This window comes from Lontra canadensis, unplaced genomic scaffold (genome assembly GCF_010015895.1).
Source record: "Lontra canadensis isolate GAN:19392208 unplaced genomic scaffold, GSC_riverotter_1.0 scaffold86, whole genome shotgun sequence".
NCBI classification, from domain to species: Eukaryota; Metazoa; Chordata; class Mammalia; order Carnivora; family Mustelidae; genus Lontra; species Lontra canadensis.
In genome coordinates, this window is record NW_022631080.1 from 4,459,037 (window position 1) to 4,531,125 (window position 72,089).

Consider the following 72,089-nt stretch of genomic DNA (forward strand, 5'->3'; position numbering starts at 1 on the left):
GCCTGCTTCTCTGCCTACTTGTGATCTCTGTCTGTCAAATAAATAAATAAAATCTTTAAAAAAAAACACACACAACTTAAAAAAGCCAACTTCACAGTAACAGAAGATAGAATAATCATTACCAGAGACTGCAGGATAGAGGGAAAAGGCAGATACTGATCAAAATTGAGAAACCTTCAGTTATAAGATGAGTAAGTTCTGAAGACCTAATATATAGCATGGTGACCATAGTTAATAATAATTTAAAAAATAATTTTATATCCTCATTTGTTATTAAGCACAAAGTTACTCTGTCACAAAGAGAAAGAAGCTGGTATGTCTGAATTTTCTCTGATTTATGGTAATAATTCATGTATAATATAGAAGTATAACATTTGGGGATTAAAAGACAAGAACAAGAACAAGCTGATGATTTCCTTTTTTTCTTCATTCCTTTCTTTTCTTACTCCTCCCCTTCCCTCCTTTCCTTCTTTTCTATTAAACAGCAGGGACAAGCTACAAAATTCATAATCAATGCATGGTTTAAAAAGAACATTATTCTAAAATCTATATCCAAGATTGGTTCATCTGTCAGAACAAGATATTGATCTGTCTCCAATGTGTTACAAGTTTAATTATAATGCATTTGAATTTGTTATCATTTTTAGATAGTTTAGTATGGTAGTCAATTTTAAAATGGAATAAAACGTTTTTAGAATCCCTAATGCAAACTCCAGAATTTAAATGGAAAACTATTTCTATTACCCCTTCCCTATCTTCCTAATATGTTTTCAGAGACAATATAGTTTCTTCCTAAAAAATACCTAGCAGCCTAGAAGGTGGCATACTAGTCTGGAAAATAACAAATGTCATTTTTCCAAATATGATTTAACTTGATTTAAGTAACATTTATAAATCAGAGTTTACTGCTTGAACTTCGTCAGGGCAGCTGATTTTTTTTTTTCAGTATCAGATTTGACCAAGAATATATAATCAGTAGCTAGAGGAAAGAACTACTGAGGGGCACATGGCAGGCAAAGTCAGAAGAGTGGGTGTCTCTTGAGCTCGGGGTTCTGAATTCAAACCCTATGTTGAGTGTAAAGATTACTTTTAAAAAGTCTTTAAAAAAATAAGAAAATGTTGTTTTAAAAAAAAACTATTGAAAATATCCAGTCAGAGAAGCAAAAAGGAATGAAAAAAGCCTATGGGAATTATGAGACACCACTAAGGAAAACAATACCATGTATCACTGGAAACCCAGAAAGCCAAGAGAAGGAGAAAAGGATTGAAAGCTTCTAAACATTTAGAAATGGCTAAGAACTTCCCACCTCTGGGGAGATATATGGATATTCAACTTTATGAAGTTAATAGATCATCTAAAATTTTCATTACAAAATTTATCTTCTCTAAGACACATTATAATAAAACTATTTAAAATAAAAGAATTTAAGAAGCATTTTAGAGGCTCCTGGGTGGCTCAATCAGTTGAATATCCAACTCTTGGTTTTGGCTCAGGTCATGATCTCAGGGTCTTGGAATCCAGCCCTGCATGGGCTCTGTGCTCAGTGGGGAGTCTGCCTGAGGATTCTCTCTCTCCCTCTGCCTGTCTCCCTGCTCATGCTGTAAAATAAATAATTTTCTTCAAAATTAAAAAAATAAGAATTTTAAAAAGAGAAAAAAAAATTCTCTCATACAAGAAATCCTCCATAAGACTATAAGCAGATTTCTCAGCAGAGACCTTGCAGGCCAGAAGAGAATGGGAAGATATACTCAAAATGCTCAAAGAAAGAATGTACCAATCAAGAACACTTTACCCAACCAATTGTTCTTCAGAAATGGAGGTGAAGTAAAGACTTCCCCTAACAAACAAAAGCTTAGGGAGTTCATCACCACAAGACCTGCCTTACAAGAAATGCTCAAAGGACTTCTTCAAGTTGAAATAAAAGGATACTAATTAGTCATATGAAAACATATACAAATATACAACACACCAGTAAAGGTTAAACACAGAGTCAGATTTGGAGTACTCTAACACTGTAATATGGCACTGTGTTAACTACTTAACGCTAGTATGAAGGTTAAAGAACGAAAGTATTAAAAATAAATTAGAGCTACAATAATTTCTTAATGGATACACAATATAAAAAGATGCAAATTGGGGGAGGAGTCAAGATGGCAGAGAAGTAGCAGGTTGAGACTACTTCAGGTAGCAGGAGATCAGCTAGATAGCTTATCTAAAGATTGCAAACACCTACAAATCCAACGGGAGATCGAAGAGAAGAACAGCAATTCTAGAAACAGAAAATCAACCACTTTCTGAAAGGATAAATGAGGCAGAAGAAAGAATTAGCGACATAGAAGACCAAATGACAGAGAATAAAGAAGCTGAGCAAAAGAGGGACAAGCAGCTACTGGACCATGAGGGGAGAATTCGAGAGATAAGTGACACCATAAGATGAAACAACATTAGAATAATTGGGATTCCAGAAGAAGAAGAAAGAGAGAGGGGAGCAGAAGGCATATTGGAGAGAATTATTGGAGAGAATTTCCCCAATATGGCAAAGGGAACAAGCATCAAAATCCAGGAGGTTCAGAGAACCCCCCTCAAAATCAATAAGAATAGGTCCACACCCCATCACCTAATAGTAAAATTTACAAGTCTTAGTAACAAAGAAAAAACCCTGAAAGCAGCCCGGGAAAAGAAGTCTGTAACATACAATGGTAAAAATATTAGATTGGCAGCGGACTTATCCACAGAGACCTGGCAGGCCAGAAAGAGCTGGCATGATATATTCAGAGCACTAAACGAGAAAAACATGCAGCCAAGAATACTATATCCTGCTAGGCTATCATTGAAAATAGAAGGAGACATTAAAGGCTTCCAGGACAAACAAAAACTGAAAGAATTTGCAAACACCAAACCAACTCTACAGGAAATATTGAAAGGGGTCCTCTAAGCAAAGAGAGAGCCTAAAAGTAGTTGATCAGAAAGGAACAGAGACAATAGACAGTAACAGTCACCTTACAGGCAATACAATGGCACTAAATTAATATCTCTCAATAGTTACCCTGAATGTTAATAGGCTAAATGCCCCAATCAAAAGATACAGGGTATCAGAATGGATAAAAAAACAAAACCCATTTATATGTTGCCTACAAGAAACTCATTTTAGACCCAAAGACAACTCCAGATTTAAAGTGAGGGGGTGGAAAACAATTTACCATGCTAATGGACATCAGAAGAAAGCAGGGGTGGCAATCCTTATATCAGATCAATTAGATTCTAAGCCAAAGACTATAATAAGAGATGAGGAAGGACACTATATCATACTTAAAGGTTCTGTCCAACAAGAAGATCTAACAATTTTAAATATCTATGCCCCTAACATGGGAGCAGCCAACTATATAAACCAATTAATAACAAAATCAAAGAAACACATCAACAATAATACAATAATAGTAGGGGACTTGAACACTCCCCTCACTGAAATGGACAGATCATCCAAGCAAAAGATCAACAAGGAAATAAAGGCATTAAATGAGACACTGGACCAGATGGACATCACAGATATATTCAGAACATTTCATCCCAAAGCAACAGAATACACATTCTTCTCTAGTGCACATGGAACATTCTCCAGAATAGATCACATCCTCGGTCCTAAATCAGGTCTCTACCAGTATCAAAAGATTGGGATAATTCCCTGCATATTTTCAGACCACAATGCTCTGAAGCTAGAACTCAATCACAAGAGGAAATTTGGAAAGAACCCAAATACATGGAGACTAAACAGCATCCTTCTAAAGAATGAATGGGTCAACCAGGAAATTAAAGAAGATTGAAAAAATTCATGGAAACAAATGATAATGAAAACACAACGGTTCAAAATCTGTGGGACACAACAAAGGCAGTCCTGAGAGGAAAATATATAGTGGTACAAGCCTTTCTCAAGAAACAAGAAAGATCTCAGGTACACAACCTAACCCTACACCTAAAGGAGCTGGAGAAAGAAAAACAAAGAAAGCCTAAACCCAGCAGGAGAAGAGAAAGCATAAAGATCAGAGCAGAAATCAATGAAATAGAAACCAAAAAAACAATAGAACAAATCAATGAAACTAGGAGCTGGTTCTTTGAAAGAATTAATAAGATTGATAAACCCCTGGCCAGACTTATCAGAAAGAAAAGAGAAAGGACCCAAATAAATAAAATCATGAATGAAAGAGGAGAGATCACAACTAACACCAAAGAAATACAGACAATTATAAGAACATATGATGAGCAACTCTACGCCAATAAATTTCACAATCTGGAAGAAATGGATGCATTCCTAGAGACATATAAACTACCACAACTGAACCAGGAGGAAATAGAAAGCCTGAACAGACCCATAACCAGTAAGGAGATTGAAACAGTCATCAAAAATCTCCGAACAAACAAAAGCCCAGGGCCAGATGGCTTCCCGGGGGAATTCTACCAAACATTTAAAGAAGAACTAATTCCTATTCTCCTGAAACTGTTCCAAAAAATAGAAATGGAAGGAAAACTTCCAAACTCATTTTATGAGGCCAGCATCACCTTGATCCCCAAATCAGAGAAGGATCCCACCAAAAAAGAGTATTACAGACCAATATCCTGGATGAACACAGATGCAAAAATTCTCACCAAAATACTAGCCAATAGGATTCAATAGTAAATTAAAAGAATTATTCACCACGACCACGTGGGATTTATTTCAGGGCCGCAAGGTTGGTTCAACATCCGCAAATCAATCAATGTGATACAACACATTAATAAAAGAAAGAACAAGAACCATATGATACTCTCAATAGATGCTGAAAAAGCATTTGACAAAGTACAGGATCCCTTCCTGATCAAAACTCTTCAAAGTGTAGGGATAGAGGGCACATACCTCAATATTATCAAAGCCATCTATGAAAAACCCACCACAAATATCATTCTCAATGGAGAAAAACTGAAAGCTTTTCTGCTAAGGTCAGGAACACGGCAGGGATGTCCATTATCACCACTGCTATTCAACATAGTACTAGAAGTCCTAGCCTCAGCAATGAGACAACAAAAGGAAATTAAATGCATCCAAATCAGCAAAGAAGAGGTCAAACTATCACTCTTCACAGATGATATGATACTATATGTGGAAAACCCAAAAGACTCCACTCCAAAACTGCTAGAACTGGTACAGGAATTCAGTAAAGTGTCAGGATATAAAATCAATGCACAGAAATCAGTTGCATTTCTATACACCAACAACAAGACAGAAGAAAGAGAAATTAAGGAGTCCATCCCATTTACAATTGCACCCGAAACTATAAGATACCTAGGAATAAACCTAACCAAAGAGGCTAAGAATCTATACACAGAAAACTATAAAGTACTCATGAAAGAAATTGAGGAAGACACAAAGAAATGGAAAAATGTTCCATGTGCCTGGATTGGAAGAATAAATATTGTGAAAATGTCTATGCTACCTAAAGCAATCTACACCTTTAATGCAATTCTTATCAAAGTACCATCCATTTTTTTCAAAGAAATGGGACAAATAATCCTAAAATTTATATGGAACCGGAAAAGACCTCAAATAGTCAAAGGAATATTGAAAAAGAAAGCCAAGGTTGGTGGCATCACAATTCCGGACTTCAAGCTCTATTACAAAGCTGTCATCATCAAGACAGCATGGTACTGGCACAAAAACAGACACATAGATCAAAGGAACAGAATAGAGAGCCGTCTATTAGACCCTCAACTCTATGGTCAACTAATCTTTGACAAAGCAGGAAAGAATGTCCAATGGAAAAAAGACAGCCTCTTCAATAAATGGTGTTGGGAAAATTGCACAGCCACATGCAGAAAAATGAAATTGGATCATTTCCTTACACCACACACGAAAATAGACTCAAAATGGATGAAGGACCTCAATGTGAGAAAGGAATCCATCAAAATCCTTGAGGAGAACACAGGCAGCAACCTCTTCGACCTCAGCCGCAGCAACATCCTCCTAGGAACATCGCCAAAGGCAAGGGAAGCAAGGGCAAAAATGAACTATTGGGATTTCATCAAGATCAAAAGCTTTTGCACAGCAAAGGAAACAGTTAACAAAACCAAAAGACAACTGACAGAATGGGAGAAGATATTTGCAAACGACATATCAGATAAAGGGCTAGTGTCCAGAATCTATAAAGAACTTAGCAAACTCAACACCCAAAGAACAAATAATTCAATCAAGAAATGGGCAGAAGACATGAACAGACATTTCTGCAAAGAAGACATCCAGATGGCCAACAGACACATGAAAAAGTGCTCCATATCACTCGGCATCAGGGAAATACAAATCAAAACCACAATGAGATATCACCTCACACCAGTCAGAATGGCTAAAATTAACAAGTCAGGAAATGACAGATGCTGGCGAGGATGCGGAGAAAGGGGAACCCTCCTACACTGTTGGTGGGAATGCAAGCTGGTGCAACCACTCTGGAAAACAGCATGGAGGTTCCTCAAAATGTTGAAAATAGAACTACCCTATGACCCAGCAATTGTACTATTGGGTATTTACCCTAAAGATCCTAACGTAGTGATCCGAAGGGGCACGTGCACCCGAATGTTTATAGCAGCAATGTCTACAATAGCCAAACTATGGAAAGAACCTAGATGTCCATCAACAGATGAATGGATAAAGAAGGAGTGGTATATATACACAATGGAATACTATGCAGCCATCAAAAGAAATGAAGTCTTGCCATTTGCGACGACATGGATGGAAATAGAGGGTATCATGCTTAGCGAAATAAGTCAATCGGAGAAAGACAACTATCATATGATCTCCCTGATATGAGGGAGAGGAGATGCAACATTGGGGGTTAAGGGGGTAGGAGAAGAGTAAATGAAATAAGATGGGATTGGGAGGGAGACAAACCATAAGTGACTCTTAATCTCACAAAACAAACTGAAGGTTGATGGGGGGAGGGGGGTTGGGAGAGTAGAGGTGGGGTTATGGACATTGGGGAGGGTATGTGCTATGGTGAGTGCTATGAAGTGTGTAAACCTGGCGATTCACAGACTTGTACCCCTGGGGATAAAAATATATTATATGTTTATAAAAAATAAAAAGAAAAAAAAGATGCAAATTATGATAGCAAAAATATAAAAGGGGGAGGTAAACTGGCAGTTTTACACAGGATTTAAGTTAAATTTTTATCAGTGTAAAATAAAACAGTTTTAAGATGTTTCACGTATGCCTCATGGTAACCAAAAACCTACAGTGTATTTATACAAAAGAGGAGGAAATCAAAGCATACCTTACAGAATATTATCAATTCACAAAGGAAAGCAACAAGAGACGGGGGAAAAAAAAAAGTACAAGGAAACTAAAACAGAAAACCATAAGATGGCATTTTAAGTCCTTAGCTATTAAGAGTTATTCTACATATAAATGAATTGAATGTTCTAATCATAAGACATAGTGTGGCAGGATAGATTAAAAAGCAAAAAAGGAACCCAAGACCTAACTATATGCCCCCTACAAGAGATTCACTTGAGCTTTAAGGACACACATATGCTCAAAGTGAAGGGATGGGAAACAATATTCCATGCAAATGAAAACAAAAGAGTAGAGGTAGCTATACTTAAACCAGAAAAAAAAACACACTTTAAGACAAAAAAAAAAGTAATAAGAGAGAAGGTCACTATACAATGATAAAAATGGTCAATTCATTAAGAGGATGAAACAATTCGAATTACATATGTGCCCCATATCAGAGCACCTAAATATAATAAAAAAAACACTAACAGATTTGAAGTGGTAAAAAGACAATAATACTAGAGTAGTAGGTGACTTTAATATTGCACTTTCTGTAATGAACAAATCGGCCAGACAGAAAATCAACAAGGAAACATTGAACTTTAATCATCTTTAGACCAAATGGACCTAGAAGACATATACAGAACATTCCACCCAACAGCAATAGAATACTCATTCTTCTCACGTGCACATCTAACATTCTCCAGAATAGATTATACAATAGGTGACAAAACAAGACTTTGCAAATTTCAGAAAACTGAAACCATACCAAGTATGCAACCAGAGCAATTATGCAAGAAAATGAAATAAGACATCCAGATTGGAAGAAGTTAAACTGTCTCTATTCAGGGAAGATCTTATATATGGAAAATAGTAAGAATGCACAAAAAAACTAATTCAGCTTATATATTAATTCCAAAAAATGGACGATACAAGAACACATAAAAAACAGTTTTATTTTCACATACTTGTACCGAACAATCTGAAAATGAAATTAAGCAATTTAAAATAGTGTGAAAAGGATTAAGTTATTAGAAATAGATTTGAGAAAAAAAACTGTAAAACTGGTACACTGAAAACTACAGAATACATAGAGTTATAGATAAATTAAAAAATATCACCTCCATGTTTTGGAAAATTTAATATTCTTAAAATGCTCCCAACTGGCCTATAGACTCACGATAATCCCTATTAAAATCTCACTTGGCTGTTTCATAGAAATTTACAAGCTTACCCTAAAATTAATAAGGCAATAAAAAAGGTCCAATTTAAGATTTACTATAAGGGTATAGTAATCAAGACATTTTGGATTGGCATACTGACAGACATGTAGATCAATGGGAACAGAATCAACAGTCTAGAAATAAGCCCATATGTATACAGTCAATTGATTTTTACAAGAATGCTGAGCCAACACAAAGGGGGAAAAGAACAGCTGTCTAAGAAATGATTCTGGGAGAAGTGGATAACCACATGTAAAATAATGAAGTTGGACTCCTAGCTTATGCCATATGCAAAAACCAACTCAACTTAAAGACCTAAACTGTAAGAACTATAACTATTTAACTCTCAGAGGAAACCATAAAACTCTTTGTGACTTGAGTAAGGCAACAATTTTAGAGGACATCTGACTTTATCAAGATTACAAACTTTTGTGCTTTAAAGGACATAATCAAGAAAGTGGGGAAAAAAGCCATATAATGGGAAAAATTATTTGCAATTACTACAACTGTTCACAATCTAACATCCCAAATATTTGAAGAACTCTTAGTAAGAACTCAATGATTATAAGACAACCCAATTTAAAAAAATGAGCCAATTACCTGAATATATATTTTACCAAGTAAGATATACAAACGGCCATTAAGCATATAGGAAAGATGATCAGTATCATTAATCATTAGGGAAATACAAATCAAAGCTACAATAATACCTCACACATACTAAGATGGCTACAATAATCATTTAATGAAATAGAAAATAATAGGTTAGTGAACATGTGCAGAAATTAGATCTCTCAAACATTTCTGGTAGGAATGGAAAATGGTACATTCACTGTGGAAGATGGTTTGGTATTTCCTGAGAGTTAAATATAGAGTTACCATGGGATTCAGCCATGCCATTAACAGGTATGTACTCAAGAAACCTGAAAACAGGTGTTCACGGAAAAAATGTTTACACAAATATTCAGAACACCATTATTCATAATAGCCCAACAGGAGAAACAATCAAAGTGTTCAACTGATAAAAACAGACTACCATCCCAAAATGGAGTATTATCCAGCCATAAAAAGGAATTTAATTCTAGTACATGATACAGCAATGAGTGGACCTTGGAAATACAATGGTAAGCGAAAGCAGTCAGTCATAAAAGACTGCACACCACAGGATTCTGTTTATATGAAATGTCTACAATAGCAAATCTACAGAGACAAAATGTAGATAGGTTTGCATTAGGCAGAAGGAGGATTGGATAGGAAATGACTGCTAATTTGGGGTCATAAAGATGTTCCAGAATTTAACTTAATTACCATTAAAGATAATGGCAATGGTTGTACAACTTTAAGAACATACTGAAAACTACTGAACACTTTAAAATACCCAATTTTCTATTATGTGAATTAGATCTCAATTTAAAACATGAGTAATTGTGTTTCAGTAGAAATATTCCTGAATCCTAGGATGCAAACTTTGCTTCCCATACAGTTTAGATTTCTAATTCTCCCCAAGCACTTTCTCTAAGAACTTTGACTTGGAAATCGGTGTGCTTCACAGAGGTGACAGTGTTAAACAGTAAAAACAAAAGCAGTGAGATAACCTCAGAAGAGGAAATGAAATAAGGAACCTATTTCAGACAGTAAAAGATGGCAGGAATTGCCACAAATGAACATCTCCTACAGACATGCACAGGTTCTTTAAAGTTCTCCACAATAACGCATTCCTTCGATCTGGGGCCTTCAGTATGACAACATCTTAGAATTCATGCCTCTTAGTGAAATAAGTACACTGTCAGTCTATTTTGAAATTATATATTCTATAATATAAAAAGAACTTTTTCTAGGAGACCCATAAAGCCTTTCTTTGGGAGTCCTGTCTGGCTCTAAGTGAAATTTAACAGTGGACCTTCTTCTGAAGTGAAACACACTCCCCCAGCATAGATCTGTCTCAGGGATGTTTGGCTTCTGCTTCATCTGGTGTGGACGTCGAGGATGCAGTCACAGCTCTGTAAGAAGAGGGCAGGGTCTTCCCAGAGGGGCGGACATCTGGGATGGATATTTGGATGGGAAATGGGGACTTGGAAGATGTGTCTCAGACAGGTAATTTTTGTTTGTTTTCTCAATCTGTCTTACCCCCATATGTTTGGAATTGGGAAGTCTAAATAAACACATGGGAAGATACTTTTTAGAACAATTAAAATAATGACACCTACAGGGGCACCTGGGTGGCTCAGTAGGTTAAGTGTCTGACTCTTGATTTCAGCTCCTGTCATGATCTCCGGGCTGCAAGATGGAACCCTGCACTGGGCTGCCTGCTTAGGCAGGAGTCTTGCTTGAGATTCTCTCCCTCTCCCTCAGCCCCTCCCCACCCCACATTCACTCCTTCTCTGTCAAATAAATAAATCTTTTTTAAAAATGACACCTACTGCTTATTTTATGAGTAAATTGTTCTAGTGACTATGTTGAGTGATTTTTCTTTTTTTTTTTAAAGATTTTATTTATTTTTTTGACAAAGAGAAAGAGATCACAAGTTGGCAGAGAGGCAGGCAGAGGGAGAGGGGAAGCAGGTCCCTGCTGAGCAGCAAGCCCAATGCGGGACTCGATCCCAGGACCCTGAGATCATGACCTGAGCCAAGGGCAGAGGCTTAACCCACTGAGCCACCCAGGGGGTCCCTGAGTGATTTATCTTCTACTAGATTAGTTCATCTAGGAATTCTGTAAGATCCAGTTAGTTCATCCAGTAAGTATCTGCACTTTGCAAATAAACACATGGAAATATGTGCCAGAAACAGACATGGAGACTCTTACCTCTCCCACCCCGCATCCTTTTTAAACTATTTTTCTATTACCTCTGCCATTCATTCACACAGGATACTTTCTCAGCTCATCTTGCCTACTGGGAAAGAGTTACTCTGAAACTGTGATGCCCCAGGCAGCCACTCCCCAGCCTGTTAGATCTGGGATCATCTTCATTCTTCAGAAGTGCTTTTATGCGAAGAACTTAAAGTGCAAATGTCTTTGTGAAAGCTCCCGGTTTAATAAGGTGCTTAAATTACCAAGGAAAAGGACCTCTGTTTTCTTTTTAAAGCATAATTAAGATTGTGTGTATTTGCTGAATCCCAAGACTGCTACTTATTAATTATGCGGCCTTGTTTGGGTTACTTATTAAACACCCCTAATCTTCCTCTTTCTACCAAACAGACCATGACTTGTGAGTGCAGCAAACTGGGATCTCAAGGAGTTGTTTGAGGGATCAAATATATAAATGCAGGATACAATTTTGGAATGGTGCTTGGTTAAGAGGTAGTCTTCAAAAACCCATGCATTCTTAGAATTGGCACTGGAGCAAGAGGGCATTCTGAAGGCTATGGGGCTGGGGCAGCATGGGCGAGGGGCATGTGGGTATGGGGGGAATAGAAAAGGAGGCATGTGGATACTGAAAAACTGAGGAAGTGAGAAACTCAGAAAGGAAGATTAATGGAGAGCATCGAGCATGGAGCCTGGCTCCCGATTTTACCCAGCCCTGGCCATTTCTCTCCACCTTACTAGAAAATAATTTCCTGTCACTTGTGTTGTCTTTTCTTAACACCAAGCAGAGAGTCTTGGGTTTGGACCTAGATAGAAACCAACAGGTCATGAAAAATTCTTTTGAAAAACTCCTTTCGACTACATTGGCAGTACTCCTTATACCATAGTTCAGCTTCCCACCAATTGAGGTTTCTTTATTTGACCTTAGCAGCGGTCCTCTTTCTTTGAAGGGAGTTTGCTGTTTCAAACCAAATTTCTCTTATTTGAGGATAAGGACCAATAACGCAATAGAAGCTATAAAGACATGGGCTTTCACAGGCCTTTCACAGAAGAGAAAACATACAGGAGAAAAACAGATGAAAAGGTGTTCAGCCACATGTGTTCAGCCACAGTGACCAGGGCGGTGCAAATCAAGGAGGATGAGAGGTCATTTTCTATCCGTTCTATTGATAAAAGAAATCTGATACTGGTCCAAACAAGATGGCTTAAATTCCTGTCTCCTTGTTCGTCTGTGCTAAGTACAACTATAACCTCCGGTACTCATGCCAAAAACAAACAAACCCAAAACACAACTGTTAAAGGTAGAGAAGAATCCAGAAATAGAGGAAAAATAGGACTTTAAAGTATTTTAAAGTATTTTACTTTAAAATAGGACTTTAAAGTATTTTACAACTCTCTCAGGAAAAGGTTCCTCAGGCCTGGCATTTCCTGACCTCCCTAACCTACGCTAGCACAATGCCCATTTCCACACACCCCTCAATGAACAGAAATCACACCAAAACACCACGTGAAAATGGCAGCAGTGGCATGGGGGCTTATTAGGGTCCCCACTAACACCAAGGAGTTAGAAGAAGCATTCATTCTCCTTTATTCAACTACTCTTCCACCCAAAGATACTGCATATTCAAGATACACCAGCAAGGGGGACCCTGCTACAAGCAACATGGCTCAGGAAGTCTTCTCACCCTCTTGGGCCTTAAACTTTACTATATAGAAACATCAAAATGGTAGCTGGGTTGGGGGCTAAGTGGTAGGGGGAAACAAGAGCTTATTTAGGATAATCCACCCCTGGTCTTCCCACTGTCGAGGCCATAGGGTTAATCCTTTTAGAACATCCCAACTGTCAGTGCAAAGGGTTAATGGCCAGGAACCATGAGTGACCATCATCCAAACCACTCTGAGTTCAGACCAGTGGCTACCATGGTCCAGTCCTGTTTCTATCCAGATGGTGTCTATGTTAGGATAAAGAGTGACTGCAGTCCATGTAGACAAACTACCCTGACTAGATCCATCTGTATACCAAGCACTAGTGGGAATATCCCCATCTCCCTCTCGGTCTCAGGTCTTTCTCACAGCCTGCACCCATTTTGGGGATTTGCCAGTCTCCCCCAGATCAGCAATGGATTGCCCAACATCATAACTATCTTGTCCCACCAGTGGGTTCATAATGGATATCAGTGTCCAATACCGAGTCCTGGGGATGGACTGGAGTAGCCTGGCTTTCAGCGCCGCAGTGAATGTAGCCCAATCAGGGACTTCCAAGATAGGAGTATAAACTGCCCATCTAATTCCCCACTCCTTAAGAATTTACTGTACCCCCTCTATAGATTTCCTGGGTCCCACATGCCTAGAAGTTTCTCTTCATTGGGCAAAGCCTCCATGCAAGCTAGAATAATCCCATCTATAACAGAGTGAGTACCTTGAACCCCTGAGCACCTTGCAGGAGCTTCTGGAGGGCAGGATGTGTGGCGATGCTGCTCATTTTCCCTGCCATCCCCCCACATCTCATAGCCACACTAACCGTGCCTGGATACTTAACCCTGGCCTTCTCCTGGAACTTGGCAGCTCCATCGATGGGCTCAGTGGGAGCATATTCTCTCATGAACATTTCCCAGATTTGGGGCTACCCCAGTGGCTGGAGTTACTGTTGTTGAACTTTGCTTTCCTTTATGTTAGGGATCAAACCACCGGCGGGGGTGGAGGGATGGGTTGCACATTTCAGAGTCAGTCACCGTGACATCCTCCTCTCCGCTCTCATCACTTTCCTAGGGATTCCGCCTCTTTAGAGTCCCAATCAAGCTTTGTCACAAGCGCTCAGATCTTAATCCACAACCACCCGCACCCTTCCCGCCTTACAAAACAGCATGTGAATGTCTCCAATTTATTTCCTTGCTCTCCCTTCTTCTCCACCAGCCCCAAAGCTAGCAGAGTTGTGGACATCCACAGGTCCCTCTCTAACCTCCGCTCTTCTTCCAACTTGGGATCCAGCCTCTAGGTGGACATCAGTAACCAGTCCAACTGCCCACAGCTGAGATCCGCCCATAGCACAGCCATGCACTTCCCTTCTCTGTCGCTGTAGGTTCTGTGTAATTCCTCAAAGGAGTACATTAGACCAGCGGGCATGGGGCGGTGGTTGGTGTGGGGGGGTGTCCCTGCACTCACGTGGTCCACAAACACCTAACATACAGGCAACCCCTCCAGACAAATTGGTTCATAGCCAACTCGACATCTCCCGTGTGCACAAGGCAGGGAGAAGCCAAAGAAAAAGCTCCAGATTGGCAGGGAGCAGGTTTAATAAAGAAGAGAACTTACTTATAAGGCTTGTCTTGGGCAGCTGCAAGATGAATAGATCTCCACACCAGCTTGTCCAAATCTTATACGTTTATATAAAAACCTTAACGGGGTCTAGTCATGGACACAGAGCAGATATACTCGAGACAACATGCCTACCTCAAGGCAGCGTCCTTGAGGAAGTTTCCAGTGTGGGGAAGGTAAGCGGAAAGCACATTTGAAGGGAAGGGGAGGGGATAAAGAGCTTCTGATTGGCCTGGTTCAGTTCATGGGTCAGCCAGAGGTCAGCTCCTCTCAATGACCTCCTCCAACAGCTTCTCCTCTTTGAAGAAAACAACTGTTAACCATGAGTTCCAGAGCAGGTGAAATTCTTTTAGGAATGAAGGAGAAATAAAGAATTTCCCTGACTAAGGAAAATTAAAAGAATGTGTTGCTAGCAAAACTATCCTTAAAGAATGTTTAAAGGAAAAAATTTAAAGAGAAAGGAGGGGGCGCCTGGGTGGCTCAGTGGGTTTAAGGCTCTGCCTTCAGCTCGGGTCATGATTCCAGGGTCCTGGGATCAGAGCCTCGCATTGGGCTCTCCACTCAGCAGGGAGCCTGCTTCCCTTCCTCTCTCTCTGCCTTCCTCTCTACCTACTTGTGATCTCTCTCTGTCAAATAAATAAATAAATAATCTTAAAAAAAAAAGATTTAAAAAAGAGAGAGAAAGGAGATAATAAAATAAAGAATCTTGGAGCATCTGGCAGGTTGGGAAAAAAACAAAACAATGAAAAACAAGAAGAAATACAAGTCTTCCAATATATTATCCTTCTGGGATTTATAAATCATATTTGATAACTGAAACAAAATTATAACAACATTTGATATTCAAAACAATATTTAGGGACACCTGGGTGGCTCAGTGGGTTAAAGCCTCTGCCTTCAGCTCAGGTCGTGATCTCAGGATCCTGGGATCAAGCCCCGCATCAAGCCCCTCATCGGGCTCTCTGCTCAGCAGGGAGCCTGCCTTCCCCCTCTCTCTCTGTCTGCCTCTCTGCCTACTTGTGATTTCTGTCTGTCAAATAAATTTAAAAAAATTTAAAAAAAAAACAATATTTAAAAGGAAGGAAGGTAAAAAGATCCAAATAAAAGGTTTGCACACTTCACACAAAATGGTAAAATGTTGATAGCAATAGACTATAACGTCCCCTAGATATTGTAATAACCAAAATAACCAGAACAGCAACTAAGAAAACTATATGCCAAAAAACATACTCCAAAATACTATAATATATCAAGATGAAATAATATAAAAACATGCAAGAAACCCATCAGAAAATAAAACATAACAACCCTAACTATGTATGTGCCAGAAAGGCTCAAACAACATGAAGCAAAAATGACAGATTGAAAAGAAAAATAACAAATCCAGATTTATAGTTTAGAATTCAACACCTCCCTCTCAGCAACTGATCAAAGTAGAGAGAAAATTAGCAAATCCCATAACCACTGAAGTTTGTGAATTTGTAATATAAAGACTCTTGAAAAAGAAATTTCCAGGTCCAGAAGCCTTCACTGAAAACTTTTTCAAATATTTAAAGAACAATTCACTCAAAATTTATATAATCTCTTACAGATGATAGAAGTGTGGGGCACACTTCTCAAATAGAACAGTTATCACTCTGATACCAAAACCTGAAAAAGACAATACAAAAAAGAAAACTATAGACTAATATCTTTCATGATCTTAGATGCCAAAAGCCTCAACAAATTATTAAATTGAATCAAAATGTATAAAAAGAATTATATACCACGGACCAGTGGGGCTTATTTCAGGCTTGCAAGACTGGATCATCACTGGAACATCACCGGCCTAAAAAAATACAATTACATGATCTTATCAATTGATTCAGAAAAAGCATTTACAGTTTAAAAAATGAATGAATGAATAAATAAAGCATTTTATTTATGATTTTTAAAACTCTCAGCAAGATTATAAGAGAAATTATGTCAATATAAGAAAGAACATTTACAAGAAACTTACAGCTAACTTTATACTTAAGGGTGAAAGACTGAATGTTTTCCACTTCCAAAATTGGGAATAACACAAGTATGTCTACTCTCATCACTGTTATTAAACATAATATTGGCAGTTCTCGCTATTTCAATAAGGCAAGCAAAAGATATAAAAGGTATACATATTGAAAAGAATAAATAAAATTATCCTTATTTACAAATATCATGATTGTATATGAAGAACATCCCAGGGCACCTGGGTGGCTCACTCAGTTAAGCGTTCAACTCTTGATTTTGACTCATATCATGATCTCAGGGTCCTGAGATCAGGGCCCATGTGGGGCTCTATGCTGGGTGTGGAGCCTGCTTAAGATTCTCTCCCTCCCTCTTCTTTTGTCCCTCCATCCTTAAAAAAAAAAAAAACCCAAGGAATCCACAAAATGACTGCTAGAACTTATAAGCATGTTCAGCAAGTTCACAGGATACAATCACTACATAGAAATCAATTGCATTTCTGTATACTAACAATGAGTTTGTATAGACCAAAATTAAAAATATAGTACCATTTACAATTAACTCCAAAGGAAATGAAATGTTGGGTATGAAGTTAACAAAACATGTATAGGATCTGTATGCTGAAAACTGCAAAATGCTGATGAAAAAAATCAAAGAAAACATACAAAATGGAGAGATACCGTATCCATGGATTGGAAACTCATATAGTAAAGACATTAATTCTCCCCAAACTGATCTACAAGTTTAATGCAAGTCCTATCACAACCCTAGAAAGGTTTTTTGCAGACATAGCAACTTTATTCTGGAAAAGGGTTTAGCAGTTTCTTTTAAAATTAATTAATTGATTGATTAATTAATAAGCAACAACAAAAGATGAAGCATGCAGCTACCATAGGACCTAGCAATTGCACATTTGGACAATTATCCCAGAAAAATAAAAATGTAGTCACACAAAAATCAGTGAGTGGATGGCGAAACAACCTGTGGTAAATCCATATCATGGAATATTACTCAGCAATAAACCAGAATAAACTACTGACAAATAATGTAACTTGAATCTCCAGGGAATTATGTTGAGTGAAAAAAGCCAATCCTAAAATTATATATGCTGTATAATCCCATTTCCATAACACTTTTTTAAAAGGCTAAATTTTAAGAAATGGAGATGAGATTACTGGTTGCTAGGGATTAGAGATGCTAGGGTGGGATGGTGAGCTTGGTTATAAAAGAAAAAGGGCAGCAAGAAATCCTCAGGGCAATGGGCCTGTTCTGTATCTTAGCTGTAGTGCTGGATGCCTGAAATTTCACATGAAATCCAATTGCTTAGGACTAAATACACACGCAAACGAGTATAAGTAAAATCGGGAAGCCTGAATAACTTGAGTGCGTTGCAACAATGTCGATGCCATGTTTGTGATGTTGTATCATTTTGCAAGATGTTAACAGTAGAGGAAACTGATTAAAAGGTACATACAATCTCTCTGTATATTTCGTACCACAGCACTTTCATCTACAATTATCTCAAAATGGGCAGTTCAATTGAAAAAATGATTTTATTATTTCTCCTGATTTTATGGATTGTCTGTTCCACATGTCAGCTGTCATGTGGGGCTCAACTGGGTAGAAATGGTAAAGATGTTAACCACGTGGCTGACGTTGTGATGCTGGCTTTTGTCTAGGATCTCAACTACGAGGGTTTATGCCTTCTCCTAGTGGCTTGGGCTTCTCACATCATTACAACTAGCTTCTAAGAGGCTGTAGAGTGAAAGCTGCTGCGTCTTCAGTGATTTAGGTTTGGAACTAGCCCAGTGTCACTTCTGCCGCATTCTATTAATTTCAGTGAGTTTCAGATTCTGCCCAGATTCTTTGGGAAAACATAAATTGTCCTTTCCACTACTTCATGGTTTCCATTGAGTTATACTCCTTGAAAAGACACCCTACAGGTGATGTGTGTGTTGGGGCTAGTGCATTTAGCAGCAGAGTCCTCTAGGAACTAGAAGTAGAAATCATCATATAAATTCTTGTCCAAACTGGGAAACTTTTGGGAATGGAAATCGGCAATACTTATATTTAAAGAAAATAAATGATAATTACATGACATGTTGGAAGCGTTAACTAGGGCCTACGGTAGTAATCATATGGCAACATATAAATGTATCAAATTAGCACACTGTATATCTTAAACTTACCCAATATCATAAATTCATTACATCTCAATAAAACATAAACAACATATATATTTTTGGTACAAATCCATGCATTGTAATCAATTTCTTAGCCAAAATGGGCTCTAATGTCATTTCCTTACTTTTTATTTTTTCACAAATTGTCTACAATTTTCTTCAATGTTGCTTTTTATGACTAATACATGGAAATTGTGAACCTTAAAATTTTATTTTCTCTTTGTGCTGTATTTTTAATTAACAAAATTAGCTATTTGCAGGTATTGAAATACCTAGTAAGCTCAAGTAAAATTCTACTGAATACAAAATAATCTTGATTCTATTTTCTTTTTCTACTATGAAGTATCCATATGTCTGTGTTTACCTTTCCATTTCTCATATATACTATATTTCTATTTCTTTTGTAAATGATAGGTACTATATTCGCATTAATAGATCTCGGTTTTTTGGTTTTATTTAACGTAATATATCCTAGTGATCACTCTACAGTGGGATAGGAGATGTCCTGCATTCTTTTCTATAGCAGCATGTGCTCCATTGTGTGGATACAAACCAATAATAATGTAAATTTTGTTTCTGGTTCACTTGTTATTATGAATAGTACAAATATTACAAACAATGAATTTTATAACCCTGTGCACATACTATTTTGTAACTTTGCTTGTGTTTTTTAGGAGTATAGAAGTGGAATTGTTTGGTCAAAGGGCAAATGAACATGTAATTTTGTTAGGTATTTCCCAATTTTCCTTCATAGGGCATTTCACTGTTTTTTATTTCACCAACAATATATAAGAATGCTCATATCTTCACTAACTTGTCAAGTAATCAAACATATGGATACTGAAAATCTTACAGGTGAGAAAAAGTAATTCAACATCATTTTCATTTTTGTATTTCTGTTTGTGAACAATATTAAACATTTTTTAAATGGTTAAGCAACTTATTTTTTCCATCTACTCTCTAGTCTTTTCTTCCATTATGTTGTTTGTATTTTTCTTTGCTCTATTTTAGAAACTTTTAATATATTAGGAATATTAATTCTTTAATGTTTTTGGAATTTCCTAACATATCTTCCCAATTTCCAGAATTTTTCCCAGTATACAGTGTAATGTGGGGGAAAAATCCTTTTCCATGGGTTTATCTAGTTATCTCAAAATATTTATTAAACAAGATAACTTTCTCCAATGTCTTGAGATCCAGTCTTTATTGTAAATTTCCAAGTGAACTTGGTTCTGTTTTTTCCACTTAACTGTAAGTATACCAATACCATACTTTCTGTTGACCCTCTTTTTTAGGGTGTTCATGGCAACTATTGTTTGCTTTTTGTATCAAATGAATTTGAAATCAATATACACACTCCTTTATTGGGTTTGTGTTAACATTATAAATTTAACTCAGGGAAAACTGACATTTTCACAAGGTAAAATTTTCTACCTAAGTAAATGGCATGTCCTCCTTTTTGTTAAAATCTATTTTTGTGTCTTTCTGGAATATTTTGTATTTTTATTTTTGTCATATGGGTTTTAGATATTTTTTAGATACCTAAACTATGTATTTTCCATTCATCATTAATTAAGACTTTCCTACTATATCTTCGAACTGATTTTTCTATTTGAATAGATAAAAGGTATTACTTTATGGTTGTACAATCTGCTTTATTAAAAGCTCTTAACATTTGTACTGGATTTCTAAATAATTAATTATTTTCTGAGTTTTTTCAGTATGTAATAATATTGTTTTACATCTTTCTTTAGATCATTTTTCTCTTAATTACAAAACAAAATTGCAGAATTTCAGAAATATATAGGCCTTGCACACTGTTTGCATTACCATTAAAATCTCCAGTTATTTCCTAGTTTTGGCAAGGATAAATTTCAGTATCTTTCTGCTTACAAGCTTTGTTTTAAATAATCCAACTTTGTTGAAAGTTTTCAGAGCTAAAACTGTTTGATTCTTTGTTAAGTAAATATTTTGATGAAAAGATTTCCAAAAATAATTCTATTAGAATGCAAAAAATTGGAGGATTCGTTTACAGAAGAGTCTGATACTATTTTAGAATACACAGGTTGATTTAAAAAATAGTTCAAATATATCTGATCGTGGACAACAGACAGAATAAACACTGACATGTTTTGTATTGAACCTCAGTTTTATATAAGCATCTGTAAGTTCTTTGACAAACGTATCTCCTAGCTTGATAAAATATTATAGTTTGATTGGCTATAATTATGAATGTATTTTTTACAGGTCAATAGATATCATCTCACTCTCTTATTTATATCTTTATTCTGCAAAAATTATAGTATTTTATTATAAATATATAAATCTACTTCTTTATTAACCTGTGTGGTCAAAAGAAACCTTGAGGATGAAGGCGAACAAAACTACTTTAGAAGAACAGTCCTTTGGTTTAAATGAAAAGGAGGTTTTTATAGAGTGACATGCTAATGAACCTTTTGTGATTTTAAGTATTAAACTGTCATCTTTCTTAAAATACCTACTAACTTTGAATTAGATATTGCTGCTTCTTCAGCATGTCTATGTCTTGGTGGTTTCCATAAGGTCAGTGATAACACTGCAACAACCCAATGGTGGATGGTAAATTTCAGTGAGCATATGGCACAAGTTACAAGTTCATCACCAATTTTTCCTAAGAAACAGAAATTCAGCACTTAGTTTCTCATCAGGCATGAACATTTTTAGCTCACTGTTGCTAAAACAGTTTACTCAAATAAAAACATATCAAAATAAAGAAAAAGTTGTAGACTTTACAATAGATATTAACACCACTGAATAAGAGAATTCAGACAAGTATCTGTATACTTTATCCCAGGACTTCTGGGCCTTTACAGTCTGCACATATTTCATGTCTATCTAATTTATAATTCCCATGTATACCACTGCTCCAATCCCAGGGGCTTTGTAGAGTTAGGCCATTCTTGGGCTACAATTCAGTCACGATTCTTCAAAGTGGGTACAGTACTAAACAGCAGGTTTGAATATTAATCCTACCTAATTTTTTAAAAAAATTTATTTATTTATTTGAGAGAGAAAGGGAGTGAGAGAAGGAGAGAGCCCAAGACAGGGGTAGGGTCAGAGGGAGAAACAGTCTCCTTGCTGAGCAGGGAGCCTGATGCAGGGCTCTATCCCAAGACTCCAGGATCGTGACCTGAGCCGAAGGCAGATGCCTAACCAACTGAGCCACCCAGGCACCCCTATTCCTACCTACTTCTGAGATCTGATGGACACATTCATTCCCACAAAGAAATCACTCCTGGTGGAATGCACTTTGTTTTATCAGTGAAGACTCTGTATTCTGTCCTTGAAAGGGAGGGAGATATTAATTATATTTTCCCTGAAATGGTCAGTCCAAGAGAGGTCTTAGAAATGGTTGATGGTTGTGTTTTAGAGTTAACTGTATGTTCAAATGAGATTTTTCACCTGCATCTCTCTTTATATGCATCTGATACACTGGCAAGGAAAACATGGCAAAAATGGAAAGTGAATAGTAGAGACGCTCTCCACTGAAGTCAGCTTAACTTTATATATCAATTAATGGTAATACTTTGATAAAGGTAAAAAATGCAGGACAAATGTTAAACTGAGAAGAATGCTATGATAATGGGCATATGCCAAGATGGCCTGGGAAAACAAATTATGGTCACTTTACCTATAGGAGACAATTCATGCCCCACATAAAATGAACATCTTCCCTCCGATACTTCTTCATTTCTTCCAGACCAATATATTAATCTCACAATCTCTTTCCTTGAATTTTCTTCCTATGAAAATTACAGCATAAAACAGGTTTATGCAGTTTAATAATTTTTGTTTACGTACTGAGACTGAAAATATCATGCCAAAACTTGGTGCTTTACTATGCAGGTTATTTCAAAGCTAGTTAACAGTGAAGTGTCAGGTACGAAGGATAGCTGCGGTCCCCAAAGCACTTGCTTATTAAAACTATTCCCTGGGGCTCAGTAGGTTAAGTGTCTGCTTTCAGCTCAGGTCACAATCCCAGAGTCCTGGAATTCAGTGGCACCTCTGGCTCCCTGCTCAGTGGGGATCTACTTCTCCCACTCCCTCTGCCTGCTGCTCCCCCTGTTTGTGCTCTATCTCTGTCAAATAAATAAATAAAAATCTTAAAAAGCAAAAAAACTACTCCCCTACATTTTTGTTTTGTTTCATTAGCTATATATGGAAAATAAAATAAACTTAATAGCAATGGTACCTTGTTTTAAAACATAGTTCCATTTCTTGTTAGAGCTTTAAAAATAAGTCAAAACAAAATAATTGCGCTCAAAAACAGAAGACTGTTCTACCAGTCACAGAAATACTCATCTTTAGGGGTGCCTGGGTGGCTCAGTTGGTGAAGTAGCCGACTCTTGATTTCAGCTCAGTTTGTGACCTCATGGTCCTGGGGTAGAACCCCGCATTGTATTGGGGCTTCCCACTCAGCGGGGAGTCTGTCCCCTCTCCTTCTGCCCCTCCCCCTACTCATGCGAGTGCTCTCTCTCTCTCTCTCTCTCAAAACAAATACATCTTTAAAATAAAATAAGGAACTTTCATCTCTAAATTAAAAAAACAAAGAAACCAAGAAACAAACACATCAGCCAACAAAATGTGGCTTTTGGCAAAAGGGCAGCTGGTGGCACATTTTCATTTCCTGGAGTCCCCCCCACCCCATAGTCTAACTTGTTACTAATATTTTGACACATTTTAACGTAAGCACTTCAGGGAACTCAAAGTTGCCGCTATGTATAAAGTTACTTTTACAGAAATCAGTTAAGAAGAGAAAGCAGGCTCCCTGGGATAACTATATGACTTATGTTATTTTGTGGATGTGTTTTTTCTCTCGATCACTAGACATTTCTGGAAATAGAAAACAATACTTGTATTAAACACACTGTAATTACCTATATTACTAATGACTGCCAGAAATGATTATTATCTTAAAAATAATACATTGCAAAGATAGTGGGTCAAATTCCTATGGATTTTATACCACTACATTTAAGGCCTAAAAGAAATGTTGAATTTGAATTTTTTTTCTCAGGGCACCTGGGTGGGGGTTAAGCCTCTGCCTTCGGCTCAGATCATGATCTCAGCGTCCTGGGATTGAGTCCCACATCAGGCTGTCTGCTCAGCAGGGGGCCTGCTTCCCTCCCCCACCTCCTGCCTGCCCCCCCCCCCACTTGCCTGCCTCTCTGCCTACTTGTGATCTCTCTCTCTGTCAAATAAATAACTAAAATCTTAAAAAAAAAAAGAGAGAGAGAATTTTTTTTCTCATTTCCACTCTACATGAAACCCATCAACTGCATCAGTCCTAACCTGGGTGTCCCTAACTTCACCATCATTGGCATTGTAAACATCCACATAGATAATGGGCTCCCAAAATATGCTCATTCTAAAAAATCAAACTAATATGATGAGATTGGACTTCACAGTCTCAAAATTCTGCACTAGTTCTCCTATCCTCATTCTAAAAAAGTGATGACCCAGTCATAAATGGATTTTTTTCCCAATGTGCTTTATAAACTGGCTCAGTACCCAGGTCATTCTACAAAAATGTATTTACATCATAATGCACCTGAAGTATAGTACCAAAAAACCTAATACTGTATGGAATAATACACTACATTTTTGGGAAAAAAAATAAACATATTTGAAAACATATTTTCCAAGTTCCACTGCGGAAATGTAGGCATAGATCTGCCTCTTCTAAAGTAGGTAGAGGAGAGACAAGATGGCGGGAAGTAGGAGGGGGTGCCATTTCAACCTGTCCCCTAAGGTGAGCTGATTACCTACCAAAGAACTCTGATCACCCATGAAATCAGCCTGAGATCAGAATTACACACGTCTGGATCTCTACGGGGGCAGAAGACGCCAGTGGGCAGGTAAAGCAGAGTGGGAACTTCGGACTGATATCGGAAGATAAACAAAAGGGGGAGGAAGCCACCAGAAGTGACCCATTGGAAAGTAATACCCCAATACGAGAGTGCCCTGCGTCTGGGGACCAGTATTAACTATGGAGTCTGGTGGAAAGCACTCGAAAAGAGCAAAGGATCGTGGGGGGAAATTGTGGGAATCCAGTGGTTAGGGACAGGGGTTTAAGTCCACCCACCCAGGACAGCCACCGCCGGTGCTGAGCCAGAGAGAGTGCAGCAAAGAAGCCGGGTCTTGGTCCCTGATCCACGGGCATGCCTGAGAGTGTCTGGGTGGTGGTGCCCATGAGGGTGAGGGAGCCTTTTGCACTCTCCGCGCACCTCGCGACCAGAGTCTGAGTCACGCCCCACACCCTACCCTGAGAGAGGTGCTCGCAGGCACCAACCAGGCACTCTCGGACCTGGAAAGTCTGTGCAGGCCCAGCCCGGGCCAGCGGGAAAATCTCAGTGTGCGATCGCTGCTTGGAACCTCTCTGGCAGCCTGGAGCTGCCCAGACAGCCGTGGCTAGTATTTCTTGTGGTTTTGGGTACAAGCAGGAGATCCTGTGACCCCAGAGACCGTGACTGGGAACATGCTCTGCCAGTGGTGGAGGGGGGAGTTTATGTGCTCTGGAGCACCCAGAGGGGAAGACTGAGGCTTCTCTCTGAGAGGGAGGTCTGGGTGCAGTTTGCTTTCCTCTAAACCTCCAAAAACCATCAAAAGCCACCAAGGGGAGAGAAAACAAACGAATAAACAAACAAAAAACCCTCCAGAGAACAAAAGCCTGAAAAACCGATTTCCTCAGAGCCCACCCCCTTGACGGGGGCAGGAGGACTTAACCCTAGCAAGACTCCCTGAAAACCCACGCAGCAGGCTCCTCCCCCAGAAAGTCAACCCCCCCCAAAAAAGACAAGAGGACAACCACCACTACTTCATAGCTACAACTATTTTATTTTTATTTATTTTTATTTTTTTAAAGATTTCATTTATTTATTAGACAGAGAGAGAGAGAGATCACAAGTAGGCAGAGAGGCAGGCAGAGAGATCAGGGAAGCAGGCCCCCTGCTGAGCAGAGAGCCTGATGTGGGGCTCGATCCCAGGACCCTGAGATCATGACCTGAGCTGAAGGCAGAGGCTTTAACCACTGAGCCACCCAGGCACCCCCAACTTTTATTCTTAATTCGTTCCCACTATTCTGATTCTTTTCATTTTTTTTATACATAACTTTTTAACCTATTTACCATCACAGGGAGATGTCCAGTAAATTAAATTCCATAATAACCTTTTAACCTGAACTTTTGGATACATATACCTGTGTTTTTCTTTTGCTTTTCTATTTTTTTAAATTTTTTTAATTTTATTTTAGTTTAGTTTATTCTTTTTTAATAATCATATAGAGATAAGCTTCAAGGTAATCCCCTTTCCCCAATCAATGCTACCCCTATAGGTAAACCAGTTTTTAATCCCCCTTTATCTTAGGAAAGTTGAGTCCTTTAAAAAAGATATCAAGATACATCCAGGAAGAATCAAAATAACCTTCCTCGCCCACACTGAGAATTTATAACCACTCTCCCATCTTTCTCTTCTGCCAGTGTTTCTGTGTATTTGTTTTTGTCCCAGTAGTATATAAATCTTATACTTGGGGTTCTTTTTGACGAGGTTCTTTTGTTTTGTTTTGTTTTTATTTATTTATTTTTTCTCTTGTCATCTACTTTTGTCGGTCCTTTTGTTTGTCTGTTTTTGTTTGTATACTTCATAAATCTTACCTTGGGGCCCATTTGGGCTGGGTCTTCTCTTTTACTTTATTTTTCTTTTTTTTTCCCTGTCTCTCTCTCTCTCTTTTTTTTCTTTTTTCTTTCTTTTGGGTGGGGACTCTTGATTGCTCAGAAGTGTTCCAGGGCGCCCTTACCTGCACCATGGTCGATACATTCAGCTACACATCCATTCAGCCATCTCTCACCAAAATGACTAGGAGGAGGAATGCCTAACAGAAGAAAAATTCAGAGACTGGGCATTCTGCACCAGATCTATTGGATATGGACATAGACAGTATGTTGGAAAGGGAATTCAGGCTAACAATTATCCAGGCAATAGCTAGGTTGGAGAAAGCCATGGATGATAAAATGCAATTGATTAGAGCAGAAGTGAAAGCCACCAGGGATGATGTTCACAATGTTCTCAAAGAGTTCCAATCTAATCTAAATTCTCTAAAAGCTAGGGTAACTGAGGCAGAAGATAGAATTAGTGATCTGGAGGACAAACAGAGAAAAAGGATCAGGAGGAAGCCTGGAACAAACCACTTAGAAGTCACGAAAACAGAATTAGGGAAATAAATGATGCCATGAAATGTTCCAACATCAGAATTATTGAAATCCCTGAGGGGTAGGAGAAATAAAGAAGACTAGAAGATATAGTTTAACAAATTCCCTGTGAAAATTTTCCCAATCTCGTGAATGGAACCAGTGTTCATGTACTAGAGGCAGAAATGTCTGCCTCCAAGATCATAGAATCTAGAAAGACCTTAAGACACCTGATAGTGAAAATGATGAACCATAATTGTAGACAGGAGCTCTTGAAAGCAGTTAGGGCAAAGAAATTCCTTACATACAGAGGAAAGCCCATCAGAATAATGTCAGACCTGTCCACAGAAACCTGGCAAGCCAGAAAGGGCTGGCAAGACGTATTCAGGGCACTAAATGAGAAGAACATGCAGCCAAGAATACTTTATCCAGCAAGACTGACATTCAAAATGGATGGAGAGATAAAGAGCTTCTAAAACTGGCAAGGTTTAAAAGAGTATGTGACCACCAAGCCAACACTGCAGGAAATATTAAGGGGGGTTCTATAAAAGAGGAAAAATCCTAAGAATATCATTGAACAGAAATATATGGAGACAATCTATAGAAAGAAAGACTTCACAGGTAACACGATGTAAATAGAAACATATCTCTCAATAATCACTCTCAATGTGAATGGCCTAAATGTGCCCATAAAATGACACAGGGATACAGATTGGATAAAACGACAGGATCCATCCATATGTTGTCTACAAGAGACCCATTTTGAACCTAAGGATACACTCAGACTGAAAGTGAAGGGATGGAGAAGAATCTTTCATGCCAATGGGGCTCAAAAGAAGGCTGGGATAGTGATTCTCATATCTGATAAATTAGATTTTAAACTAAAGACTGTAGTCAGAGAAACAGAAGGACACTACATAATTCTTAAAGGGACTATCCACCAAGAAGATCTAACAATTCTAAATATTTATGTCCCCAATATGGGAGCAGCCAATTACATAAGAAAACTGTTATTCAAAATAAAGAGTCATATTGATATGAACACGTTAATAGTAGGAGATCTTAAAATGCCACTCTCAGTAATAGACAGATCATCCAAGCAGTAAATCAATAAAGAAACAAGAGCATTAAATGACACATTGAACCAGATGGACCTCATAGATATATACAGAACATTCCACCCTAAAACAACAGAATACTCATCCTTCTCGAGCACAGATGGAACCTTCTCAAGAACAGACCACATACTAGGTCACAAATCAGGGCTCAACTGATACCAAAAGACTGAGATTATTCCCTGCATATTCTCAGATCACAATACTTTGAAACTGGAGCTCAACCACAAGAAAAAGTTTGGACGGAACTCAAACACCTGGAAGCTAAAGACCTTCTTGCTTAAGAATGCTTGGATCAACCAGGAGATCAAAGAAGAATTTAAACAATTCATGGAAACCAATGAGAATGAAGACACTTCATTCCAAAACCTATGGGATACAGCAAAGGCGGTCTTAAGGGGGAAATACATAGCCATCCAAGCCTCCCTCAAAAAAATTGAAAAATCCAGAATACACCAGCTGTCTTTACACCTTAAAGAACTGGAGAATCAACAACAAATTAAACCAACTCCACACACAAGAAGGGAAATAATCAAGATTAGAGCAGAGATCAATGAGATAGAACCTAGAGATACAGTATAACGCATCGATGAAATGAGAAGGTGTTTTTTTGAAAGAATCAATAAGATCGATAAACCATTGGCCACAATAATCTAAAAGAAAAGAGAGAAGGCCCAAATTAATAAAATTATGAATGAAAAGGGAGAGATCTCAACTAACACCAAGGATGTAGAAACAATCATCAGAAATTATTATCAACAGTTATATGCCAAGAAATTAAACAACCTAGATGAAATGGATGCATTCCTGGAAAACTATAAACTTCCAAAATTGAACCAGGAAGAAATTGACAACCTGAATAGACTGATATCTAGTAACGAGATTGAAGCAGTGATCAAAAACTTCCCAAAAAACAAGAGCCCAGGACCTGACAGATTCCCTGGGGAATTCTACCAAACTTTCAAAGAAGAAATAACACCTATTCTTCTGAAGCTGTTTCAAAAAATTGAAGCAGGAGGAAAACTTCCAGACTCTTTTTATGAAGCCAGCATTACCCTGATCCCCAAACCAGGCAAAGACTACACCAAAAAGGAGAATTTCAGACCAATATCCCTGATGAATATGGATGCTAAAATTCTCAACAAGATCCTAGCAAACAGGATCCAACAGTACATTAAAAAGATTATCCACCATGACCAGGTGGGATTCATCTCTGGGTTGCAAGGATGGTTCAACATTCACAAATCAATCAATGTGATAGAACAAATTAATAAGAGAAGAGAGAAGAACCACATGGTCCTCTCAATTGATGCAGAAAAAGCATTTGACAAAATCCAACATCCGTTCTTGATTAAAACGCTTCAAAGTATAGGGATAGAGGGAACATTCCTCAACTTCATCAAATCTATCTATGAAAGACCCACAGCAAATATCATCCTCAATGGGAAAAAGCTTGCAGCCTTCCTGTTGAGATCAGGAACACGACAACGATGCCCACTCTCACCACTTGTGTTCAACATACTATTAGAAGCCCTAACAACAGCAATCAGACAACAAAGAGAAAAGATATTCAAATTGGCAATGAAGAAGTCAAACTCTCTCTCTTCACAGATGACATGATACTTTATATGGAAAATCCAAAAAACTCCACCCCCAAACTACTAGAAACTCATACAGCAATTCAGTAATGTGGCAGGATACAAAGTCAATGTACAGAAATCAGTGGCTTTCTTATACACTAACAATTAAAATATATAGAAAGGGAAATGAGAGAATCGATTCCATTTACTATATCACCAAGAACCATAAGATACCTGGGAATAAACCTAACCAAAGAGCTAAAGGATCAGTACTTGAGGAACTAAAGAACACTCATGAAAGAAATTGAAGAAGACACAAAAAGATGGAAGACCATTCCATGCTCATGGATTGGAAAAATAAACATTGTTAAAATGTCTATACTGCCTAGAGCAATCTATACTTTCAGTGCCATACCAATCAAAATTCCACTGGCATTTTTCAAAGAGCTAGAGCAAACAATCCTAAAATTTGTATGGAATCAGAAGAGACCCCGAATTGCTAAGGAAATGTTAAAAAAGAAAAACAAAACTGGGGGCATCACATTGCCTGATTTCAAGCTTTACTACAAAGCTGTGATCACCATGACAGCATGGTACTGGCATAAACACAGACACCTAGACCAGTGGAACAGAGTAAAGAGCCCAGATATGGACCCTCAACTCTATGGTCAAATAATCTTTGACAAAGCAGGAAAAAATATACAGCGGAAAAAAGACAGTGTCTTCAATAAATGGTGTTGGGAAAATTGGACAGCTATATGTAGAAGAATGAAAGTTGACCATTCTCTTACACCATACACAAAGATAAACTCGAAATGGATAAAAGACCTCAACATGAGGCGGGAATCCATAAGAATCCTAGAGGAGAACATAGGCAGTAACCTCTTCCGTATCAGCCACAGCAACTTCTTTCAAGGTATGTCTCCAAAGGCAAAGGAAATAAAAGTGAAAATGAACTTTTGGGACTTCATCAAGATCAAAACCTTCTGCACAGCAAAGGAAACAGTCAATGAAACAAAGAGGCAACTCATGGAATGAGAGAAGATATTCGCAAATGACAGTACAGACAAAAGGCTGATATCCAGGATCTATAAAGAACTCCTCAAACTCAACACACACAAAACAGATAATCAAGTCAAAAAATGGGCAGAAGATATGAACAGACACTTCTCCAATGAAGACATACAAATGGCTATCAAACACATGAAAAAATATTCATCATCACTAGCCATCAGGGAGATTCAAATTAAAACCACATTGAGATACCACCTTACACCACTTAGAATGGCCAAAATTAGCAAGACAGGAAACAATGTGTGTTGGAGAGGATGTGGAGAAAGGGGAACCCTCTTACACTGTTGGTGGAAGGCAAGTTGGTGCAGCCAATTTGGAGAACGGTGTGGAGATTCCTTAAGAAATTAAAAATAGAGCTTCCCTATGACCCTGCAATTGCACTACTGGGTCTTTACCCCAAAGATACAGATGTAGTGAAAAGAAGGGCCATCTGTACCCCAATGTTTATAGCAGCAATGGCCACGGTCGCCAAACTGTGGAAAGAACCAAGATGCCCTTCAACGGACGAATGGATAAGGAAGATGTGGTCCATATACACTATGGAGTATTATGCCTCCATCAGAAAGGATGAATACCCAACTTTTATAGCAACATGGACGGGACTGGAAGAGATTATGCTGAGTGAAATAAGTCAAGCAGAGAGAGTCAATTATCATATGGTTTCACTTATTTGTGGAGCATAAGAAATAACACAGAGGACATGGGGAGATGGAGAGGAGAAGGGAGTTGAGGGAAATTGGAGGGGGAGATGAACCATGAGAGACTATGGACTCTGAAAAACAATCTGAGGGTTTTGAAGGGGCGGGGGATAGGATGTTGGGCCAGCCTGGCGGTGGGTATTGTGGAGGACACATATTGCATGGAGCATTGGGTGTGGTGCATAAACAATGAATTCTAGTACACTGAAAAGTAATTAAAAAGACAAAAAATTAAAAAAAAATAAAGTAGGTAGGGGGCCTACAAGTGGTTACAAATAAGAAAGGTCAGAACCTTGCCCGTCCAAGGGAGGTTTGCACACCAGGAGGATGAGGACCATCTGGGAGCTTGTTAGAAATGAATCTCAGTCTCTGCCCTAGATTTATAGAATCTGATTCTGCATTTTAGCAAGCTTCTCAAGTGAATTCTCTGCAGTTTGAGAAGCACTAGTATATAAGGTTAGCCCTAACCCGCTTAAACCTACTTTCCCTCTCTTCTAAGTGGCCTTACAAATATCTGGTTTCTTTTATTTAAGCAAATATTCCTAGTGAATGATCTGGTTCTCCATTTCCCTTAGCCACCAGTAGTTGCCCATTACCAAGGTTTTTCTTATCCTTGGTCCTCTATAAATAGAATGTTATCTTGTAAATTTTCTCCCCTCTTCTTACCCCTAAAGAAATCATATAGCACTTGGGAGTTTTTCTGTAGGTTTATATTTTTGTGATGATGGAAAAAAACACAATAAAGAAGACACTTTCTAGGTCTTCAACCTATCCTTTCATTCCTTCATCGATTTCCATCTACCATTCCCTTCCCCTTTCCTTTCTCTTTTCCTTTCTTCCTTCAACTCTCTCTCCTTTCCCCCCTCCCTCCTTCACTCACTCCCCCACTTCCTTGAAATCTGATTCACCTGCATTTAGAAAAACAGTTGGGTTCATTTGTTCCTGGCATTCAATTACAGAAATAAGGGCCGAGGAAACAACCAGAGAAGAATATTTGGTGTAAGAAATGGGAGCAGGAATAAGGAGATACTCCGGAGTCCCCTTGGCAGTCTGTATACTAGCAAAATAAAACAGCTTATTTCTCTATGTCTTCCCTTTCCCTTCACCATTACCAGATGTCACCCTGTACCCATCACTCTAGGCTAATCCAGGGTATGATAAAAAGCTGGACTCATGAGAAAGAAGATAGGAAACTGCTTCAAGAGATAAAGACCTAGGATGGATGAGAAGAGTACCAACGAATGAAAACTGATACCAGCTGTGTCTGAATGGAAAAGAAGTCCTTATGAAGAGAGGCTGTGAGTTATCGATCTGATTGACTGGTTCTGTGTAGTCATTTATTTAAAGCCTACCCATTGATCAAAGATGGTTGATCTATTTATTACCATGAACAATGAACCATTCCTGGCATAGTACATTTTGAAGACAGTACCTTGCAGCGGGCCATTCAGAGGCCAGAGTTAATTTTACAGCAAGAATCCTGAAACATCAGTAGTTTCTACCCAAGTGAGTTTAACATTGGCCACAGATTTCTGTCATTGAAAAAATATATATATTTAAAAACTAGGGCTCAAGCAGAATATAGGTCAGATCCCTTTAGATTTAGTTTGGAAAATTATGTTTGTACATTTAAGTAAGCACAAATAAAATACAATTTCAATTCTAGTTCAAATAGGGTCACTAAATGGTTGGCTTTTGGTTTTCTAATTTGCAGTTTAGCACACATTTCAAAAAAATATTTCCAGAGTTCAGCAAATTATTGTGGTCCATCCCAGTTTTGGACTCATGTTTCAGTACGATTACAGTTCCTGTTTGATACCTAGGGGTAGTGGTATATTGTAGAGTGTGGTTTATTTTTGCTATCTTGGCTTGGCATACATTCTAATCCACAACATGACAACACTGTTTTCCTTCTCACTAGTCTCCTGGTTAATCCAAAGTATCTAAACAGAAATCCAAAGGTCCCTGTGTTTGCCAAAACAAATTAGAATCTTATATTTGTCAGGTAACAAAATGTCAAAGATTGGCATAATGCTTGGATTTTTGTCTTGGCTGTTTTTTCTCCCAGAGATCCCATGAGGCAAACACTCCCAATCGAAGTCGTCAAATGTTAAAAGCTTAGAGTGTCATTTTTGAGAGGGGAGACCTGAATGTGTTGAGCAAATACCTAAATGCATCCTAACAAATACCATTCACACAGATTCATCTGGACCCACCTTATCAGTTTGTGATTTGGTTGCCTTTCTTCCTTTTAAATTCCTGGCAACTCTAATTTTGTTTGTCCACACATTCTGGTGTTTGCTTTCCACCTGCTCTGACCTAATTTCTGCTGGACTTGATTTAATATCTACTGTCAATCAGTCCTTCCCAAAGGTATGCCTTTACCACATGCTTTGCATTATGTGTGAAGCTATATCATTCTTAAGTTCTTTATCCTTCCTCAATGTCAGGCTCACTACTTAGGTCTTCCATACTACCCTCCCTGCCAATTTTTTTCTCTTACTTGACCAACTTACTCTATGTTCAGGTCTCTACACAATGTCAACTCTTCAGAGAAGCTTTTGCTAACTCTTTCTCAAGTGGCTTACTGACTTGGTGATGTGTTTCTATTTCATCTTGAAACAGCCATAGTGAATCTCTTCTAATAGTGTTATAATCACAGGTACTACAATTGCATCTGAAAGGCTCTTGAATAATCAGACTTCTTCACTTACCGCCCTATCCCCAGATCATAGTACAGCAGTTTTCCAAAGCATGATTCCTAAACCAATAGCAACAGCACCACCCAGGAAATATCACCTGAAGAAATGAGAATTATTGTTAGAAGATTATTAAAGGTTGATTGAATGAATAAATGAATCAGGTTCAATATTAGGATATTAAAGCCCTGTTTACTCCTGTAAATAACTGGGCAATGATACCTGTAGCCAGTATATAGGGAGAAGCAGAGAGAGTGCTCCTTGAGCATAAGGGGAAAAATAACAGTCCTTTGAATATTATCCAAAGACACACAATAAAGAGAATATGTGTTAATTAGAGGTGTAGCAGGTCAGCAATAGACATGTAAAGCAAAGAGACACAAACTTGGGCAATGATCATCCAAACTCTATCCAAGGAAGACACTATTTTGACCAATGAATTGAGCCACTGAAGTCCCACTGGGAAATCTATTACTTTTAGAGATTATTTCAAACGGAGGCATGTCACTAACTAGTCATAGTATATTACTGCCTCTCAGTGTTCTGATAATTTTTAATTTATCTTCTCATGCATGTCTATGTACTGGAGACAGGTTACCCAGACCACTTGGCTACTGTAAACGGAACCCATCTCTCAGATGTCAGCTTTCTCTGCTGAGTGGGCAAGTCAAAGTTTGTTGGCGCTGTTCTTTTGTGTTGTACTCTGAGAAGCCTTTTTGTCAGGCTTACCTTCCTAACAATCCTGAGATGAGGACTGCTATTCTCTCATTGATGAGGAAACTGAGGATCAAAGAGGTTAAGCAAGATGCTCAAACTGCTCAGCAAAAAAGTGGGAGATCCAGGACTTGAACGCAGACCAAGGAAGGGATGGAACTCATGAATGAAGTGGAAGCGTGATGGGCAAGAAGGAATACTAAGTTCGAAATGTCAGTGAATGTAGGAACTTGTGATAGAAACAAGTAAAGGCAATAAGAGAGCAAGAAAAACCTGCCTGTTGAAGAGTTCCCTGTATTTAAAGTGGACCACAGGAAACTTAAGCTGTTTCTACTTCAGTTTTTAAACCTAATTTGCCCTTGAGGGGACCAGAGTTTGCTCATTTGAAACAAAGGGGAAGGCTGCATCCATGATTTCCAATGGTAGTGGTATCACCTTGAAGAAGTGTTTGGGAAATGCTGAATAACATTTTTGTTGCCAGAATGCTCAGCACACTTGGCATTTAGTAGGAGGAATCATCCGTATTGTACATTGGGCCGAGCCACCCAACAAAGCTTTCCACATTCTCTACCCAAATTTCGGTGACCTCTCTGGATATTCTTGCAAGTAAAAATCCAGTCGCTGACTCTCTGAACATAGAGCCTGATGTAGCCTTCTTTAAAAGAATACTGTGCACAGTGGTTCACCATTTTCAAAGAATTATATCATCTGAGAATATGCCAATCATTATGAACTTACCCCAATGGCACCATTGTTTCAGGCAATGTCTGTATACACTGTGATTCTCAGTGTAAGAACGAGCATCTGACTATAGTCATTAGGTCTTCCAGTCTGGATGTGCTGGGGAAAAAAAGCATACTATTTTTACTATGAATTTATTTTTCTTTTTACATTACACTGAGGATATTCACATATATACAACTATGTTGAAGCTAGATTAAATTACCTAAGAATTTTATTTTAGGATGATAAAATATGTGTTTTTAAATTGGGGCATTAGTTCTCATGGGGTTGAAAACGTATCTGTAAAATACTCTGAGAGAAACCATTACACACAGCAAGTGTCTTCCCATAATTGTTATTGTTCAATCATAATTTTAAACAAATAACACTTATACGGAAAAAGGCAACTCTGCAAAAGAAAAAAAAGGCATTTCTATATAAAGACATAAAATAATACAGTCTAGCATTTATTGGTCAAAAAAATTCACTTTGGAATTGAGGTTTGTGTTTGTGAGGAGTAGAATTGTTTTTCCTATCATTTACATTCAGTTCATGGATACTTTGTTTATAATCCAAGGACATTTTAATCTGGTAACCCACCAGATTTGAGACAGTTTACTTGAAACCCATCCACTTACACTCTCAGAATTGCCATGTGCACCCTTCCCAAACACAGAGGTTTCAATTTGTATACAGTCCTCCATTTAGCAAAGTGAAATCAAAGTAACTCTTGTATGGTAAAAGACAAATTACAATGTGTAAAGGAGAACTGCACTCTTTAGATATGCAAGTTCTCTAACTGCAGGCTCAGGGAAAAATTCTCTGATGGACTTTGACAGGACAGCCACTTCCCCAGTATCAGAAGCAAAAGGAGGATTTACTGAACATTTTAGAGTCCTGATGAAAATGGCTTCGTTTCTTTCATCGTGCATATTTATTACCCTTCAGATCACTGCTTTGTGGTGCCAACATGTGTCTCTGTCACAGGATGGAGCACAGGAAATTCTTGTTCTGAAACAGATGATGAGGAAAAATCAGACAGCATTTGAAAGAAGAACATGAAGATGAACAAGACCTTCCAAAATGACATATCACTGAAAGCAGAGCAAAATAACACCAACACGGCTGATTGCTGAAAGGGGAATTACATCAGATAAGAACGCCCATGAGAAAGTAAAAGAGTGAAATGCAGCAAAACATTTCTGGGAAGTTTGGGAAGTCAACGTCCTCAAACCAGGCTGCACAGCCCACTCACCTTGGGATCTTTGAAAACTACCAACACTTGGTCCCTAATCCCAGGGTTCTGATATAAATGGTCCAGGGGGTGGGGCCTAGGTGTCAGTATAAGCTCCTTGGGTGGCCCTAATGTTCAACCAGGTTTAAGAACCACTGACCAGACAATGCATCAGTATCTCTGTGGTTCTGCCAGAAAGAACTTATGGGAGATTTGTACTAATTTGAGCATTGCCCTCCATCCGACTATAATTTTGCTATATGTACTTGTGTCTCTGTGACCATTTTTCCAATAGTGATGGTCTTTGCTCCTTTCGTCCTTTTCTTCCTATCCTTAAACTAGTATATTTATTAAGTGTTTAGCTGCTGTTGGTAATACCCCAGTCACTGTGCTAGGCACTGGGGAAATAAAATCTAACAAGTCCTCTTCTCTGGTGCCAAGATGCTTACAATCTAATGTTCTTAAGGCATGGAGATGGTCCAGGCTACACTGTGCAAAATTATATATTAAGTCACTACACATAGTGAAGTACTCCATCAAAAATAACAGATCTATCACATTTTTTGTCAGGAGAACTATAAGTTTCTGTACCTTGCCTCTTATTATCTTCATATTGTATTTTGATTGGCATTTGCTTAGTTTTAGCCTGAATTTATGATAGTTCTTGACAAAGAAGGAAATGTCTCATACCTAACAAAAGGAAAACTTTGTGTCTATGACATTTAAAAAGTAATTTAGTGATATCTCAAGTTTTTCATGGGTAGATGCAAGCTCGTTTCCACTAATTTGAAATGGAAAGTTACATCATGTACTCTTAAAAAAGGAATTAGCCTTAGATCTTGACCGAGGCTATATTCCATATATTAGTCCAATGCCCCGATCATTTAGGAATAGTTATTCTACTTCAAAAATGGACACCTGTGCCTCTCTTCTCAATCAGTGCTTTCTAATTTTATTATTTATTAATTTTTGCCCTCTTTCTTTTTAATTTGCATACTTTCCACAAATATGGAACTTCTTTGAAATTAAAAACAGAAGGCATTTCAATTATCTTGATTGTTGTGATGGTATCACAAGCGTTTGCCTATGTCCAGACCCATCAAATTGTACATATTAAATATGTTTGGTTTTTGTATATCAATAAAGCTGTTAAAAACAAAATGATGAAAATCATACATAAAGGCTGTGATATCACTGGAATTATTTTTAAAACTAAATCTAGGATGGGGGTGGAAACAGAGGTGTAACATGGATAAGATGATAGAAAATTTCTTTAAAAACCACATTAAAATGGGTGCCTGTGTGGCTCAGTGGATTAAAGCCTCTGCCTTCGGCTCAGGTCATGATCTCAGGGTCCTGGGATCAAGCCCCGGATGAAACTCTTTGCTCGGCAGTGAGCCTGCTTCCTCCTCTCTCTCTGCCTGCCTCTCTGCCTACTTGTGATCTCTGTCTGTCAAATAAAAAAATAAAATCTACTTTTAAAGAAAGAACTACATTAAGATCAATAAGAAAAGCTGAGTACTCTCAGGCCTTAGAACTATACTCTCTTAAATTTGCTACAAGGATCAGAACAAGCATTTTCACCTGGGACCATTATTCTGCATTGTTCTCATGTGCTGGAGCAGAGCTAAGGTTGTTGGGCAGGGAATTACAATTGCTGACCCAACTGCACCCCGCTATGCCCTAAATGAAATTCTACAATAATGAGAAGAATATAAATACCCTGATCAGTGCCCAGCAAACTTTAAAAATTATTTATCTCATTAGTTAAAAATGTCTGAACACTCCCTTTAATGTATTTTCATTTATATATACAGTTACATGCATGCACATATAATAAAGCACATAAAACATAAACATTCATATTGAAATGTAAAAGAATGAGATAAAAAATATAAATAGAGTTTTATTATTTTCCTTCTGCATTCCTGTAGATCTTTTGTAATCTCTACTTAGGACACCATTACTCCATTACTAGGACACCTCCTACTACTCCATGTCCATTACTAGGACACAATTTCTTTTTTTTTTTTAAGATTTTATTTATTTATTTGACAGAGAGAGATCACAAGTAGATGGAGAGGCAGGCAGAGAGAGAGAGAGGGAAGCAGGCTCCCTGCTGAGCAGAGAGCCCGATGCGGGATTTGATCCAAGGGACCTGAGATCATGACCTGAGCCGAAGGCAGCAGCTTAACCCACTGAGCCACCCAGGGGCCCATAGGACACAATTTCTGAGGCCATAATGGTTAGGGTCAGATGGAAGGAGCTAACAAAGGCTAACTCCTTCCTTTTTAGACAAAACTGAATTTTAAAATTTTAAGGGAACTATTTTATTAATATTCCAAGGATCAAAAATGTAGGACAAACTTAACTTCCTAATACCAATACTTACTATAGCCTAGTCCTGGACCTCTGAATTTTCATTCTGCTTTATATTGCTCTTAATAAATATTTCCCTTAGTATGGGGGCACCTGGGTGGCTCAGTCGGTTAAGCGTCTGACTGTTGGTTTCAGCATGTCATGATCTCAGGGTCATGAGATTGAGCCATGTTGGGCTCCCATGCTCAGCCAGGAGTTGGCTTGAGATGTCTTCCTCTCCCTCTGTCCCTGCTCATGCTCACTCGCTCCCTCTCTCCCTCTCTCTCTAAAATAAATAAGTAAATCTTTTAAAAAAAAAGATTTCTCTTAGCATGAAAACAAATTGATGTTTGCTCGATCCTGGTAAAGAGCTAGAGATTACTTTTATTGATAGATGAGGAGAGAGTTTCAATATTATCATATATAGTAGAAGTTCCTCACTAGAACCTTACCATCAGATTGTCGGCCAATTAAGAGGGGCTGACTGAGGTTTTTCATATGTAGGTGAATCGCTAATCTTCAAGTCATAAATATTTAGCTATAAATGTTTAAATGTCTTCATCTATAAGACATTTTCACAGCCAGGTTCATAACTTTTACACCAGAGTCTTGTCTTCTAATATTCTCTGACATTTGTTTCAAGGCAGTTTAAAACCACATGATTCAATACAATAAAAGCATGATCTTTGATTTTTTTCCCTTTGTTACTGTTTTACTGCAATTTCAGTTGCAGAAAGTGGAATTACTAACACACTTAGGATACGGCACTCTCATTTGTCTACTTCAGCATTTTCTTTTTCTTTGCCTACGTTAAGCCCCAAGCCCCTTTTCTATTTTCCTCCTGTAAATATATATTCACTCTACTTTGTTTGACACCTTGGATAGACTTATAAAATACATAGCAGTGATTTGTGCTTGCATGTGTTTTCTTTTGTAAAATGTAGCATTTAGCTTTATTTCTTCTTAAAAAATTAACCAGTTCTCCCCAAACTAAGCAATTTGTTACTAAACCAGTGGTTCTCAAAATTTTTAGTCTCAGCAAGCTTTATACTTTTCACTTGATGAAACTAAAAATCATTTGTCTTTGTGGGTTATATCTATCGATATTTTTTTTTTACTGTTGGGGTGCCTCGGTGGCTCCGTCAGCTAAGCCTCTGCCTTTGGCTCAGGTCATGATCTTGGAATCCTGGGATCAAGCCCCATGTTGGGCTCTGCACTCAGCAGGGAGTCTGCTTCTCCTTCTCCTCCTCCCCTCCACTTGTGCTGTTTCTCTCTCTCACTCTCTCTCAAATAAATAAAATCTTTTAATAAATAAAATCTTTAAAAAAACTTATACTATTATAACTTAAAACTGAAAAATACTTATTAATTTGTAATTGATTTAGAAATGCTTCTGATCTTACAAACCTTGTGAAGGAGCATCAAAGACCCTCAATGTTTCTGCAGATCACTTATCATATTTCACCTTTCTCCACACATGTCTGGTTCTAAGCTCTCCTTTTTATTCTATTGATCTATTTATTTCTTGCGCTTTGGTTGTATAAATGAGATGAGAGAAACTATAAATTATGTAAAATATATGACAGCATACCAGAATTGAGTCCTGTGTTTCAGAAATTTTATGTGACCATTTGTGATTTACCTGTCACCTCTGGAAATCAGTTTATTCACCTGTAAATCAGGAGATGAAGAAGATATTTCATAAATACTTTCCTGCTCTCTCATTCTTTGATATAGAAAAAATCCAGCACCAGCCAACCTTGCAACTCACTGAACACTGAAAATTCATCTTGCCTTCAACCCACCAGTTGCCATTTCCTCATGAATATTAACTTATTTTCCACTTTAATGTTAATTTGCAGCAATAAGTATTCTGAGGATTAAATAAATTAAGACATGTTAAACACTTAGAACAGGAGCTGCAAAATAAACCAGACATGGAAAGACAAATACTGTATGATCTCACTTATATGTGGAATCTAAAAACATCGAAATCATAGACCTAGAGAGTAGCACGGTGGCTGCCAGGGGGTGGGGGTGTGGAGGAAGTGAGGAGATGTTGGTCAAAGGGTATATCAACTTCCATTTATAAAATGAGTAAGTTCTCGGGATCTAAGGTACAGCATGGTGATTATGGTTAATTGCACTATACTGTGTACCTGAAATCTGCTAAGAGAGTAGAGCTTAAGTGTTCTCACCACACACAAACAAAATGGTAACAGTGTGACATGATGGCTACACATAATTATGAGTTAGAAAAACTCACCACTGCCACCTGTTGAATATTTGGGAAAACTCCAGTGTTTCCCTCCTATGTGTCTTTCTCCTTTACTTTTGTCAGCAGCTAGCCCCCAAGACCTGACCTTTACAGCCCACCTGTTTATACTCACTGACCTTTTCCCCACCTTTTTCCTTAAGCTCTTCTTTCCAGTTTATCTCCTAACTCAGGCCGATGTAAAGTGTACTGCCCTCTCGTGTAATAGCGACTGCCGTGACAAGACCTCCAGCCAGCCCAGACCACCCAGATCTGTTTGAGCTTAACCCCTGACTTGTGTGGGTGCAGACAGACCATGGAGTAACCTCTAGAATGACCTACAATCACCTTTACCCCATTCTAACACTAAAATCTCCACCCAAGGAGGAGCCTCAGCCTCATTTAAATAACATATGATGTATGTCTAGGCATGTTTCCTGAAGGCATGTGTGGGACCTTCTGCCTGCCTCTATGTACGATAACAAGGCTTCCCTATCTAAATATTCATCCTAACCCTAAATAAAAGGAACCCATCTACCCTCACCCCGGTGGAGTCATGGCTTTGGAAGCCATATTTTTGCGATCTTGTAGCTACAAAGAGTTTTCTTCATGGGACCAGTTTCTGACTCACCAAGTAGTGAACTGACATTGGCTTACACTTTCACACTACTACCACACTCACACAACCATTTGCATCTGACACTTTCACTCACCAGCTGTGAGGATTTTCCCCACAAGAAGCAATTCTCTGCGATTCCAGTTGCAGAGATCGGCTAGGTCCAAGGACCCAGGCAGGGTCTCCAAGGACCCAGGCAAGGTCCCCCAGGACCAGTCAAGAGTTCCAGTTATCGGCTTCATGCAGGATAGAAATCAAGCATGAGCCAAGAAGAAGGGAGAGCAGAGTTTATTAGAGATATGGGGAGAGTGTCAGTACAGACAGAGCCTCTGGGATACCCTGAAAGGAAAGACGAGTGCATCTCTCTTTTCTTAGGGCCTGGGGTTTTTATTGAGGACGGTGGTCTGGAGTACATGTCTTTATAGTAATCCGGGAACAAAGATGAGTGTTTAGGTGTCCCCCATAAGTCACTTAAGCCTGGAACCAAGGGTCTTGATGAATCAGGGGTCTTGGAAAGTGGTCATGATGAACCCACCGGGTCACTCCTTAGATGTTATCTATGGGGCTGGAAGACTCCAAGGAAATCCTTGACCTTTACAGGGTGGACATACATTATCATTCTATAAGGCATGTGTAAGACAGGGGTGCAGGTCCTAGCAAAAATAGTAGCAGGAAAAGCAGCAAAAAAGCCGTTTTTCACGGGTCTTTTTAGTTTCTCTGTCTCACTACAGTTTACTCAATTCTGACACTTGTATGACTGGAGATACCATCAGATCCCACAGATTAAAGGATCAGACCCATAACAGTGCCCTCTTTCAGATCCAATCCCAAGTACAGTGCTTCTGACCCATACTTCTGATGCACTGGCTATAGATCTGAGGTTCCTCCAACTCCCTCCTTCGATTTGATTAATTTGTTACAACAGTTCACAGAACTCAGGAAAACTGCTCACTTACTGTTTACCCATTTCCTATAAAAGGTTATGAGAGGGGATGCAGGGGAACATTCAGATGGAAGAGATTAGTAAGGGCAGGGACACTCTGGGTATGCCATTCTCCCCAACCTCCATGTGTTCACCAACCCAACAGCTCTTCTAACCCTGGCCTGATGGGTTTCTATGAAGGCTTCAATACAGAGGAATGATTGATTAAATCATGGGCCATTGTCGACTGATTCAACCTCTAGCCCCTCTGCCCTCCCACAGATCTGTGTGAAGGGCTCCGGGTGGCAAGGACTAAGAGTTCTAACCTTCTAATCACAGGGTTTGTTCCCCTGGCAACCAGTTCCCATCCTTAGGTTTACCCAAGAGCTTTCCACAAGCCGGATCATGAGCATAAGAAAAGATATCTTTATCACTCTGACCACAGGAAATTCCAAAGATTTGGGGAGCTCTGTGCCAGGAGCAAGGTAGAGGACACGGTATGTATTTATTACAAATCACAGTATCACAATTAACTTGATTGTGGTGACCATTTCACAATGTATATGTACATGAAGTCATGACACAATACAAAAAAACCCACTAGATTATACAACCTAAATATACACAGTTTGTGTCTATCTCATTTGTCATATCTCAATGAAGTTGGAAAAAATAAAATAATGTAAAATAAAAACTGTAGCTGGCATATGCTATGTTCTCAGTAGATATCATATATTGTTTCTGTTATTATCAATGATGTCCCTGTAATCACATCATTTGGAAACATCTGTTCAGGAGAGACAAATTAGAAAGTCCAGCTCATGAACCTCACTGTTGTGGAGTTGTGGGGTGCAATGGCCAAGAAAATTCTCAAGACGCTGTATTTAGTAAGTTTATTTAAATAGCGTGGGGACAGGACCCGTGGGCAGAGAAAGCTGCACTTTTTGCTGTATGAGGCTGGTGGTTATATGCTTAGTTGCTTGAGAGAGAGGGGACATATAGGGAGTATTAGATCATAAATGTCTTCTTCGAATTTCTACTTGTAAAACTACTTTCACAAGATTTCTCTGGTTTTATCATTCAGCTCAATATAAACTATCTGTAAGATTTATAGGCAATCATGAGACCCTTTAAGGATGTAACAACCAGTCCTTATTTGATACTTATTGAAACTATGCAGTCTATAGGTCAGCCTTCTGGGCTAAAGATGAACATTTTTCTGCTTCCATTCCTCAGCATCACCATTTTCTTTATATATTACATAATTCACTGATTATATATTGTCAATTTCACAATTCATACAGAGCCATATTCTCATAGATATGTACATGCTATTACAACTAAACCTAATAGGGGCTGTTGGGTGGCTCAGTCAGTTAAGCGACTGCCTTCAGCTCAGATCATGATCCCAGAGTCCTGGGATCAAGCCTCGCATCAGGCTCCCTGCTCCTCGGGGATCCTGCTTCTCCCTCTCCCTCTGCCTGCCCCTCCTGCTTGTGCTCTTTCTCTCTGTGTCAAATAAATAGATAAAATCTTAAAAAGAAATTAAACCTAACACGTCTCTCTAAGCCAAAACTATGTATTTCTATTTGTTCCATCAAGAAACAATGGTCTTGGGGTGCCTGGGTGGCTCAGTGGGTTAGGCCTCTGCCTTCGGCTCAGGTCATGATCTCAGGGTCCTGGGATCAAGCCCCACATTGGGCTCTCTGCTCGGCAGGGACCCTGCTTCCCTCTCTCTCTGCCTGCCTCTCTGCCTACTTGTGATCTCTCTCTGTCAAATAAATAAAAAATCTTAAAAAAAAAAAAAAGAAAAAGAAACAATGGTCTTTTCCTTTGAAACAACATTTTCTGGGAGAGTGAACTTTCTAGGAAAAATTTCTCAATATGCAGTCAGAATCCCTGAAAAAAGAACAGCCAAGTTTGTAGTTTAGTTACTAGTGATGCATCAATGTTAATTTCTTAGTTTTTGATAAATGTACCATAGTTAGGTAAGATATTGATATTAGGGGCAACTGGGTGCAGGGTGTATAGGAACACTGGACTATCTTTACAACTTTTCTGTAAATCTAAAATTTCAAAACAAATTAAAAAAAAAACTGGGGGTGGTGGTGCCTTGGTGGCTCAGTGGTTTGAGCGTGTGCCTTCGGCTTAGGTCATGATCCTACGTTGGGCTCCCTGCTCAGCAGGAAGCCTGCTTCTCCCTCTCCTTCTGATCCTTCTCCCTGCTTGTGCTCTCTCTCTCTGTCTCAAATAAATAAATAAAATCTTTAAAAAAATTTTTTTTCTCTCTCTAGCCCCTGTGCCTGATATAGGTACTTAATAAGAGTTTGAGGAATAAGTGGAAGTATTTGTGGTCCTGTTTGTTTATTCATACTCTTTTTCTTCCCTCCCCCTTTTAAGAGTTTCTCCTCACCTACACCTTCCATCTTTTGAGAGGCAAGCAAGAAGAAGTCATGGGTACTCCCAGTGGCACTCGGGACTAAGAATGGCTCACCATGACACTCACCTTCACCAAACTTTGGTATGTTAGAGAAAGCTTGGCCTTTGGAACCACACATACATGAGTCCATATTTCAGCTCAACCCTTTTTTATGACTATGACAAGGCATTTAACCTCTCTGTGTCTTAGTTGCATTACCATAAAGATAGCAATTTTATTTGCTTTGCAGAGCTGCTGTGGAAGAAAGATACATAATTGGTTGGCACAGCGTCAGTATATTGCAGTTTCCTTTCTCTGGGGTTTTATGTTGATTTCAGGAAGATGAACTCGTTCTTGGGGAGGAATGGCCGTTATTCATTATGAGGCTGGAACAATGACAACATGGATCTCTGGAAAACTCTGGATTCCCCTATCCAGGTGTAGGAGATTGAATGTCAGCCTCCCAGCATACCCAAGCTCTCAGTATCTGACAAGGGAGGCCAGACTAGTCAAGGGAAAATGAGAGGGGGTGGCAGTGCCGCTCTACTGTGCCCTCCCAGTTCTTTGTGTTTATTTATTCCTTCCTGCGTTAATCCAATACTGTATCTACTTGGATGCCTACTGTGTCCAGGCAAGGGCAGAGGTGCTGGGACTCACGGGTGAACAGTCTTGGCCACTGCCTTCCTAGAGCTTTCAGTGCAGTTTGTTGCTGGGGGTGGAAGAAAAGACTACATAGGGCACAATAACCCCAACTGTGATCACAAGAAGGGCTACTAATAAAAAGTGTGGGCTATGAGAAAGAATAACAAGGGGATCTAGCATAGTCTTGAGGATGAGAGGTCTCCCCTCAGGAAGTGATATTGAAACTGAGACATAAAAGACATAAAGTTAGCCAGGTGTTATGGGCAGAGTTGTGCCCCCCTAAAAATTCAAATGTTGAAGCCCTAACCCCCCACACCTCACACTGTGACTGTATTTGGAGATAAGGCCTTTAAAGAGGTGACTAAGTTGAAAATGAAGCCTAAAGAGAGGGCTCTAAACCAATCTCTTTTTATTAGGACACCAGTCAGAGACACCAGGGAGGCATTAACACAGAGGAGAGACCACATGAGGACAGTAAAAAGGAGGCCATCTGCAATCTGAGAGAGGCCTTGGAAGAAATCAAACTTGCCAACACCTTAATCCTGGACTTCCAGCTGCCAGAAATGTGAGAAAATAAGTTTCTATTGTTTAAGCCCAAAAAATAAAAACACGGAGGTTCACTTACATTATAATGATCTGGGACAATGTTTTAAATACCAATTCCTAGGATTCATGTCAAACCTAATAAAATCAGAATCTCAAAAGTTGGTCTTAGGATCTCTATTTTTAGAAAGATTCTCAGGTGTTGCTTTTCTTTTTCAAAGTCTCAGAGCTATCATCCAACAATCTTTCTTAACCACATTTGCCTAACAGAATTAAATCCTACAGAAAAATGATTTCAGCAACTATTTTATCATTTCTCTTAAAGACAGTATATACCCAATACCATTCTAGACATACAGGAGCTGATTTCGTCCATTACAATACTGAAGGCGAGCAGAATTTGCCACCCCAAAATATGGTGTAAGGATAATTTCGAGTGGATTACTTTTAAGAAACTGCAAATATAGGAGAAGCTCTGAAAATTGAGTAAAAGTACCCTTTTACAGGAGACATTTACATTACATAAGGGAAATCTCCATTTATAAGGTTGTCTCTCTGTACCAGAAGAGAAGGACAACTTTAAATCTCTAAAAAACTCAGGGTGCCTGGGTGGCTCAGTGGGTTAAAGCCTCTGCCTTTGGCTCAGGTCCTGATCTCAGTCCTGGGATTGAGCCCTGCGTCGGCAGGCAGCCTGCTTCCCTGCCTGCCTCTCTGCCTACTTGTGATCTCTGTGTGTCAAATGAATAAATAAAATCTTAAAAATAAATAAATCTCTAGAAACTCTTTTCAATGGAGAAGACAAAGACTTAACTCTGCCTAACAACTACAGTCTCCTTTTCTGTGCTTTGCCTGATAATCTCCCATAACTGCCTCCCCCCAAAACTTCTTTTGTCTTTAGCTGGAGAAAGTATTTAAAGTGGTGGCTTTGGCCATTTCAGGAGTCACTCCTGGTTCTTTCCCATGTATACAGGAAGTACACATCTTATTAAACATGGTTTTCTTCCTCTTAATCTGTCTTTTTATTACAGGGGGTCTCAGCCAAGAACCTAGAAGGGTAAAAGGAATTATTTTTCCTCCTCTACAATACAATGGATGCCTTGAGGCAGTAAGGCCTTATTCTTTCAAGAAATCCTGGTTAAGAAAGCCTACTATAATGCAAAATACATGGTGCATTAATGGTTTTCTATAAATCACTCAAATTGTAGCAATATTAGTTACTAGCCAGTGTTTCCATCTCAAGTTTACTATTAACCTGCAATGTGTCATTAGACAACTCACTTAACTGCTTTTAACCTAGTTCCTCTACTGAAATATCAGTGGAATTAACAAAAGGCCATTAATAAATTTTCTAACTAACCATTTGTAAATGGAAGACAAATGGTACTTGTCTCGGTGTGGGTGTGGGTGCCAAGTGCAATAATAGATAATAATGTTCCACAAAGATCCTACCACATAGTAAAAGTCTAATAATTATATACTCTTGTTGAGGTCTATTTTCTATATTATACTTCTGCAGAAGATATTTCACACTTCAAATATGCCCAGGAGTGAATAGTACACGCTAAAACCAGAAAATTCTCCTAAGAAGGAACAGTAACTAAACTTTTTTCAAGATAAATATATCTGCAACTTCTTGTTTCCATACTTGCTGTTAGCCAAAGCTAGAAACTGAAAACTTCAAGACAATAATAAATTTCTTTATCAAGCTCAAAATTCTCTAAATGGGTTAAAATTACTCTCTTCTCACTTAAATATCACAGCACTCAAAGGGCTTTGTTCTTTAGAATAAGCACATATACTGCTGATGTTTTGCACCTTTTTTTTTGGTCCCTCTCATGGTAGAGCACATATTTTTACCCCCAAGTGGGGCCTGTTTTCAGTGAAAGAAAAGAGCTCATATTTTGTTCTTGATGTATGCCTGGGGTCTCACAGCTGCATAGAAGACAGCTTACTTCAAAGCACATCAATGGAGCTTTGAAAATTAAGTAGGAAATATTAAATAAATGTAAGCCTCCTTCTTTTTTGTTTGTTTGCTCTACTTTGAATCTTTGGATGGTGTAGTAGTCAGGGTTCTCCAGAGAAATGGAATGAAAAGGATGTGTATATGAATAGAAAGATATTTATTTTAAGGAACTGGATATGAATGTGGGGTAAGTATGGACACTGGCAAGTCCAAATCTGGGGTGTAGGTCGGCAGGCCTGAGACTCAGGATAGGCGATGGTATAGATGAAATCTGAGCACAACTGCCTGGAGAAATCTCTCTTGCTCAAGAAGGCCAGTCTTTTTCTACTGTTCAGGCCTTCAACAGAATGGATGAGAATAATTCATATTTTGGAGAACAATCCTCTTATTCAAAGTTCGCCTATTTAAAAGTTAATTTCATCTAAAACCACCCTTCAGGTTGACACATAAAACTGAACATCACAGATAGTATATAATAGGAAATAACAATTTGCAATATCTATTTTAAAGGAATGAGCAACACAAAATTTCATAATGTAAAACTTGACATTTCTTAATTCTTAATTCTAATCCTATTCTTGTCTTGCTTCATGATGAAGATGAAATCATATGCACATTTGAGGATCTTCAGATAGAAATGGGCATTTAAAGTTACATTAAATGAGATTGCCAAGAGAATACACATAAATTGAGTAAAGAATAGACCTAGGACCTAAGCCACATGGTTTTTCCACATTTAGAGGTTAAGGAATTCCAATCATGGTAACAGAAACAGCAACAAGTGAGGTAGTAGGACCAAATAGGACTGTGTTACGACCTGGTTGCCAAATCAGGTTTCAGGAAGGAGGGGATCACCAGCATCAGATACTATAAGAAGAAATGGGAATTGAATAATGGTCATTAGATTTAACAATGGGGACATAACCAATAACCTCACACGTGCAGTTTCTGTGGGTGGTAGAAATGAGAGAATTGTGCAACCATCCAATTCTGGGACAGTTGGTCTCCCTATCCTTATGTGGTTTTCTCAAATTTATTTTCTGATCACTTGGCATATAAAAAGCTTTTTGATAAAGGGGATAATCACTCAGATTAGAAACACCATATACTGCATCTCTCCTTGGAGGGTCATAAAGCAAATGAGCATACTTAAATGACCTAAGAAATCTAAAAATAAATCTATTTACCTCCAGTTCACCTAGAAAACTTATTTCCCATAAAGCTAGTGTGTGTATGTGTATGTGTGTGTTTGTGTGTGTGAGAGAGAGAGAGAGAGAATTAGGTCCATGATTTCTGACTCATGAATCTGAGAGTCAAAAAACATAGTTATCTTTGAAATAAAATATCAGTGTGGGTAGTTGTTAAATAATGTTTTAAAATTTGAGCATATTAAACCCAAACAGTAGATGAATTTATGCCATAAGAAAAGATTATAGATGCATGCTTTATAAAATACCAAATATAATGTTTAATATATACATATATATTAGAGCAGGTTTAGGTTGACAGCAAAACTGAGCAAAAAGTAAAGAGAATTCCCATATATGCCTTCCTCATCTCCAAATAGAGCCTTCCGCACCATTAGTATCCTGCACCAGAGTGGTACATTTGTTACAGTCAATGAACCGACACTGATTCATCATTATCACTCAAAGTCCATGGTTTACATTAGCATTCACTCTTAGTGTTGGACCCTATGAGTTTGAACAAACGTATAATGACATGTATCCACCATTATAGTATCACGCAGAATAGTTTCACTGCCCTAAAGCCCTCTATGCCCCACCTATTCATCAAAACCTCGGCAGTCACTGACTTTTTTCACTATTTCCATAGTTTTGCCTGTTCCAGAATGTCATACAGTTGGAATCATATAGCATGTAGCCTTTTTTTTTTTTAAAGATTTTATTCATTTATTTCACAGATCGAGAGAGAGATCACAAGCAGGCAGAGAGAGGGCGAAGCAGGCTCCCTGCTGAGCAGAGAGCCCGATGTGGGACTCGATCCCAGGACTCCGAGATCATGACCTGAGCTAAAGGCAGAGGCTTAACTCACTGAGCCACCCAGGCACCCCAGTATGTAGCTTTTCTTTTTTTAAGATTTTATTTATTTATCTGACTGACAGAGATCACAAGCAGGCAGAGAGGCAGGCAGAGAGAGAAAAGGAAGCAGGCTCCCTGCCGAGCAGAGAGCCTGATGTGGGGCTCCATCCCAGGACCCTGAGATCATGACCCCAGCCAAAGGCAGAGGCTTAACCCACTGAGCCACCCAGGTGCCCTGTAGCCTTTTTAAATTAGAATCTGGGGGACACCTGGGTGGCTCAGTCAGTTAATCGCCTTCGGCTCGGGTCATGATCCCAGGGTCCTGGGATCGAGTCCTGCAGCAGGCTCCCTACTCAGCGGGAAGCCTGCCTCTCCCACTCGCCCTGCTTGTGTTCCCTCTCTTTCTATCTCTCACTCTGTCAAATAAGTAAATAAAATCTTTAAAAAAATATTAGCTTCTGGCGGCACCTGCCTGGCTCAGTCAATAGGGCATGGGACTCTTAATCTCAGGGTTGTGAGTTCAAGCACCACATTGGGTGTGGAGCCTACTTTAAAAACTAATACTAAAATAAATAAAATGGCTTCTGTCATTTAGTAATTTTCATTTAAGTTTCCTCCATGTCTTTCCATGGCTTGGTAGCTCATTTCTTTTTAGACTGAATAATAATCCATTGTCTGGATGTACCACAACTTATTTAAGCATTCACCTACTGAAAGACATCTTGATCGCTTCCAACATTTGGCAGTTATGAATAAAGCTGTTATGAACATCTATGTGCCCATTCTTGTGTGAGCACGTTTTCAGCTTATTTGTATAAATACCAAGGAATGCAACTGCCTGATCATATCATGAGTATGTTTAGTTTTTGTAAGAAGCTGCCAAACTGTCTTCCAGTGCCTGTACCATTTTGCATCCCCACCAGCCCCGAATGCGCATTCCTGTGGCTTCACATTCTTGCCAGCATTTGGTACTGTCAGTATTTTGGACTTCAGCCATGCTAATAGATATGTAGTGATACCTCATTGTTTTAATCTGCAATCCCCTGATGAAGTACAACGTTGAGCATATTTTCGTATGCTTATTTACCATATGTCTATCTTCTTTAAGGTGTTATCTTCTGTATTTTAAAAATAAAAACCAAAAGTAATTAAAGTAACAGAAAAATGCTGAAAAATAATGTTGAAGATAAAGGTGCTTCATAAAATTAAGATTTAAAATCAATAAACAATTTTCAAATACCTATTCTTACAATACTATATTCAGTGTTATGAGAGAGTGCATAAATAAAAAAATAAATAAAACAGCTGTTGCAGACCCCCTGGAGATTAAAGCTAAATAGAATATTCATTACCTCATAAATTCACTAAAGTAAAGCTTTATGGAGCTCCTGAAGGAAAAGACCCAGTAGTAGGAAAACCAGTTCCAATCTATGTAAGTGAACCATCCTGTCATAGGCTATTGACTTCATTCAGGTGAATCAGTCAAAAATAAAAACTTTTAAAAAATCCTTACACTTTCAAACTTGCTTCTATAAGAAATTTTCCATTCAAATGTGATGAATTGTCTCCACAGACGCAGCCAGGATGAGATTCAACAGATGCAGTCAAGATATCTTGTTTACTAACCAAAGCCTAACAGAGGGAAATTCCACAGGGATCTGAGATGAATTTGGAAATAGCAGTTAAAATAACTCAGTCCCACTTAGTTTACCTGTGGCCCTTAGGAATGGCCATGAGAAGGATGGGAATGCAAGGAGAGAAATGAGGGCCTCTAGTTCCAAAATGAAATACTTTTCTCTACGCATAAAATACAGGCAGCTTCAGGATGAGTCACCCGGAAGGAAATTGAGTGGTTATGGAAAAACCTACCTAAGACTGAGCCTCAGCTTCCCGGTGCACTGGTTTAGAGGAAATCACCTGATGTCAACACTGTCCTCAGAGGAAGAGAGTGAGGAGATGCCATACCAAAAAATAAGCAATTCCGAACACCTTTGAGAAATGTTCTCACCAACAAAATGCTGTATGGGGGAATTATGCATTTGACTGTGATGAACGGCATTGTATCTGGTGGTGGGTACTGACTGATAAGTGAAAGCCTCTGGAAGGACATTTGTATGGTTCCCTTTGTCACTGGTTGGTATTGTTCTCTCCTATCTCAGGATGCAGCCCACCGGAGTCCTTCGAAGACATGGCAGCTTCATGAAAACAATCCATTGCACCGTGTGAATTACATTTTGTCTTTCCTGGAGAATATCAGGAAAGGAATACATCTAAGAACCATTTCACAAGACATACTCCCTATATAAATTAAGTTTGATAAACTAATGAGCAGCTTGGAGGAAGAATAACACATTTGGCAGCCTCCTGGAGTCCTCAGAAGGGCAATGGCGTCCAGAATTAGTGCTGAGCAGGAAGATGAGGACAAGGTGGGGAGGAAGGAAGGGGCGGCTAATCTCCTCAAACCCTCACAAGAGAGAAGAGACATCTGGCTTGACAAGACTTCCCTGATGGATTCTTAACCCTATTCCAGGGGACCTCCTTCAAGGCTATAGTTTCTTAGGTTATACTAAAAATCCCCTATCATTCATTTTTGGGTTCCTTGAGAGTCAAGAAGTTTAAACAGAGAGTCTAGATTAAAATCCGTCAGACAGCTATTATTGACAGCTTGTTTCCCCAGCTCATGTTTGAAGACTTGAGTGGTGATGTGGGAAGGGCATAGCCCATGGGGCAGGATTTGATTCACTATGCACTAGACCTGGTTAACTTGGACTAATTACCAGTCCTTCCTGAGACTCAGCTTTCTTGTCTGTGAAGTGAGAGTACTTCCCATACCCATCTCCCAGAATTATTGTGAGACATGCATGAGAAAGTGTGAGAGAGCCACTTGTACAAGGTAAAGCAACACACAAATACTCATTAGAATTTATTTTAAGATTCTCCATATAGCAGAACAAAAATTCAACTGGGATATAGACATAATCCTCACAGGGTAAAAAAGAGAGAGAGAGAGAGATAGAAAGAGAGAGAGAGAGAATATTGAATTTAGACAGTTATGGAGCTTGTTTTGTAATTTTTGTATTATCTCCTTTCTTCAAGGGCAAACTGGCGACTTCTTTGCATACTATACTCATTCTCCTTGCTCATCTTTAATTCACATTCTCCCAGGGAAATGGCACCCTAACCTCTGTAACTCACTGTCTAGACATCTGAATGACTTTCTTTCATCCTTAATTTTCTAATACTATCAGTAAAATGTAATTGATACACAGGTTCTCAAGAAATAGTCTACTAATCGATGATAAGTGATACTAATATTCACTGTCATTGTGTAGGGTTAAAGTAATGCTTTGTCAAAATGCCTTGAAAGGGAAGAAGACGCAAGGTTAGAAGGTACTTCAAAGATCCTTCCTGCTGGTGCTTTGGCCTTTAGTCAAGAAAATATTTAAATCAGTCTCACAGATGGTAATTTAATTTTTATGGACCCACAGGAAAACAGATTACATATGCATACACAAACACACATAAACTTGTTAGTGATTAATAATTCTAAAGATAAAATTATCATCATGGTCATGCCTAAATAATATGAAAACTGTGAGGCCATGTATATTACTATACCTAAGAAATGATTTAAATTTTTAATACACTTTATTTTTTAGAACAGTTTTAGGTTTACACTAAAATTGAGTGGAAGGTACAGAGATTTTCCATATAATCCTGTCCCCCGTATGTGCATAGTGTCCCCTTATTATCAGTATCTACATGAAATATTTATGAATATATTGAAAGCAGAAAAATAGGAAAGATGGTTTTGAGCAGTGGAGAGAGATAACACAAGGACTATTTAGAGGAGAGAATGATTGAAGGGAAATAAAAGGGGGGAACATTCAACATAATACCAGAATGAGAATTGAGCAGGGGTGTGGACAGGCAAAACTTTCTGCTTTCTCTCCTTTTATACTGACTTGAGTTTTAATGGTTGTTATGTATGTATTCTCCTGGGAAAGTGAAAGATGCAGGATTCTAAATATACTAGCTGGTGTTCATTTTGTCCAGGCCCAGCTCACCAGTGCTGATGATATTGTTTCTACCTATATCACAGAACTTAGTTACATTTGTCATATATTTACCTGCTCATATTTATGCATCGCTGGCCAAGCTCTGAACTTGTGGCGGTTCAACAATATGTCTTACTCTTTTTATACCCCTTCTTATACTAACTCAGCCTTCTGAACAAAGGATGCACCCAGAAATTTCCTGGAGAAATGGTCTTGAGATAGACCAATAAGATGTAGGAGATTGGAGGTCATCTCAGCAGAAGAAGTGAAGGAACCCAGAGTTCAGAGGGAAGGCTGCAGAGAGCCACGAGGATATCAGATGGGATGCTGGATCTTCTCAGTGCATCCTGTCAATATAAGGAGAGGCAAGAAAGGAGTATGTCTGGTTACTGGTAATGTTAACCTTGATCCCGTTCATTAAGGTGGTGTCTATCAGGTCCCTTAACTGTGAAGTTATCACTTCTCCCTTTTTTTTTTAAGATTTTATTTATTTATTTATTTGACAGAGAGAGAGAGAGAGAGAGAGAGAGAGAGAGATTGAGATCACAAGTAGGCAGAGAGGCAGGCAGAGAGAGAGAGGGAGAAGCAGGCTCGCCGCCGAGCAGAGAGCCTGATGCGGGGCTTGATCCCAGGACCCTGAGATCATGACCTAAGCTGAAGGCAGAGGCTTAACCCACTGAGCCACCCAGGCGCCCCTCACTTCTCCCTTTTTATTAATATGTATCTTGTGTGCTGAGACTTTGAGACTAGGCAAATATCCTGTTTATCATCATACTTTGTCCTATTACTTTTAATATCCAATAATGATTTTCTGATTAACCCAGAAGTGGATTATTTTCTATCTCCATCATTCCTTAGTCAATTTTTAATTAGAATTCTGTTTGTTAGGAAGAGCTGTCCTCTCTTCACTCTTTAGTTTCTGGGTTGGTTTCAAAGAAGGTGAAACATCAGAACTCACCAAACATGTTAGAAAGGCCAATTTAGGAAAATACTCTTTCAAATGCTTTCTAATAACTCACACTCTTTGATTTCCACACATGTGTCAGTGTGTGTGTGGTGGGGAGGGGGGTGGTATATATGTGTACCTTGGACATATAAGCTCATTTGCTTTTGAAGTCATGACTGACAAAGAATAAATTAACTTCACAGGTTTGATATATCCAAGAGGAAGTACAACCCAGCAATGCAGATCTTCTGTTGGGTAACATCATATAACATAATGGGAGATTCAAGGCCAGCATGTCATATCCTGACATAGCAGGCAAAAGTGAAAGGAAAACAAACAAACAAACAAACACAGTTCTTTGGGGGAAAAAATAGAATAAAGTAAACTCTGGGGCATCAGAAAACTGCTGCTTGAATTTATTTTTTATTTCATCTCTAAAGTAATGAATGACTTTTAATCTAGGCCTTTCTTCCCCAAGTACCCATATTCTGAAAGTGTGAAGAATCCATTTCACAGAACCACATTCTAATAGTCTAGGGCAGAGAGTCTTTTTTTTTTTTTTTTAAGATTTTATTTATTTATTTGACAGACAGAGATCACAAGTAGGCAGAGAGGCAGGCAGAGAGAGAGGGGGGAAAGCAGGCTCCCTGCCAAGCAGAGAGCCTGATGTGGGGCTCAATCCCAGGACGCTGAGATCATGACCTGAGCTGAAGGCAGAGGCTTAACCCACTGAGCCACTCAGGCGCCCCTAGGGCAGAGAGTCTTAAATGACCTCCATGTTTCAGATGAACTATGCTTCATTACAAAGAGTGGCATTATGGGACGTAGTCTACAGTTAAGAAACAGAAATACATACTTTCTTATCATCCAAATTGCCTCAGTATAAAGCCTGATAGAAACTGGTTATTAAGCCAGAGAATGCCTTACTTCACAAGTACAACAAAAAAAACTTTAAGAATCTCTGCCTGAGGGTGCCTGGGTGGCTCAGTTGGTTAAGCGTATGCCTTAGGTTCAGGTTATGATCCTGGGGTCCTGAGATTGAGCCCCACATGAGGTTTCCTGCTCAGTGGGGAGCCTGCTTCTCTGTTTCCCTCTGCCACCCACCCCTGCTCATGCTCATGCTCTCTCTCTCAGATAAATAAAATCTTAAAAAAAATCTTTTACTAGCCATGATCACACAGCACATTCTAAAGATTTTGCTGTTGTATAATTTTCCCAAAGGAACTGTCCCTTCTCAAGGTATTTCTTCAGGTGGCAAAACAACATATCAATTTGCTTCTTTTGGCTAAACTTACTCTCAGTTAGTAAAATATTCAGGTTTGATTAGTTGTTTCAGTTCATTCAAAGTGCTTTGAACTTGCTCTAATAGGTGAACACATGGCTGCAGATACTGTGTATTGGCCACTCAGAAGCTATTTAAAACCTTTTCTCCCTTACCTTCCTTTACTCAAGAGACTGGAAAGCTAAATTAGTCAGTGGTTCAGCCTCTCATATAAGCCATGGTGGCCAGAAGAAAGCTAGTTTTAGTCGTTAGTGAGATGTATGTAGTAGTCTTTCCAAAAAGAAGGAGGAGGAGGAGGAGGAGGAGGAGGAAGAGAGAGGAGGAGGAGGAGGAGGAGAAGAAAAAAGAAAAACTTCAGGTAGAGAAAGTTCTGACCATTCCCTTTCTTCCAGTCTGATACATGAGGGCAGAATGATAGGGTGGGAAGACAGAAAGAACCACGAACCACGGTTTCCTGATGGCATGCTATTATTGCACAGGCTACCTCCTATAAAAGGTTAACTGATCAAAATACCTACCCCCTCCCCTACTGTGTATTTAAGCCACTGTTGTCAGGTTTTTTTTCTTTTTAAAGACAATTACAGTCTTATAGATATGAACATTCTATAAACTCTCTTAAAATATGATGATCAATGAATACTTTCCACCAGAAATTCAGTAGTTGTAATAATTCTTAAAGCTTCAGGTTATGAAGGAGGAAATCTAGATAATTCTCAGCAACAGAGATGAACTGCTAATGTTTTTTAAATCTGTTTTATTTTCTCTGGTTGGAAAAAAAACCTAAGCTGAATGTGTTTATAGGAAAATTATGGAAAATAACATTTTCCTTCTTCTGTATCCCCTAAGAAATAATATCCATTCTCAAGTACCTAAATTACTAGTAAAACTTCTTTTTCTTCCCCTTTAGTTCTTTCACCATTGGGTTACTTGAATGGATGTATGAGAAGTAATTAAAGTTACTTGAAAGCAGAAGCAACTTAACTTAAGGCATGGAAAGATGTGAAAACCTTAGAAATCTCCCTTCTAATGTTTCCAAAATTACTGATGTTACTATTATTATTATATTTTTTTTATTCAAAGATTGACACTTGGCAATTTTAATTGTATTTCCAATATACAATGCTACATGCTGATTTATCTTCTCAAATGAGCAGACAAGCTAAAGTGACACTATGATAAAAAATTCAAAGTGTTTCCCTTTCAACATGAAGCACAAGCTCTAATCATTAGCATCCAGGTTTTAATCCATATTTTATAATCTCTAATGCATTTTATTTATAACATTTTGCTTGTCAATATCTGTCAATATCTGCTTATAGGTATTTTGCCATTTGGGCTATTCAAACAACTTTAAGTCAGCAATGAAATAAATTCCTGTTTGATTTCAGTAAAGATTTTTGATTGAAAATGGCAAAATATAACTTTGCCTCCCTTGGTCAGAAAAATCAGTTTTAAGGAGAAAAGTTGAGACTCAACCCAAAGGATAGAGAATCAAACTCAGAAATGGGCCGGAACTGGCCAGGCACACCCAAGATCAAACTGTTATTGGTTTTATTGACTTTAGGTACTTTTTTTTTTGAATGCTTGGATTTCATCACCTTTAAAGGACTCCCATTTATCTTGAAACTGCTCCTCAACAAATCATAGTGTTTTCTTAGCAATTTAAGCAATTTTTGAAGTTTACCAAAATACACAATCTGAATTTAAATTGCAGAGGGCATCACACATTCACGGATCTTTCTGTGTAGATTTACATTACAGGAAAGCATTACACTCCAGAAAATTCAGAAGATGATTTCACTGGCAACTTCTGAAAAACATTTAAAGAATTAACAACAATCTTTCTCAAACTCTTTCACAAAATTGAAGAGGAGGGAACATTTCCAAACTTATTTTATGAAGTCAGCATTACCCTAATATCAAAGTCAGACAAAGACACCACAAGAAAAGAAAACCATAGGACAATATCCCTTAAAAATATACATGTGGAAAATCATCACCAAAATACCAGTAAATCAAATTCAACAGCACATTAAAAGGATCATACACCATGACCAACGGGATCTATCTGTGGGATGCAAGGATGCTTCAACATATGAAAATCAAGGGGTGGCTGGGTGACTCAGTGAGTGGGTGGCTCAGTCAGTTAAGCATCAGATTCTTGATTTTAGCTCAGGTCATGATCTCAGGGTCCTGGGACCAAGCCCCACATTCGGCTCTCCCCTCAGCAGGGAGTCTTCTCATCTCCATTTCCCTCTGCCCCTTTTCCCACTCATACACACTTGCTTGCTTTCTCTCTTTCTAAAATAAATAAATAAAGCTTTTAAAAATATATATGAAAACAAATTAGTAATATACTACATCATAAAAAATCACATGATCATCTTAATAGATCCGGAGAAAGCATCTGACAAAATTCAACACATTTTCATCATATAACCTTGAAACAAACTTAGAAAGAAAATACCTCTACCTAATAAAGGCCAAGTATAAAAAGTCCATAGCTATCATCATACTAAATGGCAAAAAACTGAAAGCTTTCCCTCTAAGATCAGAAACAAGATAAGGATGCCTACTCTTGCTATTTCTATTCAACACAGTACTGAAAGTCATTGCCAGAACAATTAGAAAAGGAAAAAAAAAAGTCATACAAATTAGAAAGGGAGAAATGAAATTATCTTTTTTTGCAGATGACATGATCTTATACATAGAAAACCCCAAAGGCACCATTAAAAAAAAAAAAAAAGCTGGTAGAACTATTGAAAAAATTCAGTAACACTGAAGGATACAAAATTTACATACAAAAATCAGTTACATGTCTAGACACTGAAAATGAAAGGAAATCAGGAAAACATTCCCAGTTGCAATAGCACCAAAAAGAATAAAATACTTAGGAATAAACTTAACCAAGGAGATAAAAGACTTATATACTGAAGACTACAAAACACTGATGAAAGAACTTAGATAAGACACTATCAAATGGAAAGAACTCTTACATTCATCGATTGAAAGACTTAATATTGTCAATATAACAACACTACCTAAAGAGATCTATAGATTCAATGCAACCCCTATCAAAATTCCAAAGATATTTTTTACAGAAAAGAAGAATGATATCATATTTCTTATCAGAAACCGCTGAGGCTAGAAAGAAGTGGCACAACATTCTTCAAGTCTGAAAGAGAGCTGTTAACCCCACATCCTATATCCAGTGAAAATAGCTAATAAAAATGAAGGGAAATGAAGACATTTGCAGATTAAGTGAAATGAATAGATTTTGTTTTGTTTCATTTTTTAGGTGTTTTGTTTTGTTTTGCTTTGCCAGCAGACACCCTAAAATAATGGCTAAGGAATCCTCTAAACAGAAAGGAAATGAAAACATAAAACTGGTAACATTAGGATAACAGAATAATAGAAAGATAAAAATTATAAGTAAATACAATAGACTTTGTTTTGAGTTTTGTATGTATATTTGAGTTTTGAGTTTTGTATGTATAGTTATGTATAAACCATGATTTACAGTTTAAGCAAAACTTAAAATAATGTTTTATGTGATTACTAATGAACCTAAAGCAAATATTTAAGACAGCTATTAAAAACAAGAAAACATAAAGGGACGATGATGTTTCTATAGTTCACTCAAGCTGATAAAATATTGACACCAAAAGACTGTGATGTTATGTATATAGAATGAATAGAAAACACTAAAAAGTCTATACAATGGCATACACTGAAAAATAATGTAGAATATCAAGTTAAATTCATAAAAATATTCAAGTATTTCACAGAGGCAAAAATAAAAGTAAACAGAAAAGCAAGAAAAACAAAACCAAATCACACATATACACACACAAATAAAATGGCAGCCTTAAGCCTTAACATATTAATACTTACATCGAGTAATTGGCCTAAATACATCAAACGTATATTGCACAAATACACCAAATAAAATATAGCAATCAGCAGTGATTAAAAAAAATAAAAACAAACAAAACCCATGAGCCATGTATAAAATACGTGTAGGAAACTCACTTCAAATATAACAATGTTGACTCTACACACAAAAAGACAAACAATCCAATCAAAAAATGGGCAGAACACCTGAACAGATATTTTTCCAAAGAAGACATGCAGATGGCCAACAGACACATGAAAAGGTGCTCCACATCACTCATCATCAGGGAAATGCAAATCAGTACCATAGTGAGATAGCACCTCATGCTTGTTAGAATGGCTAAAATCAAGTAGACAAGTGAGGATATGGAGAAAAAGGAACCCTTGCACAGAGTTGGTAGAAAGGTATGTAAATTGGTACAGCCACTGTGGAAAACAGTATGGAGTTTCTTCAAAAAGTTAAGAATAGCAATATCGTATGATCCAATAATTCCACTATAAAGTATTTACCCAGGGAAAACAAAAACACTAACTCCAAAAGATATCTGCACCCTCTGTTTATTGCAGCATTATTTATAGTAGCCCAGACATGGATGCAACCTAAGTGTCCATCAGTAGATGAATGGATAAGGAAAAAGGTGGTATATGAACACAATAGAATATTACACGACCATTAAAAAGGATGAGATCGTGCTATTTGAGACAACATGGATGGACCTAGAGGGTATTATGCTAAGTGAAATAAATCACACTGAGAAAGACAAATACCATATGATTCCACTAATAAATGGAATCTAAAAAAAAAAAAAGAATAAAAAAACAAAAAGCAGAACCAGAACTATAAATACATAATAAACTGATGGCTGCCAGAGGAGAAGGGGGTGAGAGGTTGGGCAAAATGGGTGAAGAGGAGTGGGGATACAGGCTTTCACTTATGGAATGAATAAGTCATGGGAATAAAAGGCACAGCATAAGTATAGTCAATGATACTATACGAGTGATGTAATGGGCCAGATGGTAGCTACACTTGTGGTGAACATATCATGATGCATAAACTTGTCAAATCACTAAGTTATACACCTAAAACTAGTATAAAATTATTTGTTGACTATACTAAAAAACGAAAAACCCACCAAAACCAAAATACATAGGTAGGTTGAAAGTAAAAGTGTGGGGAGGAGGATATGGTGGGCACATATTAGTCAATTAAAGAAGACATTCCTATATTAACATTAAACAAATTAGACTTTATGGCAAGAAAGTTATGAGAGAGGAACATGATTACACATATGTGTAATCAACTAATTTTTGACAAAGTTAAAATTGCAGAAGCAAGTCAATGAAAGAAAGATCATCTTTTCAATGGTGCTTGAGGAACTGAATAGACATAGGTAAATAAACAAACAAAAATCCTTGACCTAAATCCCCAATTTTATTCAAACACTAACTCAAATGGAGTGCAGACTTAAAAGTAAAACACAAAACTATAAAATTTTTAGAAAACAAAAGCATAGGAAAAAAATCTTCAGGATCTATGAATAGGAAAAAATTCTTAGACCTATAATGAAAATTATCATCTATAAAAGATAAAACTAATGATTTGGACTTCATAAAAATGAAAAACTTCTGCTTTCTGAAAGATCCTGTTGAAAGGATAAAAAGACAAGCAGCATACTGGAAGAAAATATTTGCAAACCATATATCTGACAAAAGACACACATCTAGAGTGTCTAAAACATTCTCAAATCTCAACATTATAAACAAAGCAACAATCCAATTAGAAAATGGACAAAAACCATGAAAAGCCTTTTCACTGAAAAAGATATACAGATGGCAGATGAGCATGCAAAAAGATGTTCAACATCACTACACTCCAGGGAAATGCAAATTAAGTCCATGATGAGGTATTATAACACATCTATAAGGACAACAAGAATAAAATATAGTGACAATACTAAATGGCAGCAAGGGAATGCAGGAAGAGATTTCTCATACACTGCTGGTGGAGATACAGAATGTTAAAACCACTCTGAAAAATTGTTTGGCTGTGCCTTTAAAAATCTAAGCATACAACTCATACAACCCAGCATTTACACCCTTGGGCATTTATTCCAAATAAATTAAAACTTACCTCTATACCCAAACCTATTATATATTGTTCACAGAAGATCTACCTGTAATTACCAAAACCTCAAAACGGCCATAATATCCCTCATTAGGTGAGTAGCCCATCAGAACATGAAATACTACTCAGGAATGAAGAGAAATGGGACTTTAGATACACACAACAACTTACAAGGATCTCAAGGATATTACGCAGAATGACAAAAGTCAGTCTCAAAAGGTCACTGACATTATTATTCCATTTATGGAACATTCTGAAAATGGTAAAATTATAGAGACGAAGAACACGTTAGTAGTTGACAGTGGTTAAGGATACTGGCATGGTAGGTGCAATTTTAAGAGAAACATGATCTTTGCCTTGATGATATACTTCTGTGGTGATGGCTACACAGTTCTATACAGGTCATAAAATGACAGAATTATACACAAATATTTTACCAATGTCTATTTCCTGTTTTTGATATTGTACTCAAATTCTGAAATACGTAACAAATTGGAAAAATGGAATGAAGAGTACATGGGCCTCTCTCTGCTATGTTGTTACTTCGTATGAAACTATAATTGTTTCAAAAATGTTGAAAAATGGAAAAAATACAGTCTAAACACTTAGATTAAAAACCCAAAACTGTCAGTTTGGATTAAAAAGCAAGATGCAAATATAGGCCGCCAACCAGAAATATACTTCAACTCTAAAGATACAAATTGATTAAAAGTAAAAGACAAAAAAAGTTACATGATGTTAACACTAGTCAAAAGTAAGTTTTGAGGGGTGCCTGGGTGGCCTGGGTGGCTCAGGTCATGAGATTGAGCCCTGTGTTGGGCTCTGTGCTCAGCAAGGAATCTGCTAATTCTCTCTCTCCCTCTCTCTCTGGTCCTCTCCCTGCTCACATGTTCTAGTTCCTGCTTTCTCTCTTTCTAAAAATAAATAACACCGTTAAGACAAAGGAAGTTTGAGTAGTGATATTAATATCACACAGGATATCAGAGCAAAGATATTACCAGGAAGAAAGAAGGTGATTTCACAACAATACAGGGCTCAATTTATCAAAATGACGTAACAATCTTAATATGCTCATGCATCTATCTAATAACAGATCTTCAAAATATGTAGTACAAAAACTGACAGAACTACAAGGAGAATTAGATAATCCAAAATGATAGCAATTTCAATTCCCCTTTTTCTTTTCTTTTTTTAAGATTTTATTTATTTATTTGGCAGACAGAGACCACAAGTAGGCAGAGAAGCAGGCAGGCAGTGGGGGAAAGCAGGCTCCCTGCTAAGCAGAGAGCCCAGTGCAGAGCTCGATCCCAGGACCCTGAGATTATGACTTGAGTCGAATGCAGAGGCTTAACCCACTGAGCCACCCAGGCGCCCCTCAATTCCACTTTTTCAATAACTGATGGAGGAAGTTTGGCAGAAAATCAGTAAAAATATAGAAAAAACAATACTATCAACAAATTTGACCTCACTGATAATAACAGCATTTGCCACTCAACAACAGCAGAATACATATTCTTTTCAAATACATAGTGGACATTTACACAGATTGGTGATATTCTAGGCCATAAAACAAATCTTGATATATTTGCAAGTATTCAGGTAATGGAAAGAATGTTCTCTGACCATACCACCTGAACTCAAAAACTTATATAAGCTACAGTAATCAACATATAATGGGACTGGCAAAAAGGTAGACAAATAGATAAATAGAAATGAATGAAGATTCTAGAAATATACTCATATGCATTCCAAAAAGTGACTTATACTACAGGTACACAGGAAGTGTAGCAGAGGAAAAAAAAAAAACCCTATTCAATACATGGTGTTGGCATAAATGTCCTTCTTCCCCGCAAAATGGAATTTGATCCATATTTTGTGCTACACACACACACACACACACACACACACACATACACACGACCTCAGAATGCATCATAGGCTTAAAAGTAAAATCTAAAACTACAAAACTTCAATATGAAAATCATTGTAAACTTGGATTCAGTGAATATTTTTTAGATATCACACCAAAGACATGATCCACAAAAGAACAAATTGACAACTTGTATATCATCAAAATGAAAACTTTGTGCTCTGCGTAATATTTCATTAGGAGATAAAAAGGCAAACTACACCCTGAGGAAATTATTTGCAAATCACACATCTGACACAGGGCTTGTATCTATCATATATAAATAACTCTTTTTTTTTAAGATTTTATTTGTTTGACAGAGAGAGGGATCACAAGTAGGCAGAGAGGCAGGCAGAGAGAGAAGGGGAAGCAGGCTCCCCGCTGAGCAGAGAGCCTGATGTGGGGCTCGATCTCAGGACCCCAAGATCATGACCTGAGCTGAAGGCAGAGGCTTTACCTACTAGGCCACCTAGGTGCCCCTATAAATAACTCTTAAATAAACCAGTAACAAATGGGCAGAGATTTCCACAGATACCTGGCTAAAGAAGATATGGAGGGCAGGGGTGCCTGGGTGGCTCAGTGGGTTAAGTCCTCTGCCTTTGGCTCAGGTCATGATCTCAGGGTCCTGGGATCAAGCCCCACATCAGGCTCTCTGCTTGATGAGGGAGCCTGCTTCCCCCCCTCTCTCTGTCTGCCTCTCTGCCTACTTGTGATCTCTGTCTGTCAAATAAATAAATAAATAAAATCTTAAAAAAAAAAAGACACAAAGCTGTGATCACCAAGACAGCATGGTACTGGCATAAAAACAGACACATAGACCAGTGGAACAGAGTAGAGAGCCCAGATATGGACCCTCAACTCTATGGGCAAATCATCTTCGACAAAACAGGAAAAAATACACAGTGGAAAAAAGACAGTCTCTTCAATAAATGGTGCTGGGAAAACTGGACAGCTATATGTAGAAGAATGAAACTCAACGATTCTCTTACACCATACACAAAGATAAACTCAAAATGGATAAAAGACCTCAACGTGAGACAGGAATCCATCAGAATCCTAGAGGAGAACATAGGCAGTAACCTCGTCGATATCAGCCACAGCAACTTCTTTCAAGATACGTCTCCAAAGGCAAAGGAAACAAAAGCGAAAATGAACTTTTGGGACTTCATCAAAATCAAAAGCTTCTGCATAGCAAAGGAAACAGTCAACAAAACACAGAGGCAACCCACGGAATGGGAGAAGATATTTGTAAATGACAGCACAGACAAAAGGTTGATATCCAGGATCAATAAAGAACTCCTCAAACTCAACACACAAAAAACAATCATATAAAAAAATGGGCAGAAGATATGAACAGACACTTCTCCAATGAAGACATACAAATGGCTATCAGACACATGAAAAAATATTCATCATCACTAGCCATCAGGGAGATTCAAATTAAAACCACATTGAGATACCACCTTACACCACTTAGAATGGCCAAAATTAGCAAGACAGGAAACAACGTGTGTTGGAGAGGATGTGGAGAAAGGGGAACCCTCTTACACTGTTGGTGGGAATGCAAGTTGGTGCAGCCACTTTGGAGAACAGTGTGGAGATTCCTCAAGAAATTAAAAATAGAGCTTCCCTATGACCCTGCAATTGCACTACTGGGTCTTTACCCCAAAGATACAGATGTAGTGAAAAGAAGGGCCATCTGTACCCCAGTGTTTATAGCAGCAATGGCCACGGTCGCCAAACTGTGGAAAGAACCAAGATGCCCTTCAACAGACGAATGGATAAGGAAGATGTGGTCCAAATACACTATGGAGTATTACGCCTCCATCAGAAAGGATGAATACCCAATTTTTGTATCAACATGGACGGGACTGGAAGAGATTATGCTGAGTGAAATAAGTCAAGCAGAGAGAGTCAACTATCATATGGTTTCACTTATTTGTGGAGCATAACAAATAGCATGGAGGAAAAGGGGAGATGGAGAGGAGAAGGGAGTTGAGGGAAATTGGAAGGGGAGGTGAACCATGAGAGACTATGGACTCTGAAAAACAACCTGAGGGTTTTGAAGGGGTGGGGGGTGGGAGTTTGGGGGAACCAGGTGGTGGGTATTGGAGAGGGCACGGATTGCATGGAGCACTGGGTGTGGTGCAAAAACAATGAATACTGTTACACTGAAAAGAAATAAAAAATTAAAAAAAAAAAGACACGGAGGGCAAATAAGTACAGGAATACATTTTCATCTTCAGTAATTAGTCCAGAAACGCAAAATAAAACCACAGTAGAGTGACATTCCACATCTATTAGAATAGTTAAAATATTTATTTCAATAATGATAATACCAAAAATCAGTGAGTATGTGGAAGAACTACAACTATAATGTACTACAATCACCTCAGAAAATAGACTGGCAATTAAAAGTCAAACAAAGATCTATCATATCTGTTTCATTCCTAGTTTTTACCCCAAAGGAATAAAAACATACATACATATTAATACTTGTTTGTGAGTGTTTATAGTAGCTTTATTTTTAATAGCTCCCAAGTTGAAACAATTTCAGGGTCCATCAATATGTTAAGGAATAAACAGATTGCTTTATTTTTTATTGATACAATGGAGTAGTACTTGACAATAAAATGGATTATTTTTAAATTTTACAATAGTTTTAGATCTATTTTAAAAAGTTGCAAAGATAGTTCCCATATAGCCCATACCCAGTCTCCTCTAATGTTCTTTAAACATCTCTACTGAGATATAATTAGCATTTTAAAAATTGGACATATTTAATACATACTATTAGAAGAGTTTGGAGATATGCATAGGCACATGAAAACATCACCAGTGCCATCAAGATAAAGACCATATCCATCACCTCCATCGATGGGTGAAGGCATAAACAAATTGCCATACATCTATACAATGGAATACTACTTGATCATAAAATGAATAAATTATTGATACATTCTGGAACACGGATAAATTTCAAAATAATAATGAGTGAAATAAGCCAGGCAAAAATGACTGCATACTGTATGATTCCATTTACGTAACATGGTAGAAATTGCAAACTAATAATATACTAACAGAAAGGACAGTGGTTACCTGGCAACAGGAGTGGAGTAGAGAGAGAAACAGGGAAAGATTACAAAAGGGAATGAGGAAACTTTTAGAGGTGGGTGATGGATAGGGTCTTTATCTGGATTGTGTTTGATGCTTTTGGAGCTATATGTCAAAATTTATCAAATTATACAGTTTAAATATATGCAGTCTACGCTATGTCAACTACACTTCAATGAAGCTGCTTTAAAAAAATCATAATAAATAATAAAGTTAAACCAATACCACAATTTGGATAGGCTTGGCCAGTAAAAATTGGCAATGCAGAGATTTCTGAAAATGCAACAGTGACTAAACAAAAACTGTGAATCTAGGGGCAAACTCTACTTTTCTGCCCCCAGGAAACAGAAATGATAATTAGCCCAATTAGCCTTAGCAGGTAATTAGGCATATGGGCTTCTCATTGCCAATTAATTTCATTTGAGAAGTGAAATACAAAGACACCCTTATGGTTTTAAACTTGCAGTATATAAGATGTTAATTTACTGAAAACATGAATTTTAGCAAAAGCGAAGTAATGCTTATATTTGGAATAATGATGGACTCTAAAAAAGATGAGACCATGCCAAAAAAAGAGATGCTGCATATTAAAGTTGTCATATTCATTCACAAAATAGTGTTTCCTAAATGGAAATTCTCTGGGCAGAGGAGTGTGAAATGAGAAAAAAAAGAAGGCTTTTATCTAAGTGTAAGGGATTGGGGAAAAAAGAGGAGAAAGAAAAATATATGCATAACCTATTATTGTGGGTTTTTGGAAATTTATTTGTTTTTTAACTCCAGTATAATTAACATGCAGTGTTACTTTCAGGTGTATGATATAGTGATTCAATAATTCTATACATTACTCAGTGCTCATCATGATAAGTGTATTCTTAATTCCCATCACTTATTTCACCCATCCCCCACCGACTTCCCAGCTGGTAACCACCAGTTCTCTATATTAAAGAATCTATTTCTCCTTGTCTATTTTTTGTTTGTTTCCACATATGAGTGAAAGCATATGGTATTTCTTTTTCTCTGACTTACTACACTTAGAACTATATCTTCTAGATCCATTCATGTTTTTCCAAACAGCAAGATTTCATTATTTTTTATAGCTGAATACTATTTCATTATATATATATATTCATTGTATATAATATATAATAATATATATTAAATATAATATTATATATATAATATATATATATGTGAACCACTTCTTCTTTATACCTTCATCTATTGATAAACAATTGGGTTGCATCCATACTTTGGCTATTGTAAAGAATGTTGAAATAAACAACAGTAGTGCATATATTTTTTGAATTAGTGTTTTTTAATATACTTTGGGTAAATACCCAGTAGTGAAATTACTGGATTATATGGTAACTCTATTTTTAACTTTTGGAGGAGTCTTCATACTGGTTTCCAGAGTGGTTGACCAGTTTGCATTTCCACCAACAGTGTAAGAGGGTTTCTTTTTCCCTATATCTTTGCCGATACTTCTTGTTTCTTGTGTTTTAAATTTTAGCCACTCTGTATAGCCACTTTAGCCATTAAGTATAAGGTCATATCTTATTATGGTTCTGATTTGTATTTCTCTGCTGGCCAGTGATGCTGAGCATCTTTTCATGTGTCTGTTGACCATCTGCATGTCTTCTTTGGAGAAATGTCTCTTCATGTCTTCCACCCATTTTTTAATTGGATTATTTGTGGTTTTTTTGCTGTTGAGTTGTATAAGTTCTTCATGCATTTTGGAACAAACCCTTTATTAAAAATGTCATTTGAAAATTTCTTCTCTCATTCAGTAGGTTATCTTTTTGTTTTGTTGATGATGTCCTTTGCTGTTCAGAAGCTTTTTATATTGATGTAGTCCCAACAGTTTATGTTTGCTTTTGTTTTTGTTGCCTCAGGAAACACATCTAGAAAGACATTGTTATGGCTGATGTCAGAGAAATTACTGCTTGTACTCTCCTCTAGGATTTTTATGGTTTCAGGTCTCACATTTAGGTCTTTAACCCATTTTGAGTTTATTTTTGTGTAGGATGTAAGAAGAGGTCAAGTTTCATTCTTTGGCATGTAGCTCTCCAAGTTTTCCCACCACTTGTTGAATAGACTGTCTTTTTCCCATTACATATTCCTACCTCCTTCTCATAGATTAATTGACCATATAGTTGTGTGTTTATCTCTGGGCTCTCTACTCTGCTGTATTGATCCATGTGTATATTTCTGTGCCTGTACCATACTATTTTGATTACTAAAGCTTTGTAATATATCTTGAAATTTGAGATTGTGATACCTCCAGTTTTGTTCTCCTTTTTCAAGGTCGCCTTGGCTACTCAGGGGCTTTTGTGGTTTGATACAAATTTTAGGATTATTTGTTCTAGTTCTGTGAAAAATGCTGTAGGTATTTTGATAGGAATTCCATTAAGTCTGTAAATTGCTTTGGGTAGTATGAACATTTTAACAATATTTGCTCTTGCAAATCATGAGCATGGAATATCTTCCCATTTTTTTGTATGTCATCTTTAATTGCTTTTATCAGTGTTTAAAACTTTTCAGAATGCAGGTCTTTCAAAACCTCCTTGGTGAAGTTTATTCCTAGGCTTTTTATTATTTTTAGTACAATTGTAAATAGGATTCTTAATTTCTCTTTCTGATACTTCATTAGTCATGTATAGAAATGCAATGGATTTCTGTGTATTGATTTTGTATCCTGCCACTTTACTGACTTCACTTATCGGTTCTAGTAGCTTTTTTATGGAGTCCTTAGGGTTTTCTATATATAGTATCATGTCATTTGCAAATAGTGAAAGTTTCACTGCTCCCTTACCAATTTGGATGCCTTTATTCTTTCTCTTGTCTGATTGTTGTTGCTAGGACTTCCAGTACTATGTTGAATAAAAGTGGTGAGGGGTGATCCTTGTCTTATTCCTGATTTTAAAAGAAAAGCTTTCAGTTTTTCACCTTCAAGTGCAGTGTTGGCTGGGGTTTTTCATATACGGCCTTTATTATGTTGACATACGGTCCCTCTATACCTACTTTGTTGAAGGTTTTTATCATGAATGGATGTTGTAACTTTGTCAAATGCTTTTTCTGCATCTATTGAAATGATCATATAGTTTTTATCCTTTCTCCTATTATGTGAGGTATCATGTTGATTGATTTGTTAACCCTGAAATACCCTTACATCCCAAGAATAAATCCCAGTTGGTTATGGTGAATGGTTTCTTTAATATACCATTGGATTCAGCTTGCTAATATTTTTTCAAGATTTTTAATCTATGCTCATCAGACATATTGACCAGTAGTTCTCCTTTTTTGTATTGTCTTTATCTGGTTTTGGTATCAGGGTAATGTTGGCCTCATGGAATGTACTTGGAAGCTTTCCTTCCTCTTCCATTTTTTTGGGAAATAGCTTGAGAAAAATAGATATGAACTCTTTTTCAAATGTTTCATAGAATTCACCTATGAAGCCATCTGGTACTGGACTTTTGCTTGTTGGGAGCTTTTTGATTACCGATGCAATTTTATTGCTGGTAATAAGTCTATTCAAATTTTCTATTTCTTCCTAATCCAGTTTTGGGAGGTTATATGTTTCTAAGAATTTATCCATTTCTTCTAGGTTGCCCCATTGGTTGGCATACAATTTTTCATAATATTCTCTTAAAATCCTTTGTATTTCTGAGATGTCTATTGTTATTTATCCTCTTTCATTTCTGATTTTATTTGAGTACCCTCTCTCTCTTTGTAAGTCCAGCCAACAGTTTATCAATTTTTTTGATCCTTTCAAAGAACCAACTCCTGGTTTCATTGATCTGTTTATTTTTTTAGTTTCTATTTCATTTATTTCTGCTCTAATCTTTACTATTTCCTCCTTTCTACTGGTTTTGGGTTTTGTTTGTTGTTTTTATATCTCATTTAGGTGTAAAGTTAAGTTGTTCATTTGAGATTTTTCTTGCTTCCAAGTTTATAACAATAGAGGCTTATTTGTATTGCTAAAAACTTCCCTCTTAGAACAGGTTTTGCTGCATCCTAAAGATTTTGGACCATTGTGTTTTCATTTTCAATTGTCTCCATGTTTTTTTTTAATTTTCTCTTTGATTTCTTGGTTGACATATTCATTGTTTAGTAGCATGTTATTTAACTTTTGTTAA